We start from the raw sequence: 56,117 nt of genomic DNA, 5'->3' as shown, positions 1-56,117 counted from the left end.
TTGGGAATCCCAGCAGCCTCGCTGTTTGTGATTCTAGGCTTGTTTTGGTCTTGTGCCTAGCAACAGGTCAACAAGGCTGTATATCAGAAGTTAGGACGACTGCCACTGCTTGGCTCTGGGCGACTCCCAAAATGGCACCCTATTCCCTATATAGAGCACTACTTTTGACCAGGGCTCATTTAAAGTACTCAAATGACAGTAGGCTGCCTTTTCCAAGGTTACACAAAACCCAGGCTGTCCATTTTAGTCGCTGTTGGAAACAACCGCTCTTCTCTGTTGTGATACTGTCTCCTGCTTTTATCTCTCAGCTTGTGTGAATTGGCAAGAGGTTTAAAAATAACAAAAGACAGTTTTGAAGGTTTCCTGTCTGTGTTTATATGCGTAGTGCATACCACTGACAGAGCACCACTGACAGAGCACCACTGACAGAGCACCACTGACAGAGCACCACTGACAGAGTACCACTGACAGAGTACCACTGACAGAGTACCACTGACAGAGTACCACTGACAGAGTACCACTGACAGAGCACCACTGACAGAGCACCACTGACAGAGCACCACTGACAGAGCACCACTGACAGAGCACCACTGACAGAGTACCACTGACAGAGTACCACTGACAGAGTACCACTGACAGAGTACCACTGACAGAGTACCACTGACAGAGTACCACTGACAGAGTACCACTGACAGAGTACCACTGACAGAGTACCACTGACAGAGTACCACTGACAGAGTACCACTGACAGAGTACCACTGACAGAGTACCACTGACAGAGTACCACTGACAGAGTACCACTGACAGAGCACCACTGACAGAGCACCACTGACAGAGCACCACTGACAGAGCACCACTGACAGAGCACCACTGACAGAGCACCACTGACAGAGCACCACTGACAGGCACCACTGACGGAGCACCACTGACAGAGTACCACCGACAGAGCACCACCGACGGAGCACCACCGACGGAGCACCACCGACGGGCACCACCGACGGAGCACCACCGACGGGCACCGCCGACAGAGCACCGCCGACAGAGCACCGCCGACAGAGCACCGCCCGACAGAGCACCGCCGACAGAGCACCGCCGACAGAGCACCGCCGACAGAGCACCGCCGACAGAGCACCGCCAGACAGAGCACCGCCGACAGAGCACCGCCGACAGTACCGCTGACAGAGCACCACTGACAGAGCACCACTGACAGAGCACCACTGACAGAGCACCACTGACAGAGCACCACTGACAGAGCACCACTGACAGAGCACCACTGACAGAGCACCACTGACAGAGCACCACTGACAGAGCACCACTGACAGAGCGCCACTGACAGAGCGCCACTGACAGAGCACCACTGACAGAGCACCACTGACAGAGCACCACTGACAGAGTACCACTGACAGAGTACCACTGACAGAGTACCACTGACAGAGTACCACTGACAGAGTACCACTGACAGAGTACCACTGACAGAGCGCCACTGACAGAGCGCCACTGACAGAGCGCCACTGACAGAGCACCACTGACAGAGCACCACTGACAGAGCACCACTGACAGAGTACCACTGACAGAGTACCACTGACAGAGTACCACTGACAGAGTACCACTGACAGAGTACCACTGACAGAGTGCCACTGACAGAGTGCCACTGACAGAGCGCCACTGACAGAGCGCCACTGACAGAGCGCCACTGACAGAGCGCCACTGACAGAGCGCCACTGACAGAGCACCACTGACAGAGCACCACTGACTTCTTCAGAATTGTCTGTGTTTTTTAATATGTTGTGCCGTGAGTTAGTCGTCTGTGTCAGATCCTGTGATTCAAATGGAACCCTATTCCCTATGTAGTGCACTACTTTTGACCAGAGTCCTCCCCTATTCCCTATGCAGAGCCCTATGACCATTTGTGGACACATCCACTGGTTCTACTGGTGGTCACAGCTAACCTGAATGTCCTGTTAAATTCAATACAGCTCTCTGAAGAGCATCTGCTTTTTCCCCTCCTTCCCTCCCTCCTTCCCTCCTTCCCTCCTTCCCTCCCTCCTTCCCTCCTTCCCTCTCTACCTTTCCCTCCCCCTCTCTCCCTCTCTCCCTCTTTCCCTTTCTCCCTCTCTCCCTCTCTCCCTCTCTCCCTTTCTCCCTCTCTACCTTTCCCTCTTCCTTTCTCCCTCTTTCCCTCTCTCCCTTTCTCCCTCTCTACCTTTCCCTCTTCCTTTCTCCCTCTCTCCCTCTCTCCCTTTCTCCCTCTCTACCTTTCCCTCTTCCTTTCTCCCTCTCTCCCTCTCTCCCTTTCTCCCTCTCTCCCTTTCTCCCTCTCTACCTTTCCCTCTCCCTTTCTCCCTCTTTCCCTCTCTCCCTTTCCCTCTCTCCCTTTCCCTCTCCCTCTCTCCCTTTCCCTCTCCCCTTCTCCCTCTCTCCTTTCCCTCTCCTCTTCTCCCTCTCCCTCTCTCACTTTCCCTCTCCCCTTCTCCCTTCCCCCCCCTCTCCCTTTCTCCCTCTCTCCCTTTCTCCCTCTCTCCCTTTCCCTCTCCCTCTCTCCTTTCCCTCTCCCCTTCTCCCTTTCCCTCTCTCCCTTCTCCCTCTCTCCCTTTCCCTCTCCCCTTCTCCCTCTCTCCCTTTCCCTCTCCTCTTCTCCCTCTCCCTCTCTCACTTTCCCTCTCCCCTTCTCCCTTCCCCCTCTCTCCCTCTCTCCCTCTCTCCCTTTCTCCCTCTCTACCTTTCCCTCTTCCTTTCTCCCTCTTTCCCTCTCTCCCTTTCTCCCTCTCTACCTTTCCCTCTTCCTTTCTCCCTCTCTCCCTCTCTCCCTTTCTCCCTCTCTACCTTTCCCTCTTCCTTTCTCCCTCTTTCCCTCTCTCCCTTTCTCCCTCTCTACCTTTCCCTCTTCCTTTCTCCCTTTCTCCCTCTCTCCCTTTCTCCCTCTCTACCTTTCCCTCTCCCTCTCTCCCTTTCCCTCTCCCCTTCTCCCTTTCCCCCCTTCTCCCTCTCCCTCTCTCCCTTTCCCTCTCCCCTTCTCCCTCTCTCCCTTTCCCTCTCCCCTTCTCCCTCTCCCTCTCTCCCTTTCCCTCTCCCCTTCTCCCTCCCCCTCTCCCTCTCTCCCTCTCTACCGTTCCCTCCCCGTCTCTCTCTGCTGTCAGACTATTAATTTGCCTGTAACCTTGTTATTATTATCGTGCTCATCACAGCAGCAGTGAAACAGAATGAGCCTTGTTGTGGATTAATTCAAACCATATGATTTTCAGCTGGGTGTCTTGTCCTTCTGAATGGTGCTCTGTGTGCTTCTGTTGTATTGAAAACAGCGAGCGAACTCAGTACTACCTTTACCTTTAGAGAACGTGTTTAATATGCTTGCTGAGGTGTACGGCAGGTGGAGGTTCCCTCATTAACATGACTCTGTGGAACCAGTGACTGTCTGGGACGTCGTTATAAAGAACCCTTTGATATCTGCAGGGGAACATACCCACTGTTACTCAGCACTGGAGGAGGAGCATCATCACACACGCACACACACATATACACACGCACACACACACACACACACACACACACACACACACACACACATATACACACACTCACACTCACACTCCCCTCACGGCCCAAAACAATTGTTCCCTTGTTAACTCCAGCAGCAGATGTACCACCAGCTGATGGACTAACAGGCCAATCAAATATCTTTCCAAAGGCTTTCTGGGAACTGAGTGTAGATGAACATGCTTTGTTTGCAATGACTTAGAAAGTTCTTCATCCAATTTATATTATTGGGGATAGACGTGTCTCGTCTCTCATCTATCAGTACATTAAGATGTACAGACAGATTCTGTTATGACAGCTGCATGTTATCTCTACTGCTCTTAAAGATCTCTGAACACAGACAGTTGTAATATACACACTGGTTGCTGAGAGGACACCAGCTCATAATAACGTCCGGAAAAGAGTGAATGGAATGGTGTCAAACACCTGGAAACCATGGAAACCATGTGTATGATGTATTTGATACCATTCCACTGATTCCACTCCAGTCATTACCACGAGCCCCGTCCTCCCCAATTAAGGTTTCACCAACCTCCTACGATACGTGTGTGTGTGTGTGTGTGTGTGTGTGTGTGTGTGTGTGTGTGTGTGTGTGTGTGTGTGTGTGTGTGTGTTGTGTGTGTGTGTGTGTGTGTGTGTGTTCTGTGTGTGTGTGAGTCTGTAAGATTCAACAGGGGCTATCCCATCTCCTCTTTACTACTGACCTCTGTCTGCACATGCTTTATGACTTCTCTACAGGTCTGTCTGTCTATCATAGAGCTTCTCTACAGGTCTATCTGCTATAGAGCTTCTCTACAGGTCTGTATGCTATAGAGCTTCTCTACAGGTCTATCTGCTATAGAGATTCTCTACAGGTCTGTCTGCTATAGAGCTTCTCTACAGGTCTGTCTGCTATAGAGCTTCTCTACAGGTCTGTCTGTATATCATAGAGCTTCTCTACAGGCCTGTCTGTATCATAGAGCTTCTGTACAGATCTGTCTGCTATAGAGCTTCTCTACAGGTCTGTCTGCTATAGAGCTTCTCTACAGGTCTGTCTGCTATAGAGCTTCTCTTACAGGTCTGTCTGCTATAGAGCTTCTCTACAGGTCTGTCTGCTATAGAGCTTCTCTACAGGTCTGTCTGCTATAGAGCTTCTCTACAGGTCTGTCTGTCTATCATAGAGCTTCTCTACAGGTCTATCTGCTATAGAGCTTCTCTACAGGTCTGTATGCTATAGAGCTTCTCTACAGGTCTATCTGCTATAGAGATTCTCTACAGGTCTGTCTGCTATAGAGCTTCTCTACAGGTCTGTCTGCTATAGAGCTTCTCTACAGGTCTGTCTGTATATCATAGAGCTTCTCTACAGGCCTGTCTGTATCATAGAGCTTCTGTACAGATCTGTCTGCTATAGAGCTTCTCTACAGGTCTGTCTGCTATAGAGCTTCTCTACAGGTCTGTCTGCTATAGAGCTTCTCTTACAGGTCTGTCTGCTATAGAGCTTCTCTACAGGTCTGTCTGCTATAGAGCTTCTCTACAGGTCTGTCTGCTATAGAGCTTCTCTACAGGTCTGTCTGTCTATCATAGAGCTTCTCTACAGATCTGTCTGTATCATAGAGCTTCTCTACAGGTTTGTCTGCTATAGAGCTTCTCTACAGGTCTGTCTGCTATAGAGCTTCTCTACAAGTCTGTCTGTCTGTCATAGAGCTTCTCTACAGGTTTGTCTGCTATAGAGCTTCTCTACAGGTCTTTCTGTATCATAGAGCTTCTCTACAGGTCTGTCTGTCTGTCATAGAGCTTCTCCACAGGACGGTCTGTATTATAGAGCTTCTCTACAGGTCTGTCTGTATTATAGAGCTTCTCTACAGGTCTGTCTGTATTATAGAGCTTCTCTACAGGTCTGTCTGCTATAGAGCTTCTCTACAGGTCTGTCTGCTATAGAGCTTCTCTACAGGTCTGTCTGTATCATAGAGCTTCTCTACAGGTCTGTCTGCTATAGAGCTTCTCTACAGGTCTGTCTGTATTATAGAGCTTCTCTACAGGTCTGTCTGTATTATAGAGCTTCTCTACAGGTCTGTCTATTATAGAGCTTCTCTACAGGTCTGTCTGCTATAGAGCTTCTCTACAGGTCTGTCTGCTATAGAGCTTCTCCACAGGTCTGTCTGTATCATAGAGCTTCTCTACAGGTCTGTCTGTCTGTCATAGAGCTTCTCTACAGGTCTGTCTGTCTGTCATAGAGCTTCTCTACAGGTCTGTCTGTATTATAGAGCTTCTCTACAGGTCTGTCTGTCATAGAGCTTCTCCACAGGTCCGTCTGTATTATAGAGCTTCTCTACAGGTCTGTCTGTATCATAGAGATTATATACAGGTCTGTCTATCATAGAGCTTCTATACAGGTCTGTCTATCATTATAGAGTGGGGGGCTGCCTTAATTGACATTCACGTCTTCGGGGAACAGTGGGTTAACTGCCTTGTTCAGGGAAGAGTCTGGTTCAGGGAACAGTGGGTTAACTGCCTTGTTCAGGGGAACAGTGGGTTAACTGCCTTGTTCAGGGAACAGTGGGTTAACTGCCTTGTTCAGGGGAGCAGTGGGTTAACTGCCTTGTTCAGGGGAACAGTGGGTTAACTGCCTTGTTCAGGGGAACAGTGGGTTAACTGCCTTGTTCAGGGAACAGTGGGTTAACTGCCTTGTTCAGGGGAACAGTGGGTTAACTGCCTTGTTCAGGGGAACAGTGGGTTAACTGCCTTGTTCAGGGGAACAGTGGGTTAACTGCCTTGTTCAGGGGAACAGTGGGTTAACTGCCTTGTTCAGGGGCAGAACGACTGATTTTTTTACCTTGTCAGCTCAGGGATTTGATCCAGCAACCTTTCGGTTACTGGTCCAACGCTCTAACCACTAGGCTACTAGAGGTGTGTATAATGACACTGTCACTTCTCTCTCACTCTGAGGGGAGTCTGCCATACCAGAGTCATTTATAGATGCAGACCAGATGGAAAATTAAATAAAATGATCCACTTGATTTTGTGGGAAATGATTTGCTACCTGCCACATGTAGTCTCTTATCCACAGTAGTGAAGACTTTATCTAGTCAAGATCACTTAATATGATCACGAGTACCCCCAACTCATCCCGTTTAACAGCAACCTGTTGCCTGTTGTTATGAGAGACATGTTGTACGTACAGAAAACACCCACCAGACCAAAATGCTGGGCCTTATGGTAAATGGGGTCAGTAACATATTGTCCAAAACTGTGCTTCCTCTGTATGAAACCTCATTTCCATGCAGACAGCTAGTTACGTCTCTCCTCGATTTGCTCATTAAACCCTCATTTCCTCTCATTAAAGGGTTCTGGGCTGTTGACATCTGGGGTGTTCAGACAGGAACATGGCTCTCTCTGGGACATCCTGTACTTCAAGACCACAGCCAGATTCACTCAGACCCAGTAACCCTGGCCAGAGGACTGTACTGTAGCCCAGTCATAATGAATCATACTGGTTAGGTAAACATTGAGCTCAGTTAGACAGAGTCCAGTCAGGCAAAGAGTACGGCATTGTTCTTTCTGTTGGTGGAAAGTGATGTGCTGCAGGATGAGATCCCTGGTAGGTTCATGGTCAGTATGTTGTAGTGAGGTGCTGCAGGATGAGATCCCTGGTAGGTTCATGGTCAGTATGTTGTAGTGAGGTGCTGCAGGATGAGATCCCTGGTAGGTTCATGGTCAGTATGTTGTAGTGATGTGCTGCAGGATGAGATCCCTGGTAGGTTCATGGTCAGTATGTTGTAGTGATGAGATCCCTGGTAGGTTCATGGTCAGTATGTTGTAGTGAGGTGCTGCAGGATGAGATCCCTGGTAGGTTCATGGTCAGTATGTTGTAGTGATGTGCTGCAAGATGAGATCCTGGTAGGTTCATGGTCAGTATGTTGTAGTGATGAGATCCCTGGTAGGTTCATGGTCAGTATGTTGTAGTGAGGTGCTGCAGGATCCCTGGTAGGTTCATGGTCAGTATGTTGTAGTGATGTGCTGCAGGATGAGATCCCTGGTAGGTTCATGGTCAGTATGTTGTAGTGATGAGATCCCTGGTAGGTTCATGGTCAGTATGTTGTAGTGAGGTTCTGCAGGACGAGATCCCTGGTAGGTTCATGGTCAGTATGTTGTAGTGTTGAGATCCCTGGTAGGTTCATGGTCAGTATGTTGTAGTGTTGAGATCCCTGGTAGGTTCATGGTCAGTATGTTGTATTATGGTGCTGCAGGATGAGATCACTGGTAGGTTCATGGTCAGTATGTTGTAGTGAGGTTCTGCAGGACGAGATCCCTGGTAGGTTCATGGTCAGTATGTTGTAGTGAGGTGCTGCAGGATGAGATCCCTGGTAGGTTCATGGTCAGTATGTTGTAGTGATGAGATCCCTGGTAGGTTCATGGTCAGTATGTTGTAGTGATGAGATCCCTGGTAGGTTCATGGTCAGTATGTTGTAGTGAGGTGCTGCAGGATGAGATCCCTGGTAGGTTCATGGTCAGTATGTTGTAGTGATGTGCTGCAGGATGAGATCCCTGGTAGGTTCATGGTCAGTATGTTGTAGTGATGAGATCCCTGGTAGGTTCATGGTCAGTATGTTGTAGTGATGTGCTGCAGGATGAGATCCCTGGTAGGTTCATGGTCAGTATGTTGTAGTGATGTGCTGCAGGATGAGATCCCTGGTAGGTTCATGGTCAGTATGTTGTAGTGAGGTGCTGCAGGATGAGATCCCTGGTAGGTTCATGGTCAGTATGTTGTAGTGATGAGATCCCTGGTAGGTTCATGGTCAGTATGTTGTAGTGATGAGATCCCTGGTAGGTTCATGGTCAGTATGTTGTAGTGAGGTGCTGCAGGATGAGATCCCTGGTAGGTTCATGGTCAGTATGTTGTAGTGAGGTGCTGCAGGATGAGATCACTGGTAGGTTCATGGTCAGTATGTTGTAGTGAGGTTCTGCAGGATGAGATCCCTGGTAGGTTCATGGTCAGTATGTTGTAGTGATGTGCTGCAGGATGAGATCCCTGGTAGGTTCATGGTCAGTATGTTGTAGTGATGTTCTGCAGGACGAGATCCTGGTAGGTTCATGGTCAGTATGTTGTAGTGATGTGCTGCAGGATGAGATCACTGGTAGGTTCATGGTCAGTATGTTGTAGTGATGTGCTGCAGGATGAGATCACTGGTAGGTTCATGGTCAGTATGTTGTAGTGAGGTTCTGCAGGACGAGATCACTGGTAGGTTCATGGTCAGTATGTTGTCGTGTGGTGTTGTAGGTCTTCTTCAACTTATCCCACGACCATATTATTTACCAGAATAATACATTAGCCTCTAAAACATCATCAACTTATCTCCATTAAAACAGCGGAAGGAAGCAAACACAGTTTTTCTCCAGAAAATAATAAAATGTTCTATTATTTCAGGAGCTCATTTGTGTTGTTCTGTCTGTTGTGTTTTAACAGTTGATCTGACTGGAAGTGTGGAGAGTTTTTACAGCCGTGTTCCCTTTAAGAAGATGGTGTCTTATTCCGTCCGAAGCCGCGTCAACCTGAGTGACAAGCCTATCACTGAGGGGTAAGAGACCTTAGGGCGGTGTCAACCTGAGTGACAAGCCTATCACTGAGGGGTAAGAGACCTTAGGGCGGTGTCAACCTGAGTGACAAGCCTATCACTGAGGGGTAAGAGACCTTAGGGCGGTGTCAACCTGAGTGACAAGCCTATCACTGAGGGGTAAGAGGCCTTAGGGTGGTGTCAACCTGAGTGACAAGCCTATCACTGAGGGGTAAGAGACTTTAGGGCGGTGTCAACCTGAGTGACAAGCCTATCACTGAGGGGTAAGAGACTTTAGGGCGGTGTCAACCTGAGTGACAAGCCTATCACTGAGGGGTAAGAGGCCTTAGGGCGGTGTCAACCTGAGTGACAAGCCTATCACTGAGGGTAAGAGACTTTAGGGTGGCGTCAGAGTGACAAGCCTATCACTGAGGGGTAAGAGGCCTTAGGGTGTCAACCTGAGTGACAAGCCTATCACTGAGGGGTAAGAGACCTTAGGGCAGTGTTACCTGAGTGATAAGCCTATCACTGAGGGGTAAGAGGCCTTAGGGCAGTGTCAACCTGAGTGACAAGCCTATCACTGAGGGGTAAGAGACCTTAGGGCGGTGTCAACCTGAGTGACAAGCCTATCACTGAGGGGTAAGAGGCCTTAGGGTGGCGTCAACCTGAGTGACAAGCCTATCACTGAGGGGTAAGAGGCCTTAGGGTGGTGTCAACCTGAGTGACAAGCCTATCACTGAGGGGTAAGAGACCTTAGGGCGGTGTCAACCTGAGTGACAAGCCTATCACTGAGGGGTAAGAGGCCTTAGGGTGGCGTCAACCTGAGTGACAAGCCTATCACTGAGGGGTAAGAGACTTTAGGGCGGTGTCAACCTGAGTGACAAGCCTATCACTGAGGGGTAAGAGGCCTTAGGGCGGTGTCAACCTGAGTGACAAGCCTATCACTGAGGGGTAAGAGACTTTAGGGCGGTGTCAACCTGAGTGACAAGCCTATCACTGAGGGGTAAGAGGCCTTAGGGCGGTGTCAACCTGAGTGACAAGCCTATCACTGAGGGGTAAGAGGCCTTAGGGCGGTGTCAACCTGAGTGCCAAGCCTATCACTGAGGGGTAAGAGGCCTTAGGGCAGTGTTACCTGAGTGCCAAGCCTATCACTGAGGGGTAAGAGGCCTTAGGGCGGTGTCAACCTGAGTGCCAAGCCTATCACTGAGGGGTAAGAGGCCTTAGGGCTGTGTCAACCTGAGTGCCAAGCCTATCACTGAGGGGTAAGAGGCCTTAGGGCAGTGTTACCTGGGTCCCACTGGTTCTGGGGCTGAGAGACCTTAGGGCAGTGTTACCTGGGTCCCACTGGTTCTGGGGCTGAGAGACCTTAGGGCAGTGTTACCTGGGTCCCACTGGTTCTGGGGCTGAGAGACCTTAGGGCAGTGTTACCTGGGTCCCACTGGTTCTGGGGCTGAGAGACCTTAGGGCAGTGTTACCTGGGTCCCACTGGTTCTGGGGCTGAGAGACCTTAGGGCAGTGTTACCTGGGTCCCACTGGTTCTGGGGCTGAGAGACCTGAGGCCAGTGTTACCTGGGTCCCACTGGTTCTGGGGCTGAGAGGCCTTAGGGCAGTGTTACCTGGGTCCCACTGGTTCTGGGGCTGAGAGACCTTAGGGCAGTGTTACCTGGGTCCCACTGGTTCTGGGGCTGAGAGACCTTAGGGCAGTGTTACCTGGGTCCCACTGGTTCTGGGGCTGAGAGACCTTAGGGCAGTGTTACCTGGGTCCCACTGGTTCTGGGGCTGAGAGACCTTAGGGTGTTACCTGGGTCCCAGGTTCTGGGGCTGAGAGACTTAGGGCCTGGGTCCCACTGGTTCTGGGGCTGAGAGACCTTAGGGCAGTGTTACCTGGGTCCCACTGGTTCTGGGGCTGAGAGACCTTAGGGCAGTGTTACCTGGGTCCCACTGGTTCTGGGGCTGAGAGACCTTAGGGCAGTGTTACCTGGGTCCCACTGGTTCTGGGGCTGAGAGAGGGCAGTGTTACCTGGGTCCCACTGGTTCTGGGGCTGAGAGACAGGGCAGTGTTACCTGGGTCCCACTGGTTCTGGGGCTGAGAGACCTTAGGGCAGTGTTACCTGGGTCCCACTGGTTCTGGGGCTGAGAGACCTTAGGGCAGTGTTACCTGGGTCCCACTGGTTCTGGGGCTGAGAGACCTTAGGGCAGTGTTACCTGGGTCCCACTGGTTCTGGAGCTGAGAGACCTTAGGGCAGTGTTACCTGGGTCCCACTGGTTCTGGGGCTGAGAGACCTTAGGGCAGTGTTACCTGGGTCCCACTGGTTCTGGGGCTGAGAGACCTTAGGGCAGTGTTACCTGGGTCCCACTGGTTCTGGGGCTGAGAGACCTTAGGGCAGTGTTACCTGGGTCCCACTGGTTCTGGGGCTGAGAGGCCTTAGGGCAGTGTTACCTGGGTCCCACTGGTTCTGGGGCTGAGAGGCCTTAGGGCAGTGTTACCTGGGTCCCACTGGTTCTGGGGCTGAGAGACCTTAGGGCAGTGTTACCTGGGTCCCACTGGTTCTGGGGCTGAGAGGCCTTAGGGCAGTGTTACCTGGGTCCCACTGGTTCTGGGGCTGAGAGACCTTAGGGCAGTGTTACCTGGGTCCCACTGGTTCTGGGGCTGAGAGACCTTAGGGCAGTGTTACCTGGGTCCCACTGGTTCTGGGGCTGAGAGACCTTAGGGCAGTGTTACCTGGGTCCCACTGGTTCTGGGGCTGAGAGACCTTAGGGCAGTGTTACCTGGGTTCCACTGGTTCTGGGGCTGAGAGACCTTAGGGCAGTGTTACCTGGGTCCCACTGGTTCTGGGGCTGAGAGACCTTAGGGCAGTGTTACCTGGGTCCCACTGGTTCTGGGGCTGAGAGACCTTAGGGCAGTGTTACCTGGGTCCCACTGGTTCTGGGGCTGAGAGACCTTAGGGCAGTGTTACCTGGGTCCCACTGGTTCTGGGGCTGAGACACCTTAGGGCAGTGTTACCTGGGTCCCACTGGTTCTGGGGCTGAGAGACCTTAGGGCAGTGTTACCTGGGTCCCACTGGTTCTGGGGCTGAGAGACCTTAGGGCAGTGTTACCTGGGTCCCACTGGTTCTGGGGCTGAGAGGCCTTAGGGCAGTGTTACCTGGGTTCCACTGGTTCTGGGGCTGAGAGACCTTAGGGCAGTGTTACCTGGGTCCCACTGGTTCTGGGGCTGAGAGACCTTAGGGCAGTGTTACCTGGGTCCCACTGGTTCTGGGGCTGAGAGACCTTAGGGCAGTGTTACCTGGGTCCCACTGGTTCTGTTATAATTCACTACTTCAATCAATAACAAACATCTTCTTTAGGATAATGACAAAGTCTTTAGGAAAAGTGTTAGACAATTCCTGTTTAGTTTCCCCAAAGAAAAGGTGTGTGCCTGCTTTGTGTTTGTACCAGGTTCCGTGAGTGTGAACGGAGATGTGATGAAGACCCGTGTTGCCGTGGAATCGGATACGTCAGGGACACACAGTCACCTGGTCAGTTGTTATTTCAGTCAACATATTAACTGACATGTTTTTACAGTGCTGACAATTCCTCTGACATTCAAAGTTCAAGGGGCGAGAGAGAAGAGGGAAACAATCACAATATAGCTCCATAGTCCAAAGGAGACACAAATATTTCCTCTAAAGTGTCTTTGTGTGTGTGTCTGTGTGTGTGTGTGTGTGTGTGTGTGTGTGTGTGTGTGTGTGTGTGTGTGTGTGTGTGTGTGTGTGTGTGTGTGTGTGTGTGTGTGTGTGTGTGTGTGTGTGTGTGTGTGTGTGTGTGTGTCTTTGTGTGTGTGTGTGTGTCTTTGTGTGTGTGTGTGCTGTCTCCATCCAGGATCAGACATTCTCTGCCTGACTCTGAACAGCTTTGGTATCCAGACGTGTGGTGAAGGAGAACGGACAACCTGGAGAGTCCAGGACTGCACCCCCTCCAAAGTAGAAACCGGAGTGTATCCGCTTGGCTGGTACGAGAAACCAGGTGTGTGTAAACGCCCGAGGATAAGTAGGTACAGGGTGACTCCCAAATGGCACCCTATTCCCTATGGGCTCCTGGTCAAAAGTAGTGCACTACATTGGCCAACATCTTGTTGTCTCTTACCTTTTAAGTTTGATGTCTTGATGTTACTTTCTCTTCTGGAGAATAGTGACGGCGGCGTTGCCCTGGTTACAGTCCGTGTGTCCCAATTCGGGACACAGCGGTAATACATGTTTTCTCCAGTTGGTGTTGCTGAGCCACGTGATCTAGCAGACACATTGATTTAACCAAGTAGTTGTCTGATCGTTAAGGAGTTTATTACGTAATGACTCAGACGTTTCCATTGTTCTCCACAGTGAACCAGTGGACTAAATCACCACGGTTGTGCCCCAGTTTCCAACTACGTGTTCCTTCAGAGAACGGTGAGAGTGCAGTTAATATTTCACCTCAGGAGTTAGAATGTACAACAACATTACAGTGTTCGTTGGATACGTCAGCTACAATACACAGACTGACTGTGTGTTTATTCCTTCTGTATGTGTTTTATTTATTTAACCTTTATTTAACAAGGCAGTTCAGAACAAATTATTATTTACAATGACGGGCTACCCCCCCCCCTCCCCAGGCCAAACCCCCCCCCCCCTCCCCCCCGGCCAAACCCTCCCCTAATCCAGACAACGCTGGGCCAATTGTACGCCGCCCTATGGGACTCCCAATCACGGCTGGTTGTGATACAGCCCGGGCCCATAGGGCTCTGTTAAAAAATAGTGCATTATGGGGAATGGGGTGCTGTTTGGGCGACAACCCATTTCACATTTGTGTGTGTTTAAAGGGACCCCCCCCCCCTCACATCAAAGAGACAGACTAACATGGTCATCAAGCTTTCATTGTGCTGACGTGCTGAAATGTTTACAAGCCACAGTGTTTCCCAGTTAGCCTTTAATTACACTCACTTCCTCCATACCCTCCAGTAGCTAGAAACCTGTCCATTAGACAGAGGAGATACTGTCTCCAGTAGCTAGAAACCTGTCCATTAGACAGAGGAGATACTGTCTCCAGTAGCTAGAAACCTGTCCATTAGACAGAGGAGATACTGTCTCCAGTAGCTAGAAACCTGTCCATTAGACAGAGGAGATACTGTCTCCAGTAGCTAGAAACCTGTCCATTAGACAGAGGAGATACTGTCTCCAGTAGCTAGAAACCTGTCCATTAGACAGAGGAGATACTGTCTCCAGTAGCTAGAAACCTGTCCATTAGACAGAGGAGATACTGTCTCCAGTAGCTAGAAACCTGTCCATTAGACAGAGGAGATACTGTATCCAGTAGCTAGAAACCTGTCCATTAGACAGAGGAGATACTGTCTCCAGTAGCTAGAAACCTGTCCATTAGACAGAGGAGATACTGTCTCCAGTAGCTAGAAACCTGTCCATTAGACAGAGGAGATACTGTCTCCAGTAGCTAGAAACCTGTCCATTAGACAGAGGAGATACTGTCTCCAGTAGCTAGAAACCTGTCCATTAGACAGAGGAGATACTGTCTACAGTAGCTAGAAACCTGTCCATTAGACAGAGGAGATACTGTCTCCAGTAGCTAGAAACCTGTCCATTAGACAGAGGAGATACTGTCTCCAACGGCTCCAGTAGCTAGAAACCTGTCCATTAGACAGAGGGATACTGTCTACAGTAGCTAGAAACCTGTCCATTAGACAGAGGAGATACTGTCTCCAGTAGCTAGAAACCTGTCCATTAGACAGAGGAGATACTGTCTCCAACGGCTCCAGTAGCTAGAAACCTGTCCATTAGACAGAGGAGATACTGTCTCCAGTAGCTAGAAACCTGTCCATTAGACAGAGGAGAGTACAGGCTTTTAGCTGCTCTCATTACTATCTAGCACAGTGGATAGTGTTGGAATTGGATGCTTTAGAGAGCTCTGTCCTTTTGACATTAAAATACATTTCAATGGCTGCATCCCAAATATGGAGACTTTTACCTTGTGCAGGACACTGAACAGAGCCCTATGGGGCAATGTGTTAGATGTAGACACTGAACAGAGCCCTATGGGGCAATGTGTTAGATGTAGACACTGAACAGAGCCCTATGGGGCAATGTGTTAGATGTAGACAATGTGTTAGATGTAGACAATGTGTTAGATGTAGACAATGTGTTAGCTGTAGACACTGTGTTAGATGTAGACAATGTGTTAGATGTAGACAATGTGTTAGATGTAGACAATGTGTTAGATGTAGACAATGTGTTAGATGTAGACAATGTGTTAGACAATGTGTTAGATGTAGACAATGTGTTAGATGTAGACAATGTGTTAGATGTAGACAATGTGTTAGATGTAGACAATGTGTTAGACACTGTGTTAGATGTAGACAGTGTTAGATGTAGACAATGTGTTAGATGTAGACAATGTGTTAGACAATGTGTTAGATGTAGACAATGTGTTAGATGAGACAATGTGTTAGACAATGTGTTAGATGTAGACAATGTGTTAGATGAGACAATGTGTTAGATGTAGACAATGTGTTAGATGTAGACAATGTGTTAGATGTAGACAATGTGTTAGATGTAGACAATGTGTTAGATGTAGACAATGTGTTAGATGTAGACAATGTGTTAGATGTAGACAATGTGTTAGATGTAGACAATGTGTTAGATACAGACAATGTGTTAGATGTAGACAATGTGATAGATGTAGACAATGTGTTAGATGTAGACAATGTGTTAGATGTAGACAATGTGTTAGATGTAGACAATGTGTTAGATGTAGACAATGTGTTAGATGTAGACAATGTGTTAGACACTGTGTTAGATGTAGACAATGTGTTAGATGTAGACAATGTGTTAGATGTAGACACTGTGTTAGATGTAGACAATGTGTTAGACAATGTGTTAGATGTAGACAATGTGTTAGATGTAGACAATGTGTTAGATGTAGACAATGTGTTAGATGTAGACAATGTGTTAGACACTGTGTTAGATGTAGACAATGTGTTAGATGTAGACAATGTGTTAGACACTGTGTTAGATGTAGACAATGTGTTAGATGTAGACAATGTGTTAGACACTGTGTTAGATGTAGACAATGTGTTAGATGTAGACAATGTGTTAGACAATGTGTTAGATGTAGACAATGTGTTAGATGTAGACAATGTGTTAGATGTAGACAATGTGTTAGATGTAGACAATGTGTTAGACACTGTGTTAGATGTAGACAGTGTTAGATGTAGACAATGTGTTAGATGTAGACAATGTGTTAGACAATGTGTTAGATGTAGACAATGTGTTAGATGTAGACAATGTGTTAGACAATGTGTTAGATGTAGACAATGTGTTAGATGTAGACAATGTGTTAGATGTAGACAATGTGTTAGATGTAGACAATGTGTTAGATGTAGACAATGTGTTAGATGTAGACAATGTGTTAGATGTAGACAATGTGTTAGATGTAGACAATGTGTTAGATGTAGACAATGTGTTAGATGTAGACAATGTGTTAGATACAGACAATGTGTTAGATGTAGACAATGTGTTAGATGTAGACAATGTGTTAGATGTAGACAATGTGTTAGATGTAGACAATGTGTTAGATGTAGACAATGTGTTAGATGCAGACACTGTGTTAGATGTAGACACTGTGTTAGATGTAGACAATGTGTTAGATGTAGACACTGTGTTAGATGTAGACAATGTGTTAGATGTAGACAATGTGTTAGATGTAGACAATGTGTTAGATGTAGACACTGTGTTAGATGCAGACAATGTGTTAGATGTAGACAATGTGTTAGATGTAGACAATGTGTTAGATGTAGACAATGTGTTAGATGTAGACAATGTGTTAGATGTAGACAATGTGTTAGATGTAGACAATGTGTTAGATGTAGACAATGTGTTAGATGCAGACAATGTGTTAGATGTAGACAATGTGTTAGATGTAGACACTGTGTTAGATGCAGACAATGTGTTAGATACAGACAATGTGTTAGATGTAGACAATGTGTTAGACAATGTGTTAGATGTAGACAATGTGTTAGATGTAGACAATGTGTTAGATGTAGACAATGTGTTAGATGTAGACAATGTGTTAGATGTAGACAATGTGTTAGATGTAGACAATGTGTTAGATGTAGACAATGTGTTAGATACAGACAATGTGTTAGATACAGACAATGTGTTAGATGTAGACAATGTGTTGTGTTAGATGTAGACAATGTGTTAGATGTAGACAATGTGTTAGATGTAGACAATGTGTTAGATGTAGACAATGTGTTAGATGTAGACAATGTGTTAGATGTAGACAATGTGTTAGATGTAGACAATGTGTTAGATGTAGACAATGTGTTAGATGTAGACAATGTGTTAGATGTAGACAATGTGTTAGATGTAGACAATGTGTTAGATGTAGACAATGTGTTAGATGTAGACAATGTGTTAGATACAGACAATGTGTTAGATGTAGACAATGACAATGTGTTAGATGTAGACAATGTGTTAGACAATGTGTTAGACAATGTGTTAGATGTAGACAATGTGTTAGATGTAGACAATGTGTTAGATGTAGACAATGTGTTAGATGTAGACAATGTGTTAGATGTAGACAATGTGTTAGACAATGTAGACAATGTGTTAGATGTAGACAATGTGTTAGATGTAGACAATGTGTTAGATGTAGACAATGTGTTAGATGTAGACAATGTGTTAGATGTAGACAATGTGTTAGATGTAGACAATGTGTTAGTTAGATGTAGACAATGTGTTAGATGTAATGTGTTACAATGTGTTAGATGTAGACAATGTGTTAGATGTAGACAATGTGTTAGATGTAGACAATGTGTTAGATGTAGACAATGTGTTAGATGTAGACAATGTGTTAGATGTAGACAATGTGTTAGATGTGTTAGATGTAGACAATGTGTTAGATGTAGACAATGTGTTAGATGTAGACAATGTGTTAGATGTAGACAATGTGTTAGATGTAGACAATGTGTTAGATGTAGACAATGTGTTAGATGTAGACAATGTGTTAGATGTAGACAATGTGTTAGATACAGACAATGTGTTAGATGTAGACAATGTGTTAGATGTAGACAATGTGTTAGATGTAGACAATGTGTTAGATGCAGACAATGTGTTAGATGTAGACAATGTGTTAGATGTAGACAATGTGTTAGACAATGTGTTAGATGTAGACAATGTGTTAGATGTAGACAATGTGTTAGATGTAGACAATGTGTTAGATGTAGACAATGTGTTAGATGTAGACAATGTTAGACAATGTGTTAGATGTAATGACAATGTGTTAGATGTAGACAATGTGTTAGATGTAGACAATGTGTTAGACAATGTGTTAGATGTAGACAATGTGTTAGATGTAGACAATGTGTTAGATGTAGACAATGTGTTAGATGTAGACAATGTGTTAGATGTAGACAATGTGTTAGATGTAGACAATGTGTTAGACAGACAATGTGTTAGATGTAGATGTGTTAGATGTAGACAATGTGTTAGATGTAGACAATGTGTTAGATGTAGACAATGTGTTAGAGACAATGTGTTATGTAGACAATGTGTTAGATGTAGACAATGTGTTAGATGTAGACAATGTGTTAGATGACAATGTGTTAGACAATGTGTTAGATGTAGACAATGTGTTAGATGTAGACAATGTGTTAGATGTAGACAATGTGTTAGATGTAGACAATGTGTTAGATGTAGACAATGTGTTAGATGTAGACAATGTGTTAGATGTAGACAATGTGTTAGATGTAGACAATGTGTTAGATGTAGACAATGTGTTAGATGTAGACAATGTGTTACAATGTGTTAGATGTAGACAATGTGTTAGATGTAGACAATGTGTTAGATGTAGACAATGTGTTAGATGTAGACAATGTGTTAGATGTAGACAATGTGTTAGATGTAGACAATGTGTTAGATGTGTTAGATGTGTTAGACAATGTGTTAGATGTGTTAGATGTAGACAATGTGTTAGATGTAGACAATGTGTTAGATGTAGACAATGTGTTAGATGTAGACAATGTGTTAGACAATGTGTTAGATGTAGACAATGTGTTAGATGTAGACAATGTGTTAGATGTAGACAATGTGTTAGATGTAGACAATGTGTTAGACAATGTGTTAGATGTGTGTTAGATGTAGACAATGTGTTAGATGTAGACAATGTGTTAGATGTAGACAATGTGTTAGATGTAGACAATGTGTTAGATGTAGACAATGTGTTAGATGTAGACAATGTGTTAGATGTAGACAATGTGTTAGATGTAGACAATGTGATGTAGACAATGTGTTAGATGTAGACAATGTGTTAGATGCCAGTGTTAGATGTAGACAATGTGTTAGATGTAGACAATGTGTTAGATGTGTTAGATGTAGACAATGTGTTAGATGGTTAGATGTAGACAATGTGTTAGATGTAGACAATGTGTTAGATGTAGACAATGTGTTAGATGTAGACAATGTGTTAGATGTAGACAATGTGTTAGATGTAGACAATGTGTTGATGTAGACAATGTGTTAGATGTAGACAATGTGTTAGATGTAGACAATGTGTTAGATGTAGACAATGTGTTAGATGTAGACAATGTGTTAGATGTAGACAATGTGTTAGACAATGTGTTAGATGTAGACAATGTGTTAGATGTCTGTGTTAGATGTAGACAATGTGTTAGATGTAGACAATGTGTTAGATGTAGACTGTGTTGATGTAGACAATGTGTTAGATCCAATGTGTTAGATGTGACAATGTGTTAGATCAGTAAAGACAATGTGGATGTAGACAATGTGTTAGATGTAGACAATGTGATGGTGACAATCCTGGTCTCTCCTGACAATGTGTTAGATGTAGACAATGTGTTAGATGTAGACAATGTGTCTAGACATCATGTCCCAATGTGAGATGTAGACAATGTGTTAGATGTAGACAATGTGTTAGATGTAGACAATGTGTCTCCTGATGTGACAATGTGTTAGATGTAGACAATGTCTTGTTAGATGTAGACAATGTCTCCTGTCTGTAGACAACGTGTTCGGTCTCAATGTCTGTTAGATGTATCCCCTGGTCTCTAAAGATGTGCCCTGCCAGTGAGTTTGAGTGAGTGCCCCTCCTGGATGGTCCTCCTGGTGTCCCCCCTCTCACGTCTGGACATTATTCACATCTCCTGTAAAGACCCTCCTGAGGACCTGGTCAGGACCAGAGACTGGTGTCTGTCTGTGAGAAACTCTTCATCTGTGCCTGTCTGTGACCCTCCTCGGTCTCTCTGGACACATGTCTGGCAAGAGGGTGCCCCTCCTCGGTCTCTCCTGTCTGTGCCCCTCATCTGTGCCCCTCCTCGGTCTCTCCTGTCTGTGCCCCTCCTCGGTCTCTCCTGTCTGAGCCCCTCCTTGGTCTCTCCTGTCTGTGCCCCTCCTCGGTCTCTCCTGTCTGTGACCCTCCTCGGTCTCTCCTGTCTGTGACCCTCCTCGGTCTCTCCTGTCTGTGCCCCTCCTCGGTCTCTCCTGTCTGTGACCCTCCTCGGTCTCTCCTGTCTGTGACCCTCCTCGGTCTCTCCTGTCTGTGCCCCTCCTCGGTCTCTCCTGTCTGTGCCCCTCCTCGGTCTCTCCTGTCTGTGCCCCTCCTCGGTCTCTCCTGTCTGTGCCCCTCCTCGGTCTCTCCTGTCTGTGCCCCTCTGTCTCTCCTGTCTGTGACCCTCCTCGGTCTCTCCTGTCTGTGACCCTCCTCGGTCTCTCTTGTCTGTGACCCTCCTCGGTCTCTCCTGTCTGAGCCCCTCATCTGTGCCCCTCCTCGGTCTCTCCTGTCTGTGCCCCTCATCTGTGCCCCTCCTCGGTCTCTCCTGTCTGTGCCCCTCATCTGTGCCCCTCCTCGGTCTCTCCTGTCTGTGCCCCTCATCTGTGCCCCTCCTCGGTCTCTCCTGTCTGTGCCCCTCCTCGGTCTCTCCTGTCTGTGCCCCTCATCTGTGCCCCTCCTCGGTCTCTCCTGTCTGTGCCCCTCATCTGTGCCCCTCCTCAGTCTCTCCTGTCTGTGCCCCTCATCTGTGCCCCTCCTCGGTCTCTGCTGTCTGTGCCCCTCCTCGGTCTCTCCTGTCTGTGCCCCTCATCTGTGCCCCTCCTCGGTCTCTCCTGTCTGTGCCCCTCCTCGGTCTCTCCTGTCTGTGCCCCTCCTCGGTCTCTCCTGTCTGTGACCCTCCTCGGTCTCTCCTGTCTGTGACCCTCCTCGGTCTCTCCTGTCTGTGCCCCTCATCTGTGCCCCTCCTCGGTCTCTCCTGTCTGTGCCCCTCATCTGTGCCCCTCCTCGGTCTCTCCTCCTGTCCCCTCATCTGTGCCCCTCCTCGGTCTCTCCTGTCTGTGCCCCTCATCTGTGCCCCTCCTCGGTCTCTCCTGTCTGTGCCCCTCCTCGGTCTCTCCTGTCTGTGCCCCTCATCTGTGCCCCTCCTCGGTCTCTCCTGTCTGTGCCCCTCATCTGTGCCCCTCCTCAGTCTCTCCTGTCTGTGCCCCTCATCTGTGCCCCTCCTCGGTCTCTGCTGTCTGTGCCCCTCCTCGGTCTCTCCTGTCTGTGCCCTCATCTGTGCCCCTCCTCGGTCTCTCCTGTCTGTGCCCCTCCTCGGTCTCTCCTGTCTGTGCCCCTCCTCGGTCTCTCCTGTCTGTGCCCCTCCTCGGTCTCTCTTGTCTGTGCCCCTCCTCGGTCTCTCCTGTCTGTACCCCTCATCTGTGACCCTCCTCGTTCTCTCCTGTCTGTGCCCCTCATCTGTGCCCCTCCTCGGTCTCTCCTGTCTGTGCCCCTCCTCGGTCTCTCCTGTCTGTACCCCTCATCTGTGACCCTCCTCGTTCTCTCCTGTCTGTGCCCCTCCTCGGTCTCTCCTGTCTGTGCCCCTCATCTGTGCCCCTCCTCAGTCTCTCCTGTCTGTGCCCCTCATCTGTGCCCCTCCTCGGTCTCTCCTGTCTGTGCCCCTCCTCTTGTCCCTCCTCTGTCCTCCTGTCTGTGCCCCTCCTCGGTCTCTCCTGTCTGTGCCCCTCCTCGGTCTCTCCTGTCTGTGCCCCTCCTCGGTCTCTCTTGTCTGTGCCCCTCCTCGGTCTCTCCTGTCTGTACCCCTCATCTGTGACCCTCCTCGTTCTCTCCTGTCTGTGCCCCTCATCTGTGCCCCTCCTCGGCCTCTCCTGTCTGTGCCCCTCCTCGGTCTCTCCTGTCTGTACCCCTCATCTGTGACCCTCCTCGTTCTCTCCTGTCTGTGCCCCTCATCTGTGCCCCTCCTCGGTCTCTCCTGTCTGTGCCCCTCATCTGTGACCCTCCTCGTTCTCTCCTGTCTGTGCCCCTCATCTTGTGCCCCTCCTCGGTCTCTCCTGTCTGTGCCCCTCATCTGTGACCCTCCTCGGTCTCTCCTGTCTGTGCCCCTCATCTCCCTCCTCGGTCTCTCCTGTCTGTGCCCCTCCTCTCTCTCCTGTCTGTGCCCCTCCTCGGTCTCTCCTGTCTGTGCCCCTCCTCGGTCTCTCCTGTCTGTGCCCCTCATCTGTGCCCCTCCTCGGTCTCTCCTGTCTGTGCCCCTCATCTGTGCCCCTCCTCGGTCTCTCCTGTCTGTGCCCCTCATCTGTGCCCCTCCTCGGTCTCTCCTGTCTGTGCCCCTCATCTGTGCCCCTCCTCGGTCTCTCCTGTCTGTGCCCCTCATCTGTGCCCCTCCTCGGTCTCTCCTGTCTGTGCCCCTCATCTGTGCCCCTCCTCATCTCTCCTGTCTGTGCCCCTCATCTGTGCCCCTCCTCGGTCTCTCCTGTCTGTGCCCCTCATCTGTGCCCCTCCTCGGTCTCTCCTGTCTGTGCCCCTCATCTGTGCCCCTCCTCTCCTCTGTGCCCCTCATCTGTGCCCCTCCTCGGTCTCTCCTGTCTGTGCCCCTCATCTGTGCCCCTCCTCGTCTCTCCTGTCTGTGCCCCTCATCTGTGCCCCTCCTCGGTCTCTCCTGTCTGTGCCCCTGTGCCCCTCCTCGGTCTCTCCTGTCTGTGCCCCTCATCTGTGCCCCTCCTCGGTCTCTCCTGTCTGTGCCCCTCATCTGTGCCCCTCCTCGGTCTCTCCTGTCTGTGCCCCTCATCTGTGCCCCTCCTCGGTCTCTCCTGTCTGTGCCCCTCATCTGTGCCCCTCCTCATTCTCTCCTGTCTGTGCCCCTCATCTGTGCCCCTCCTCGGTCTCTCCTGTCTGTGCCCCTCATCTGTGCCCCTCCTCGTTCTCTCCTGTCTGTGCCCCTCATCTGTGCCCCTCCTCGTTCTCTCCTGTCTGTGCCCCTCATCTGTGCCCCTCCTCGGTCTCTCCTGTCTGTGCCCCTCCTCGGTCTCTCCTGTCTGTGCCCCTCTTCTGTGCCCCTCCTCGGTCTCTCCTGTCTGTGCCCCAATCCTTGTATTTACCTCTTTCTACTCTCCTCCTTTTCTGTCTGTTCAACTGTGTTTGTGTGTCTCCCCTCAGCCTGTGAGGAGGCTGAGTCCTGTGTTGTGGTGTCAGTGGGGCGGACCGACTCGGCTGTCCGCTGTGTCCTCTACCCAGACACCCTGGCCTGTGGCCCCTCCACTACCACCACCGGAGGTCAGGACTGTCGGCTGGTCATCAGAGAGTCAGCTCTCCAGGTCTACCTCCACAAAGGTGGGCAACATCCCTGACCCTGACTCACTATACATCCCTGACCCTGGTTCACTATACATCCCTGACCCTGGTTCACTATACATCCCTGACCCTGGTTCACTATACATCCCTGACCCTGATACACTATCCATCCCTGGCTCACTATACATCCCTGGCTCACTATACATCCCTGACCCTGCTCACTATACATCCCTGACCCTGGGTTCACTATACATCCCTGACCCTGGCTCACTATACATCCCTGACCCTGACTCACTATACATCCCTGACCCTGGCTCACTATACATCCCTGACCCTGGCTCACTATACATCCCTGACCCTGGCTCACTATACATCCCTGACCCTGGCTCACTATACATCCCTGACCCTGGCTCACTATACATCCCTGACCCTGGCTCACTATACATCCCTGACCCTGGCTCACTATACATCCCTGACCCTGGCTCACTATACATCCCTGACCCTGGGTCACTATACATCCCTGACTCACTATACATCCCTGGGTCACTATACATCCCTGACCCTGGCTCACTATACATCCCTGACCCTGGCTCACTATACATCCCTGGCTCACTATACATCCCTGACCCTGGGTCACTATACATCCCTGACCCTGGGTCACTATACATCCCTGACTCACTATACATCCCTGGGTCACTATACATCCCTGGCTCACTATACATCCCTGACCCTGGGTCACTATACATCCCTGACCCTGGCTCACTATACATCCCTGACCACTATCACATCCCTGACCCTGGCTCACTATACATCCCTGACCCTGGCTCACTATACATCCCTGACCCTGGCTCACTATACATCCCTGACCCTGGCACTATACATCCCTGACCTGGCTCACTATACATCCCCCTGGCTCACTATACATCCCTGACCCTGGTCACTATACATCCCTGACCCTGGCTCACTATACATCCCTGACCCTGGCTCACTATACATCCCTGACCCTGGCTCACTATACATCCCTGACCCTGGCTCACTATACATCCCTGACCCTGGCTCACTATACATCCCTGACCCTGGCTCACTATACATCCCTGGCTCACTATACATCCCTGACCCTGGCTCACTATACATCCCTGACCCTGGCTCACTATACATCCCTGACCCTGGCTCACTATACATCCCTGACCCTGGCTCACTATACATCCCTGACCCTGGCTCACTATACATCCCTGACCCTGGCTCACTATACATCCCTGACCCTGGCTCACTATACATCCCTGACCCTGGCTCACTATACATCCCTGGCTCACTATACATCCCTGACCCTGGCTCACTATACATCCCTGACCCTGGCTCACTATACATCCCTGGCTCACTATACATCCCTGACCCTGGCTCACTATACATCCCTGGCTCACTATACATCCCTGACCCTGGCTCACTATACATCCCTGACCCTGGCTCACTATACATCCCTGACCCTGGCTCACTATACATCCCTGGCTCACTATACATCCCTGACCCTGGCTCACTATACATCCCTGACCCTGGCTCACTATACATCCCTGACCTTGGCTCACTATACATCCCTGACCCTGGCTCACTTTACTGCTGCTAATGTGACTAGTGTTTGAAGAAACAGAGATGTTTATTGGTGGGTTAGGTCGTGTCAATCACTGCAGCCTACTTCCTGTAATGGTCATTATTATTAGAAAGCGTGATTTATCATCTGAGAGGTGCTGAAGGAGTTTTACAGCTGGTTGATTCCAGTGCAGACAGTATCTCTGTCCCAAATGTCACCCTGTTCCCTATATGGTGCATTACTTTTGACCAGGGCCCATAGTTGTCAGTCCAGGCTTCCTCTGACTGATGGTTATGTTTTCTGTGGGATCCAGAACCCAAGGCTCGTTGACGTCAGTGTTTATCCCGGCTCACGGAACGCTCCAGGGATCGTCCGTGACTCACGCTGCTCATCAGACAGGAAGACAGTCAGACAGTTCTTGGGAGTTCCGTACTGGCTCGTCCTCCTATGAGAGCCCTCCGTTTCGTCCCCCACAGCCTGCTGAATGGAGTGGCACATGGAACGCCACGGTTACCAGGTAAACAATGACTCTGTTTTTAAAGATGCGTTATAAAGGTTTTGTACAATTTCATCCAGTAGTTTGGAAAGGGGTGTTCACCTGAAAATGTTATTTAATAAAAATAAAAATCATAATATTGAACCTTTATTTAAGTAGGCAAGAACAAATTCTTATTCAAAACGAGGGCCAAGGAACAGTGGGTTAACTGGTCTAGGAACAGTGGGTTAACTGGGTTAACTGGTCTAGGAACAGTGGGTTAACTGGTCTAGGAACAGTGGGTTAACTGGTCTAGGAACAGTGGGTTAACCTGGTCTAGGAACAGTGGGTTAACTGGTCTAGGACAGTGGGTTAACTGGTCTAGAAACAGTGATGTTTACTGGTCTAGGAACAGTGGGTTAACTGCCTTGTTCAGGGGCAGAACTGACAGATTACTTCCTGTAATGGGGATTATCATTAGCAACCGTTCGGTTATCATCCGACAGGCTAACCACTTTTACAGACCTGCCGTCCCTACACTCTAACCACTAGGAGACCTGCCGTCCCTATACTCTAAACTGTAACCACTAGGAGACCTGTTCCCTAAATCAAAAATCAAATCAAATGTATTTATAAGCCCTTCGTACTAGCTGAGACCTGCTGTACAGAAACCCAGCCTAAAACCCTGCAGGTGTAGAAGCACACTCTAACCACTTGGAGACCTGCCGTCCCTACACTCTAACCACTAGGAGACCTGCCGTCCCTACTCTAACCACTAGGAGACCTGCCGTCCCTACACTCTAACCACTAGGAGACCTGCCGTCCCTACACTCTAACCACTAGGAGACCTGCCGTCCCTACACTCTAACCACTAGGAGACCTGCCGTCCCTACACTCTAACCACTAGGAGACCTGCCGTCCCTACACTCTAACCACTAGGAGACCTGCCGTCCCTACACTCTAACCACTAGGAGACCTGCCGTCCCTACACTCTAACCACTAGGAGACCTGCCGTCCCTACACTCTAACCACTATGACATGTTACATCCTGGGATTGTTTTAATATATACAATTTCACTACCGTTAAAACGTTTGGGGCCACTTAGAAATGTTCTTGTTTTTGTAGAAAAGCACATTTTTGTCCATTGTAACATAAAATGTATCAGAAATCTAACCACTTTTTTAATGGAATATAAATTAATATTCAAATGCCTGCCGCCCCTACACAGTCATAACTGGTCTACTACAGTGGGTTAACTGGTCCTGCCCACTAGGAACTGGCGTTACAAGCTGGTCTACCAACTGAGCCACAGAGGACCACCAATGGTCTAGGAACAGTGGCCCATTATCAGCAACTACTCTGGGTTAACCACTAATCCAAGTGGGTTACATTTTAAAACGCTCCACTCATGAGAAAACCACTTTGCAATTTGTTACCATCTGAAAACTGTTGTGCTGATTAAACAAGCAATAAAACTGGCATTCAGACTAGCTGAGCATCTGGAGCATCAGCATTTGTGCGTACAGGCTCAAACCAGAAACAAAGACATTTCATCTGAGATTCTTGTTCTGAGAAATGAAGGCTATTCCATGCGAGAAATTGCCAAAAACTACATCTCTAACCACTGTGACCTGCCTTCACAGAACAGTACAAACTGGCCCTAACCAGAATAGAAAGAGTGGGAGGCCGTCCCTGACATTACTTAACCACTAGTTTTGCCGTCCCTACATTCTTTTTTGTCCACAGTGAACAGCCATTTACAACATAAAATCTTATCCACTAGGTAGACCTGCCGTTAACTTGTAAGACTGCCGTCCTGGAACTCAACCAGATTTGTTCCTGGAATATTTACATTCCTCCACTCTAACCACTAGGAGACCTGCAGTCCCTTGTTTGGAAGCCAGTGTACTCTAACCCAGACGGGCTCCACTAGGAGACAGGCTGCCGTCCCTAACAGCTCCTTGTTTGGGTGTACCAGATGACAGACCTGGAGGTTCCTCCTCTAACCACTAGTGTTCCAATGGCACTAGGAGACCTGTTTACACTCTAATGAGTTGTAGGGTTTTTGATGGCACATAGGGAGCCCCCTACACTTTAACCACTAGATCATCCCTCCACTAAACCTGCCCTGTGTGAAAGGAGGATTAATTGTGTCGTCTGCATGTTGTAACCACTAGGAGACCTGCCGTCCCTGAGAAAAGGACCCTGCAATTATGTTAGCCACATCTGAAAGAGCAACCACTGGAGACCTGGTGATTCCCTACAAACCACTAGCGGAACCTGCATAAAAACTGGAGACCTGTGAGGTTATGACAGAGCCAAGTGACTTGGTTGAATGCCCTGGGGACACCAGTGGTAGAATGTTCTATGAGTAGACTGGACAGATTTAACCCCACTGGTCTGGAGAAGAAATCAGGTGCCCTACACTCTAATCATTGGGCAGTTCAACCACTAGGAGGGTGGAGGGAGGATCTGATGGTCCAGACAGCAAAAGACCAGAGGAGACCTGCCTTCATCTGAAATGACATCAATGACTAGTCAGATTTTTAATGTTACACTGAGAAACAGAAATGTTCTATTTTGTACATGGAAAGCCAATTGAAAAACATAAAATGTATCAGAAATGGTTCCAAATGACTATTGTTAGCTGGAAATGGTCTGGAGAAGATTTTTTTTTGAAAACGCCGGATCACAGAAACCCAGATTTTGCAAGAGCACATCTAAAACTGTTGTTCAGATGGATTGTGGCAAACCAGGCAACAGTTTAAAACGCTAGTGATCTGGAGCCCTTTTGCAATTATGTTGCACAGCTGAACAAGAATGGACAAGTACACAATGGTAGACCCAGTTCATAGTTGAGCATCTGGAGCATCAGCATTTGTTATTCTGAGAAATGAGGTTAAATTGCCAAAAACTGGTTATTCCCATGGTAGACCAGTTGTACCACATGCAGTGTGTTAATGTGACCTCTAACCCTGTTGTTATGGATGTTTCCCCATGGTAGACCCAGTTGTACCAATGCAGTGTGTTAATGTGACCTCTAACCCTGTTGTTATGGATGTTTCCCATGGTAGACCCAGTTGCCACATGCAGTGTGTTAATGTGACCTCTAACCCTGTTGTTATGGATGTTTCTCCATGGTAGACCCAGTTGTACCACATGCAGTGTGTTAATGTGAACAACCCTGTTGTTATGGATGTTTCAATGGTAGACCCAGTGTACCACATGCAGTTGTTAATGTGACCTCTAACCCTGTTGTTATGGATGTTTCCCATGGTAGACCCAGTTGTACCACATACAGTGTGTTAATGTGACCTCTAACCCTGTTGTTATGGATGTTTCCCATGGTAGACCCAGTTGTACCACATGCAGTGTGTTAATGTGACCTCTAACCCTGTTGTTATGGATGTTTCCCATGGTAGACCCAGTTGTACCACATGCAGTGTGTTAATGTGACCTCTAACCCTGTTGTTATGGATGTTTCCATGGTAGACCCAGTTGTACCACATACAGTGTGTTAATGTGACCTCTAACCCTGTTGTTATGGATGTTTCCCATGGTAGACCCAGTTGTACCACATACAGTGTGTTAATGTGACCTCTAACCCTGTTGTTATGGATGTTTCCCATGGTAGACCCAGTTGTACCACATGCAGTGTGTTAATGTGACCTCTAACCCTGTTGTTATGGATGTTTCCCATGGTAGACCCAGTTGTACCACATGCAGTGTGTTAATGTGACCTCTAACCCTGTTGTTGTGGATGTTTCCATGGTAGACCCAGTTGTCTGCAGCCTGGAGCTGTGGAGTCATCAGCCAGCAGTGAGGACTGTCTGTACCTCAACATCTTCGTCCCCAGCGGCATCGTAAGTCACATTGTACCGATAGAGATCTTTGTTTCACTAGAAGCCCTGTTGACCTCTCCTTTAGTAACCCCTAGACACCTCAAACACCACTCCACTACCGGTCCCTCAGATTGACAGTTGGTCTGCCGTGTCATTCCTGTTCTTGTCTTTTCCTCTGATAGAGAGGGAGTGCAGCGGTCCTGGTGTTCTTCCATAACCCGTCTGGAGCAGCCAGCGATGACACAGCATCTCTACTGGACGGCTCCAACCTGGCTGCAGTCGGCAACATCGTCGTGGTTACCGTCAACACCAGGGTTGCAGCGTTCGGATTCCTCAGCACAGGTGCTCCTCTTAACACACGTCAGAAGCAGCATTCAATTATCTTACAGGTTCATATGCTTTCAAAAGTAACAAAAGACACGAACAAGTGCTGCCTTCTAAATCTGAACTCACAACTGGGTCTGAGAGCGCTGCTGAAATGGCTTAATAAGTGAATGTAAATGTAGGAGGAAGACAGTGGACATGAAGTTAGAATCAGGTCACGATGAAAGTGAAGGGGAGAGGATGACATGCTTACTGTTGGTATTCTGCTGCTTTGGGGGCTGAGAGGGCCCGGAGGGAGAGATGGGGAGGGGAGATGAGGGGGAGAGATGGGAGAGATGAGAGATGGGGAGGGATGGGGAGATGGGGGTGGGAGAGATATGGGGGGGGGACATCTCTGCTGATGGTGTGTTCTGTGCTGATGTGGCACTGAGAGGGAGGAGTGACTCTCTCCACAGTCAGCTAGCCAGCCATAGCACACAGCTGGCACACTCACAGACATGTGGAAGGACTGTGTGTGTGTGTGTTCAAGTTTCAACTTTATTATCCTAGGCGGCACGTTCTGTTTTAGAGTGATGTGTAGTCTTGGTGATAGGAGCCCTCAGCCAGCAACTCTAGAAGACCCTGCAACACAGCCACACCTACTAAACCACTGGTCCCTCCCAGGCAGCCCTTCTATAAAGCCCTGCAACACAGCCACACCTACTAAACCACTGGTCCCTCCCAGGCAGCAAAGCCCTGCAACACAGCCACACCTACTAAACCACTGGTCCCTCCCAGGCAGCCCTTTCTATAAAGCCCTGCAACACAGCCACACCTACTAAACCACTGGTCCCTCCCAGGCAGCCCTTCTATAAAGCCCTGCAACACAGCCACACCTACTAAACCACTGGTCCCTCCCAGGCAGCCCTTCTATAAAGCCCTGCAACACAGCCACACCTACTAAAACCACTGGTCCCTCCCAGGCAGCCCTTCTATAAAGCCCTGCAACACAGCCACACCTACTAAACCACTGGTCCCTCCCAGGCAGCCCTTCTATAAAGCCCTGCAACACAGCCACACCTACTAAACCACTGGTCCCTCCCAGACAGCTCTTCTATAAAGCCCTGCAACACAGCCACACCTACTAAAACCACTGGTCCCTCCCAGGCACCCTTCTATAAAGCCCTTCTAAACCACTGGCCCCTCCCAGACAGCTTTCTATAAAGCCCTGCAACACAGCCACACCTATTAAACCACTGGTCCCTCCCAGGCAGCCCTTCTATAAAGCCCTGTAGTCTTCCAGGCAGCTATAAAGGCAGCCCTGCAACACAGCCACACCTACTAAACCACTGGCCCCTCCCACACAGCTCTTCTATAAAGCCCTGCAACACAGCCACACCTACTAAACCACTGGCCCCTCCCAGGCAGCCCTTCTATAAAGCCCTGCAACACAGCCACACTTACTAAACCACTGGCCCTCCCAGGCAACCCTGCAACACAGCCACACCTACTAAACCCCTGGCCCCTCCCACAGCTCTTCTATAAAGCCCTGCAACACAGCCACACCTACTAAACCCTCCCAGGCCCCTCCCTGCAACACAGCCCTCCCACAGCTCTTCTATAAAGCCCTGCAACACAGCCACACCTGGTCCCTCCCACTAAACCAACTGGTCCCTCCCAGGCAGCTCCTTCTATAAAGCCCTGCAACACAGCCACACCTACTAAACCACTGGTCCCTCCCAGACAGCCCTTCTATAAAGCCCTGCAACACAGCCACACCTACTAAACCACTGGTCCCTCCCAGACAGCCCTTCTATAAAGCCCTGCAACACAGCCACACCTACTAAACCACTGGTCCCTCCCAGGCAGCCCTTAAAGCTATAAAACCCTGCCCCCAGACAGCTCTTCTATAAAGCAACACAGCCACACCTACTAAACCACTGGTCCCTCCCAGGTCCCTCCCAGGCAGCCCTTCTATAAAGCCCTGCAACACAGCCACACCTACTAAACCACTGGTCCCTCCCAGGCAGCCCTTCTATAAAGCCCTGCAACACCTACTAAAGATGTCTCTCCACCTATTGTCTTCTAGAGGGAGCTTTTCTAAAGCAACACTTTGGAATGTTCCATGCTTTCTGTTTGCTGTTGCTGAGGCTTTGGTAAAATGATATTTGAAATCTATCCAATAGTTTCTTGGTCCATTCTTAGTGGGTAATTACAGTATTGATGTGCTGCAGTGGCTTTTGGAACCCAAATGGAATAAAAACATGTTTGTATATTTTTGGAAATGATGCAGACGATAACACAAGTCACAACCCAAAGAACACATTACGTTATATAAGTATGTCTCTTGAATGGATTTGACTCTTGACACGGTACATGAAATAACAGCAGTGTGAACTGAATGCCTCTAGGGACCACAGCCCTGCCAGGTAACGCCGGCTTCCAGGACCAGGTAGCCGCTCTGAAGTGGGTCCAGGAGAACATTGAGGCGTTCGGAGGTGACCCCAGGCTGGTGACGGTGGGGGCAGAGAGGAGTGGAGCCGACGTGGCCAGCCTACATCTGACCTCCCCTCCTCGCGTGGTCTCTTCGACAGGATGCTGCTCATGGTAAGCTGACCTGTGACCCCTGATCCTCACTGACCTTCACTAAGAGTCCCAAATGGTGCCCTATTCCCTATATAGTGTAATGCTTTTGACCAGAGCCCCTATCAAAAGTAGTGCACTATAGTAGTGCACTAAATAGGGCTATTGTGGATGTGTTACTAAGCCCTCGTGTGTAAATAATGCTGTTACAGTAATGGTCTTAACCATTCCAGCTGTTTACAACTAGTTTAGGCTGTCAAGCAGTAACACCCTTGTGATTAATGGTACGAATGTCACTGATTATGCAGTGTGACAGTCATCACAGTTTTACTTCCACGTTCACGGTATAGTCCAGTATGCTATGTCCTCTCTATACAGCACTATGTCCTCTCTATACAGCACTATGTCCTCTATACACAGCACTATGTCCTCTCTATACAGCACTATGTCCTCTATACACAGCACTATGTCCTCTCTATACAGCACTATGTCCTCTCTACACAGCACTATGTCCTCTCTATACAGCACTATGTCCTCTCTATACAGCACTATGTCCTCTCTATACAGCACTATGTCCTCTCTATACAGCACTATGTCCTCTCTATACAGCACTATGTCCTCTCTATACAGCACTATGTCCTCTCTATACAGCACTATGTCCTCTATACAGCACTATGTCCTCTATACAGCACTATGTCCTCTATACAGCACTATTATGTCCTCTCTATACAGCACTATTATGTCCTCTCTATACAGCAGGATTATGTCCTCTCTATACAGCAGGATTATGTCCTCTCTATACAGCAGGATTATGTCCTCTCTATACAGCAGGATCATGTCCTCTCTATACAGCAGGATTATGTCCTCTCTATAAAGCAGGACATGTCCTCTCTATAAAGCAGGACATGTCCTCTCTATACAGCAGGATTATGTCCTCTCTATACAGCAGGATTATGTCCTCTCTGTACAGCAGGATTATGTCCTCTCTGTACAGCAGGATTATGTCCTCTCTGTACAGCAGGATTATGTCCTCTCTGTACAGCAGGATTATGTCCTCTCTGTACAGCAGGATTATGTCCTCTCTGTACAGCAGGATTATGTCCTCTCTGTACAGCAGGATTATGTCCTCTCTGTACAGCAGGATTATGTCCTCTCTATACAGCAGGATTATGTCCTCTCTATACAGCAGGATTATGTCCTCTCTATACAGCAGGATTATGTCCTCTCTATAAAGCAGGATTATGTCCTCTATACAGCAGGATTATGTCCTCTCTATACAGCAGGATTATGTCCTCTCTATAAAGCAGGATGATGTCCTCTCTATAAAGCAGGATGATGTCCTCTCTATAAAGCAGGATTATGTCCTCTATACAGCAGGATTATGTCCTCTCTATACAGCAGGATTATGTCCTCTCTACACAGCACGATATGTCCTCTCTATACAGCAGGGCATGTCCTCTACATTTAAGCCCATATCCAGTCTAAGAGTTCAGGAGGATGGCTTGTGCGTACTCCCCCTCCTCTTCCTCTTCCAGTGCTGTAGTGCTGAGTCCGTGACCGTTACCAGGAGGTACACACACACTACTCCTCCTCTTATTCCTCCTCCAGCTGCTGCTCTTCCTCTCCTTCCTCATGTCCCCCAGAGACATGTAGGAGGAGACTGTGTTCCGCAAGCCAAAGCTGATCATAGAGTCTCTGTTGCCGGGGTAACGATGAGGCTGGTCTGTCAGCTCCGAGCTGGGGTTAGAATAGATATGATGCAGCGTTAGTCTATCACTGATAAAGTACATTGAAAGCTAAACTAAAAAATAAGCTCAAACACATATGTAATTGTGGGGGGAGAGAGAGGGGCTGAAGACGGGGGGAGAGAGGGACTGAAGGATGGGGAGAGAGGGGGAAGACGGGTAGAGGGACTGAAGGCGGGGGAGAGAGGGGCTGAAGGGGGGGGGGGCTGAGAGAGGGGCTGAGAGAGGGGCTGAAGGCGGGGGGGCTGAAGAGAGAGACTGAAGGCGGGGGAGAGAGGGACTGAAGGGGGGAGAGAGGGGCTGAAGGCGGGTAGAGAGTGACTGAAGGCGGGGGAGAGAGAGGACTGAAGGCGGGGGGAGAGGGGGACTGAAGGCGGGGGAGAGTGACTGAAGGCGGGGGAGAGAGAGAGGGGGGGCTGAAGACGGGTAGAGAGGGACTGAAGGCGGGGAGAGAGGGGCTGAAGGCGGGGGGAGAGGGGCTGAAGGCGGGGGGAGAGAGGGGCTGAAGGCGGGGGAGAGAGGGGCTGAAGGCGGGGGAGAGGGGCTGAAGGCGGGTAGAGAGGGGCTGAAGGCGGGTAGAGAGGGGCTGGGGGGAGAGAGGGGCTGAAGGCGGGGGGCTGAGAGAGAGGGGCTGAAGGCGGGGGAGAGGGGGCTGAAGGCGGGGGAGAGAGGGGCTGAAGGCGGGTAGAGAGGGGCTGAAGGCGGGTAGAGAGGGGGCTGAAGGCGGGTAGAGAGGGGCTGAAGGCAAGTAGAGAGGGGCTGAAGGCAAGTAGAGAGGGGCTGAAGGCGGGTAGAGAGGGGCTGAAGGCGGGTAGAGAGGGGCTGAAGGCGGGTAGAGAGGGGCTGAAGGCGGGTAGAGAGGGGCTGAAGGCGGGTAGAGAGGGGCTGAAGGCGGGTAGAGAGGGGCTGAAGGCGGGTAGAGAGGGGCTGAAGGCGGGTAGAGAGGGGCTGAAGGCTGGTAGAGGGGGCTGAAGGCTGGTAGAGGGTGCTGAAGGCTGGTAGAGGGGTGCTGAAGGCTGGTAGAGGGGTGCTGAAGGCTGGTAGAGGGGGCTGAAGGCGGGGAGAGGGGGTGCTGAAGGGGGAGAGGGTGCTGAAGGCGGGGAGAGGGGTGCTGAAGGCGGGGAGAGGGGTGCTGAAGGCGGGGAGAGGGGTGCTGAAGGCGGGGAGAGAGGTGCTGAAGGCGGACAGAAAGGGAAAGAGAGGTCAACGTTAGAGAAAGAGGTACCTGTTGACGTCTTTCCAGTCGAAGTTGTGCATCACCACAGGGGGTGCCTGGGAGGCCAGGTTGAGGTTGCCATTGGTTACAGCCTGACATGGGGTGGTGAGAATACAGCACAGGCCGTCTGCACAATCTGTCAAAGAGGAGGGGCCACTGTCATTACCAGGAACCATACGCAGCTATCCTGTGGTTATAACCAGTCAGCTACCAGAAACCATACTCAGCTATCCTGTGGTTATAACCAGTCAGCTACCAGAAACCATACTCAGCTATCCTGTGGTTATAACCAGTCAGCTACCAGAAACCATACTCAGCTATCCTGTGGTTATAACCAGTCAGCTACCAGAAACCATACTCAGCTATCCTGTGGTTATAACCAGTCAGCTACCAGAAACCATACTCAGCTATCCTGTGGTTATAACCAGTCAGCTACCAGAAACCATACTCAGCTATCCTGTGGTTATAACCAGTCAGCTACCAGAAACCATACTCAGCTATCCTGTGGTTATAACATAATATATAATATAATAATAATAATAATAATAATATATGCCATTTAGCAGACGCTTTTATCCAAAGCGACTTACAGTCATGTGTGCATACATTCTATGTATGGGTGGTCCCAGGGATCGAACCCACTACCCTGGCGTTACAAGCGCCATGCTCTACCAAATGAGCTACAGGACCACCAGTCAGCTACCAGAAACCATACACAGTGACTAAAATATAAATGTACAAGGACACATTAATGACACAAGGAGAGCACTAGAGCTGAATATCTTCCACATCCTCAAAATAGCCAACTTCAGAAATGTACTTCAACCACAGTATACAGCTCATATGACTCCACTTAGTGCATGTAGTATAGCAGCATTGCAGTGCGTTGGAGTTGGTGCGGCTTGAAAGAGTCAATAATTCCACGTTAGAAAGTGATAACTACCGGTGGTGTCACAAGTTAAAAAAATAATGAATAGTTCCACCCTTTATAATAATACTATACTTATCAGCTCATGGTTCCTATAAATAGGTTCACATGGAGTCTACATGTGTTCCACTTTAATGTCAGATTGTAATAAGATCAGATATGTTGGTGTCCCGGAAAAAACCTCTTATTACATTTTTTTTTTTTTTTAAAATGTTTTAAAGATGTATTTTCAGATACGGCTCTTGTCAGAGATAATGCCTGTAAATCATTCACTTTTAGCAGGGATGACTACTTTAATCAGGAACCTTTCAGAGATTATGAAGAGGGATGACTACTTTAATCAGGAACCTTTCACAGTATATGAAGAGGGATGACTACTTTAATCAGGAACCTTTCACAGAATATGAAGAGGGATGACTACTTTAATCAGGAACCTTTCACAGATTATGAAGGGGATGACTACTTTAATCAGGAACCTTTCACAGAATATGAAGAGGGATGACTACTTTAATCAGGAACCTTTCACAGAATATGAAGAGGGATGACTACTTTAATCAGGAACCTTTCACAGAATATGAAGGGGATGACTACTTTAATCAGGAACCTTTCACAGAATATGAAGAGGGATGACTACTTTAATCAGGAACCTTTCACAGAATATGAAGAGGGATGACTACTTTAATCAGGAACCTTTCACAGAATATGAAGAGGGATGACTACTTTAATCAGGAACCTTTCACAGAATATGAAGAGGGATGACTACTTTAATCAGGAACCTTTCACAGAATATGAAGAGGGATGACTACTTTAATCAGGAACCTTTCACAGATTATGAAGAGGGATGACTATTTTAATCAGGAACCTTTCACAGATTATGAAGAGGGATGACTACTTTAATCAGGAACCTTTCACAGAATATGAAGAGGGATGACTACTTTAATCAGGAACCTTTCAGAGATTATGAAGAGGGATGACTACTTTAATCAGGAACCTTTCACAGGATATGAAGGGGGATGACTAATTTAATCAGGAACCTTTCACAGAATATGAAGGGGGATGACTAATTTCAATTTATGTTTAAAAATATAAAAAATCTACAAAAAGTGAGGTACAAGGTTTCCGATGAATAGATTTTGACTAAATGTCCATGATCATGTCACCGGGGATGGTTATTTACCAGAGTAGTGGTTGACGAGGTCCTCTAGACACTGGAAGGTTAGACCAGGAGAGATGTAGTACCAGTTGTTGGGAAGGCGGATAATAAGGATAGTGTACCATAACCCTGTGCCGTACAGACAGGGTATACAGAGGGATCCTACAACACCACACAGGCAAAGAAGAACAAGACATTATTACAGGTTTTTAACCTACATCGGTTTTTAAAGGTGGTCGATTTTGGTTCATCATTTTAGTAGTTGATTGTGAGAGAATCTATCGGCAGTCCCGTAGTCGAAGTTTAGAACTACAGCTTTTATATGTACCATTTATTTAGGACATTTAGCCAACACCTTTATCCTAAGTGACTTACAGTAGTTGTTGCTTGCATACCCACAACCATCGCGTTGCGAGTGCCATGCTCTACGAACGGAGTACCACAAGGAGTACCACAAGGAGCACCACAAGGAGCACCACAAGGAGCACCACAAGGAGCACCACAAGGAGCACCACAAGGAGCACCACAAGGAGCACCACAAGGAGCACCACAAGGAGCATCTACATTCCATTTAATTACGGTACAAACGTCTGTCTCTAGGCCACTCACCTTTTTGACTTTCTCTGATCATGAAGGAGCCAGCTCTGTTTCCGGGCAGCTACGAAGCAGTTCCTCTGCTTTGGGTCGGGCCACCCCTTCAAACAACCAGCTAAATGAATACAGAATACAATTCAACCAAGGGGCCACCCCTTCAAACAACCAGCTAAATGAATACAGAATACAATTCAACCAAGGGGCCACCCCTTCAAACAACCAGCTAAATGAATACAGAATACAATTCAACCAAGGGGCCACCCCTTCAAACAACCAGCTAAATGAATACAGAATACAATTCAACCAAGGGGCCACCCCTTCAAACAACCAGCTAAATGAATACAGAATACAATTCAACCAAGGGGCCACCCCTTCAAACAACCAGCTAAATGAATACAGAATACAATTCAACCATGTTCATAAAGCATGTATTCCCATGGCCTTAGAACCCCACATAAAACAACCAGCTGGCCGCAATGTAAGAGTATAACTTTAGACCGTCCCTCGCCCATAACCGGGCGCGAACCAGGGACCTTCTGCACACATCAACAACAGTCACCCACGAAGCATCGTTACCCATCGCTCCACAAAAGCGCGGCCCTTGCAGAGCAAGGGGGAACCACTACTTCAAGGTCTCAGAGCAAGTGACGTCACCGATTGAAACGCTATTTAGCGCGCACTATTCCACCGCTGACTAAGCTAGCCGTTTCACATCCGTTACCACCGGCTGTTTTTATCATAATGGCATCGTAGATGCTATCACCTTCCCCTTTTCAGAATACCAAGCCTTAAACCATTATCGTCAGCTATAATCCCACACTGGACTAGGAAAGTGTTAGGTTAGTATATCTTTTAATTTTTAATTTTTAAAAACGTATCTATTTAAAAAACATTTTTTACTTAACACTTATTTTTCTTAAAACTGCATTGTTGGTTAAGGGCTTGTAAGTTAGCATTTCACCGTAAGGTCTACTACACCTGTTGTATTCAGCATTTCACTGTAAGGTCTACTACACCTGTTGTATTCAGCATTTCACTGTAAGGTCTACTACACCTGTTGTATTCACCTACCCGTGATAGACCTTGACAGTGTCAGGTAGGTTAGTGTGAGTTCACCTACCTGTGATAGACCTTGACAGTGGACTGTGACAGTGTCAGGTAGGTTAGTGTTAGTGTGAGTTCACCTACCTGTGATAGACCTTGACAGTGTCAGGTAGGTTAGTGTGAGTTCACCTACCCGTGATAGACCTTGGCCACATGGTTGTTGGGGATGTAGTTCTCATATCCTGTTTGGACAGAAGAAACCCTCCACCAGTAACCCTCCCTGACAGAAGAGAAGAAACAGGGGAACAAGGAGATCGAGTCCCGAATAGCACCCTATTCCTTATTTAGTGCACTGTTATAGACCAATAGGGCTCTGGTCAAAAGTAGAATTGGTCAGATTTGAGCCCTGTCTCTGTCAGTCTAGTCAAACAGATCAGCTCTTAGAGGAGGTGGTGTTGTGTTGAAAGACTGAATTATTTTACCTTTATTTATGAATGTGGAAGTCTAGGACTGCGTCCCAAATTGCCTCCTAGTCCCTAGATTGTGCCCTACGTTTGAACAGGACTCATAGGGCTCTGGTCAAAAGTAGGGCACTATCTAGGACTAGGGTGCCATTTGGGACACAGTTCTTAGATTCAGTTGGTCCCAAATTGCCCCTAGTCCCTAGATTGTGCCCTACGTTTGAACAGGACTCATAGGGCTCTGGTCAAAAGTAGGGCACTATCTAGGGACTAGGGTGCCATTTGGGACACAGATCTTAGATTCAGTTGGGTTCAGTCACTCACTCTGCCAGGAGTCTCAGTCTCTCTCCTATCCTGAAGAGAGGCACGCTGACGTCTGCTGAGGGGTAGTCAGACAAGACGACCAGGGTTTCACTGACGTCTGCAGAGGTGCAGTCAGACAGGACTCTCAGGGTATCGTTGTCTGGAGAGAAGAGTAAATATATATATAATTTTTTTTTTACAGCATATTAGATGACTGTCAATCATATTCCATTCACCCAGCTCAATGTAACATCGATAGGTTTAGGCTACGACATGATACTCTAATTTCCCCTATACCCATCATGAGGTTGCTACAACCTAGACTATGAATTAAAGTTTACAATGGTAGGTGCACAGGTCGAGAGAAAATGTGAGTAATCAAGGTGACAGACAGTAACACATTCATTAACCCCTTGCACACTCTTGTCTGCATCTAGCTGATCTAGGGTGTAGTAAATCAGTTGCAAACAAGAGTTTCTATTGGACAAATTCAGGTGCATTTATCCCCGTTTCTTTCCTTTTGCTTACGTTTTAAGAAATATTTTCAACAGAATCGGCGGAATGAATCAAATCAAATGTATTTATATAGCATTTCATACATCAGCTGATATCTCAAAGTGCTGTACAGAAACCCAGCCTAAAACCCCAAACAGCAAGCAATGCAGGTGTAGAAGCACGGTGGCTAGGAAAAACTCCCTAGAAAGGTCAAAACCTAGGAAGGAATACACCCCTGATCACATGAAAGCAGTTCTCTTTCATAGCAGCCACATACAAACAGTTTCCTTTGGAAGTTGTATAACTCATTGCATCTACTCTCTCTCTCACCTCCTCTCACCCTTTTCCCTTTCGCTTGTGGACTTCAGTGCACAATACATCAGCTGCCTGTGACCAGGCGAAAACACCTTTCCAAATGCCGTGTACTGGTGTACTATCTCAATTTGACCAGTTTCTCACAGCAGGGAAATAACCCTGCAGCAGCAGGAAATGTAAATTATTATGTGGATTATAATTAATGGACTTTATTGTAGCAGTTGATTCATTTCTAGTTAAGAAAAGTCTGACATTTTAAAGTGGAAATTACAAATGTTGGAAGTCTTTTTAAACCTTGAATAGACAACAATTTGCATTTCCTTCTGCAAAGGAAAATTCTCTGCGACAACAGGGTGATCAAATTAAGAGAGTACATCTGTACAGTATCTGCCAATCACAACGAAAGCAAAAGTGTTATCGGGTCATCCATATCAGATGAAGATTATATTATTTTTCCATTCAGTCAACAGCTCTTGGACGGTCATTTCAAGATGCGGAATGCTCACACACTGATGCTATTACAAAAAAAATATTTAAAAAAAAATATATATATATTTTTTTTAGATATGAGTACATGTTGTGGAGGGGTAGGGAAGTATGATGCTGTTCGGTATTTCATTTAATAAAGAAATATGTTTTATATTGCATAATGGTCCAGGAGAAAGCAAGATGTGACACACCCATGTTGGTAGAGGTGCAGACTAATGGAATAGTAAACCGTCTACAACAGAAAGTCCTACAGTACACTGTATATATGCTCCCAAACAATTTAATGTGTAAACAAAATGTTGGAAATATTGCATAGTGATCATTTGACCTAATTCTACATTTATAAGCTTGCGGTTGTTTGGCCACAGTTTGCATGAGAGGAACCTTATTTATTTTGGGGGAAACTATGCAAATGTTTACACATACACAGAGCAGTACAGGGCCAGTACAGCTTATGAAACCAAGTCACTCCACCCTTACTTAAAATATAACATCAAATGAACCATTTCCCATCAGAGACAATCTGCGATTCCAAGCGTTTAAATTAATCATTTTATAGACATTGATATCTTGAAGAATACAAAACCAATTTGAATCCCAGATTGTCCATTTTAACAGGATCCTTTCATTATTATTAATAAAACGATCATTACCAAAATACAGACTTCTTTAACCAGAGAGACTTACTTCTCAGAAAGGGATCAGAGCTGGTGTTGGTGTCATCTCCATTCCCTGGCATAGAGACTGGGCTGGTCCAGACGTTCCCCATGTCTGGTCAGAGAGCCTTGTTGATCATTTGGATGCAGGAAGAAAGAGCTGGGAAGTAGCAGTGCTATGTGTGCTTGCCTCTCATTCCTTCATCTCACTCGTAGCCTAGTGGTTAGAGCGTTGGACTAGTAACCGGAAGGTTGCGAGTTCAAAACCCCGAGCTGACAAGGTACAAATCTGTCGTTCTGCCCCTGAACAGGCAGTTAACCCACTGTTTCCAGGCCGTCATTGCAAATAAGAATATGTTCTTAACTGACTTGCCTGGTTAAATAAAGGTAAAATTAAAAAGATTTGCCCAGCACTGGTATTCTCCAGTTTAGGATGTGGATATCATCACCCTTTCTTCAGATAGACTTACCATACCAGCCTGTAGCAGCCTCCGTCGTTATACCTAATATAACCAATATTTGGTGTAATATAGCCTGAATTAGTTTAGCATGATGCTACGGTACTGTTTAACTGTGATAAGCAGCAGCTCATCAGTCTATTCTAGTCATCCTGCCAATCTGTTTTTGTTGATCTCATCTAGTCACTTCCTCACTAATGGGGAAGTTGTGTGACTTGTTTTTCACCACATTTTTCCACTCCTGAAATAGACTAATCACCACAGTGCTGTAGCCAATAGAGGAGACTAATCACCACAGTGCTGTAGCCAATAGAGGAGACTAATCACTACAGTGCTGTAGCCAATAGAGGAGACTAATCACTACAGTGCTGTAGCCAATAGAGGAGACTAATCACTACAGTGCTGTAGCCAATAGAGGAGACTAATCACTACAGTGCTGTAGCCAATAGAGGAGACTAATCACCACAGTGCTGTAGCCAATAGAGGAGACTAATCACCACAGTGCTGTAGCCAATAGAGGAGACTAATCACTACAGTGCTGTAGCCAATAGAGGAGACTAATCACCACAGCGCTGTAGCCAATAGAGGAGACTAATCACCACAGCGCTGTAGCCAATAGAGGAGACTAATCACCACAGTGCTGTAGCCAATAGAGGAGACTAATCACTACAGTGCTGTAGCCAATAGAGGAGACTAATCACCACAGTGCTGTAGCCAATAGAGGAGACTAATCACCACAGTGCTGTAGCCAATAGAGGAGACTAATCACTACAGTGCTGTAGCCAATAGAGGAGACTAATCACCACAGTGCTGTAGCCAATAGAGGAGACTAATCACCACAGTGCTGTAGCCAATAGAGGAGACTAATCACCACAGTGCTGTAGCCAATAGAGGAGACTAATCACCACAGTGCTGTAGCCAATAGAGGAGACTAATCACTACAGTGCTGTAGCCAATAGAGGAGACTAATCACCACAGTGCTGTAGCCAATAGAGGAGACTAATCACTACAGTGCTGTAGCCAATAGAGGAGACTAATCACCACAGTGCTGTAGCCAATAGATGAGACTAATCACCACAGTGCTGTAGCCAATAGAGGAGACTAATCACCACAGTGCTGTAGCCAATAGAGGAGACTAATCACTACAGTGCTGTAGCCAATAGAGGAGACTAATCACCACAGTGCTGTAGCCAATAGAGGAGACTAATCACCACAGTGCTGTAGCCAATAGAGGAGACTAATCACCACAGTGCTGTAGCCAATAGAGGAGACTAATCACCACAGTGCTGTAGCCAATAGAGGAGACTAATCACCACAGTGCTGTAGCCAATAGATGAGACTAATCACCACAGTGCTGTAGCCAATAGAGGAGACTAATCACCACAGTGCTGTAGCCAATAGAGGAGACTAATCACCACAGTGCTGTAGCCAATAGATGAGACTAATCACCACAGTGCTGTAGCCAATAGAGGAGACTAATCACCACAGTGCTGTAGCCAATAGAGGAGACTAATCACTACAATGCTGTAGCCAATAGAGGAGACTAATCACCACAGTGCTGTAGCCAATAGAGGAGACTAATCACCACAGTGCTGTAGCCAATAGAGGAGACTAATCACCACAGTGCTGTAGCCAATAGATGAGACTAATCACCACAGTGCTGTAGCCAATAGAGGAGACTAATCACCACAGTGCTGTAGCCAATAGAGGAGACTAATCACTACAATGCTGTAGCCAATAGAGGAGACTAATCACCACAGTGCTGTAGCCAATAGAGGAGACTAATCACCACAGTGCTGTAGCCAATAGAGGAGACTAATCACCACAGTGCTGTAGCCAATAGAGGAGACTAATCACCACAGTGCTGTAGCCAATAGAGGAGACTAATCACTACAGTGCTGTAGCCAATAGAGGAGACTAATCACTACAGTGCTGTAGCCAATAGAGGAGACTAATCACCACAGTGCTGTAGCCAATAGATGAGACTAATCACTACAGTGCTGTAGCCAATAGAAGACAGACTAATCACCACAGTGCTGTAGCCAATAGATGACAGACTAATCACCACAGTGCTGTAGCCAATAGATGACAGACTAATCACCACAGTGCTGTAGCCAATAGAGGAGACAATCATCACAGTGCTGTAGCCAATATATGACAGACTAATCATCACAGTGCTGTAGCCAATATATGACAGACTAATCACCACAGTGCTGTAGCTAATAGATGAGACTAATCACCACAGTGCTAAAGCTAATAGATGACCAGACAGCATTCAAATAAACACTTGAAAGATGTGTGCAACCAATTGATTTGTAGTATGTCTAACATTAAAAGTAATTCCATTTTGGAGCTAATAATGCTTAGCTATAAATAATAATAATTCCCTCCTCTCTCTCTCCCCAGGGTGGTTCTGTGTTCTCCCCTGCCTCAGTGCTGAGTGGTTCAATGACTCTGTCCCTCCCCTCTCTCTCTCCCCAGGGTGGTTCTGTGTTCTCCCCTGCCTCAGTGCTGAGTGGTTCTCTGACTCTGTCCCTCCTCTCTCTCTCTCCCCAGGGTGGTTCTGTGTTCTCCCCTGCCTCAGTGCTGAGTGGTTCTCTGACTCTGTCCCTCCTCTCTCTCTCCCCCAGGGTGGTTCTGTGTTCTCCCCTGCCTCAGTGCTGAGTGGATCCAAAGCCCAGGGGCAGGCTGAGGCTCTGGCCCGGGAGCTGGGCTGTCCCCCTCCTCTGACCCAGAACAGCTGGGCTCCTGCCTGAGAGCAGCTCCAGCACAGGACCTCAACGCTGCCCAGACCAAGGTACTGTTGGCCTTATAGACCCAGACTAAGGTACTGTTGGCCTTATAGACCCAGACTAAGGTACTGTTGGCCTTATAGACCCAGACTAAGGTACTGTTGGCCTTATAGACCCAGACTAAGGTACTGTTGGCCTTATAGACCCAGACTGAGATACTGTTGACCTTATAGACCCAGACTGAGGTACTGTTGACCTTATAGACCCAGACTGAGGTACTGTTGACCTTATAGACCCAGACTGAGGTACTGTTGACCTTATAGACCCAGACTGAGGTAATGTTGACATTGTAGACCCAGACTGAGGTACTGTTGACCTTATAGATCCAGACTGAGGTACTGTTGACCTTATAGACCCAGACTGAGGTACTGTTGACCTTGTAGACCCAGACTGAAGTACTGTTGACCTTGTAGACCCAGACTGAAGTACTGTTGACCTTGTAGACCCAGACTGAGGTAATGTTGACCTTGTAGACCCAGACTGAGGTAATGTTGACCTTGTAGACCCAGACTGAGGTACTGTTGGTCTTATAGACCCAGACTGAGGTACTGTTGACCTTGTAGACCCAGACTGAGGTAATGTTGACCTTGTAGACCCAGACTAAGGTACTGTTGGTCTTATAGTCACAGACTAAGGAAGGAAGCCTTATAGTCCCAGATGTATCATAGGCTGTATGTATCCCAAATGGCACCCAATTCCCTGTTTAGTGCACTTCTTTTGTCCAAGGCCCATAGGGCTCTATAGGGCTCTCACTATAAAGGCAGTAGAGTGCTATTTGGGACTCAAACATACTTTTTTCCCCCTGTCTTATTTTATGTTATCTGTTTCAGTTGCTGTCAGTCAGTGGGCCCCTGCAGGCTTGGGGTCCAGTGGTGGATGGGGTCTCTGTCCAGGGAAACCCTCCATGGCCCTGATGAATGCAGGCTTCCACAGAGCTGACCTCCTGCTGGGCTCCTCCGCAGAGGATGGACTCATCAGCAGGGCCAAGAGGATCAAGGTGAGAACCGGAGATCCTATAATTCAAAGACGTTCTTTGTGTTTCTATGGTGAGAACATTCACCTTTAGTGTTGTCCGTCTATTTAGGTGTACCTGCTTATTAAGCTTTCCCCATGCAGGATGGAATTGAGGAATATGGCTCTTTGTTTTTCATACAGTGTAGGACATATTCTAATGTGTAGACTCCTAGTTCAACTCAGCAGGTGACTCGTATGTTAGCGGTTTGTCCTCATTCACATCGTATTAGTATTGAGTCGTATTACTCTATTCAGCCGCGTTTCATATCACCAACGTCTACTTTTCCCCCCGAATGTCTGGCGACAGAACTTTGAGGAGCTCCAGGGGCGAGCTGACAGTAAAACAGCATTCTACGAAGCCCTGTCCAACTCTCTGGGTGGAGACGATGCCAATGCTTTTGTCAAGGCTGCAGCCACCTGGTTCTACTCCATGCAGCACTCTCCCTCTCCAGCTGGCTACAACCTCTTCTCTCAGGCTCTTAACAGTGCAACCAGGTGAGAAATGTGCTAAGCACACTACTGTGTACGGTATTCATGTAGTTCCGGAATACCTTACTCTTATTCATTGAATTCAGTGTATAAATATCAAATGAAATTGTATTAGTCACATGCGCCCAATACAACAGGTGTTGAGGTAATATGTACATGTAGGTAGAGTAATTAAAGTGACTATGCATAGATAACAATAGTGAGTCTATATACAGTTAGTACTGATTAGTTGAGGTAATATGTACATGTAGCTAGAGTAATTAAAGTGACTATGATAGATAACAATAGTGAGTCTATATACAGTACTGATTAGTTGAGGTAATATGTACATGTAGGTAGAGTAATTAAAGTGACTATGTATAGATAACAATAGTGAGTCTATATACAGGGGGTACTGATTAGTTGAGGTAATATGTACATGTAGGTAGAGTAATTAAAGTGACTATGTATAGATAACAATAGTGAGTCTATATACAGTTAGTACTGATTAGTTGAGGTAATATGTACATGTAGGTAGAGTAATTAAAGTGACTATGTATAGATAACAATAGTGAGTCTATATACAGGTAGTACTGATTAGTTGAGGTAATATGTACATGTAGGTAGAGTAATTAAAGTGACTATGCATAGATAACAATAGTGAGTCTATATACAGGGGGGTACTGATTAGTTGAGGTAATATGTACATGTAGAGTAATTAAAGTGACTATGCATAGATAACAATAGTGAGTCTATATACGGATTAGTTGAGGTAATATGTACATGTAGGTAGAGTAATTAAAGTGACTATGTATAGATAACAATAGTGAGTCTATATACAGGTAGTACTGATTAGTTGAGGTAATATGTACATGTAGGTAGAGTAATTAAAGTGACTATGCATAGATGACAACAGAGAGTAGCAGCGGTTTAATGAGAGGGGGGGGGGGTCAATGGTAATAGTCTGGGTAGCCGTTTGACTATACAGTTCCTGTATGGAGAAGCACAACCCATAATAATCACGTCACAAGATACCATTCTCTGTTCAGTTCTGTGTGTTCAGTTATTAGTTCAGTTCACTTTGTTTATTTGACCTTTTCCAGGAATTCTCTTCACGTTCAAGAGCGATGAGTTCTGTTCAATGAGTTCTGTTCTATGAGTTCTGTTCAATGAGTTCTGTTCAATGAGTTCTATACAGTGAGTTCTGTTCAATGAGTTCTATACAGTGAGTTCTGTTCAATGAGTTCTGTTCAATGAGTTCTGTTCAATGAGTTCTGTTCTATGAGTTCTGTTCAATGAGTTCTGTTCAATGAGTTCTGTTCAATGAGTTCTGTTCAATGAGTTCTATACAGTGAGTTCTGTTCAATGAGTTCTATACAGTGAGTTCTATACAGTGAGTTCTATACAGTGAGTTTTATGCCGTGAGTTTTATGCCGTGAGTTTTATGCCGTGAGTTTTATGCCGTGAGTTTTATGCCGTGAGTTTTATGCCGTGAGTTTTATGCCGTGAGTTCTAAGCAGTGAATACTTTCTGGAGGTCAGCAGTGAATTCTACGCAGTGAGTTCTATGCAGTGCAGCGTGAGTGGAAACCCATAGCCAGACTATTGATCTCTTTACACTGTTATATGTTGCTTTAATGTGATTGACAAACTGGAAGAGAGCGTACATTCCAAATCATTTACATTTAAGTCATTTAGCAGACGCTCTTATCCAGAGCGACTTACAAATTGGTGCATACACCTTATGACATCCAGTGGAACAGCCACTTACAATAGTGCATCTAAATCAAATGACACCCTATTCCCTATATAGTGGACTACTTTAGACGGGAGCCCTGTGACTCCTGTTCAAAAGTAGTGCACTATAAAGGGAATAGGGTGCCATTTGGGACACAACTATGAAGATCTGGAACAGAGTGCGTTTCACTTGTGGTGTTGAGGAAGGAAACAGCCAGCCGACTGAAGACTGAAATAACCTGAGGATTTAGAAGGACTGTGTGAACTGTTTTACTGAGGGTGTTAGAAGCAGCGTGTTTAGAAAATAAAATAATGTAACAATTCAGAAATAGAACTACTAGTGCCGTGGTTCGGCCATTTAACGTGTCCCAGACCGAGCTTTTCACCAGAAATATGCCATAAGAAAACAGTATATGTCAGGGCCCATATTCATAAAGTGGAGGAATCCTGTTCTCGGACCAGTTTTGCCTTTTGGGTTATAAAATGAATTGATAGATGGAATCTGATTCTATACTGAACAAAAATATATGTGCAACATGCAACAATTTCAAAGATTTTACTGAGTTACAGTTCATATAAGGAAATCAGTCAATTGAAATAAATTCTCTAAAACTTACATTGGAGGTGGCTTATGGTAGCGAAATGAACATTCAGTTCTCTGGCAGCAGCTCTCCTGGACATTCCTGCAATCTGCATGCCAATTGTACTCACCCTGACAACTTGAGACATCTGCGACATTGTGTTGTGTGACAAAACTGCACATTTTAAAGTGGCCTTTTATTGTCCATGGCACAAGGTGCACCTGTGCAATGATCATACTGTTTAATCAGCTTCTTGATATGCCACACCTGTCAAGTGGATGGATTATATCGGCAATGAAGAAATGCTCACTAACAGGGATGTAAGCATTTTGTGCGCTAAATTTGAGAGAAATACGCTTTTTGTGCATTTGGATAATTTGCTACGATTTTGAATTTCAGCTCATGAAACATGGGACCAACACTTTACATGTTGCCTTTATATTTCTGTTCAGTGTAGATCAGCTCATGAATACGGTCCCAGATTCACTCAAGATCAATCATTATTTCTGTCATCTTATATGCAATGGATTCTGTATGTCTCTGTAGTTCTGCAGTATTGACAGACATGTTCTGTGTACTGTATATCTGCAGTATTGACAGAGATGTTCTGTATACTGTATTGACAGAGATGTTCTGTATACTGTATATCCGCAGTATTGACAGACATGTTCTGTATACAGTATTGACAGAGATGTTCTGCATACTGCTCTGCATACAGTATTGACAGAGATGTTCTGCATATTTCTCCAGTATTGACAGAGATATTCTTCTAATGCCCTTGATCCAGGCTACGGTAGTGATATGTACGGTGGCTGCTGCCTCTGCTCTTCAGAGATATTCTTCTAATGCCCTTGATCCAGGATACGGTAGTGATATGTACGGTGGCTGCTGCCTCTGGTCTTCAGAGATATTCTTCTAATGCCCTTGATCCAGGCTACGGTAGTGATATGTACGGTGGCTGCTGCCTCTGCTCTTCAGAGATATTCTTCTAATGCCCTTGATCCAGGCTACGGTAGTGATATGTAGCGGTGGCTGCTGCCTCTGCTCTTCAGAGATATTCTTCTAATGCCCTTGATCCAGGCTACGGTAGTGATATGTACGGTGGCTGCTGCCTCTGCTCTTCAGAGATATTCTTCTAATGCCCTTGATCCAGGCTTCGGTAGTGATATGTACTGGCTGCTGCCTCTGCTCTTCAGAGATATTCTTCTAATGCCCTTGATCCAGGCTACGGTAGTGATATAAAGTACGGTGGCTGCTGCCTCTGCTCTTCAGAGATATTCTTCTAATGCCCTTGATCCAGGCTTCGGTAGTGATATGTACGGTGGCTGCTGCCTCTGCTCTTCAGAGATATTCTTTATACTGTATATCTCCATTATTGACAGAGATATTCTTCTAATGCCCTTGATCCAGGCTTCGGTAGTGATATGTACGGTGGCTGCTGCCTCTCTGCTCTTCAGCGTCTACTACACTGGACTTCGCCCACATAATAACTAGTGTCAAATATAGCAGGGAACAGGGCTGAGGCTGACCCACACAACACACCCATGGACCTGAGGTTAGCTGAGGATAGCAACCGACCGATGCCTTGAAGACAAACAGCAGCATATCTCACATCCACAATAAGACCATGTCTACATGTATTTCAGTAAGAGTCCTGACCTGAAACGATCACTATGCTAGGAGTTATACTAGACATTCTCCAGAGTTTAAAACGCCTGTAATATAAAGGCAGAAAGGGCCACTGCTTGTTTATCCAGATACATCAGTATATTTTGGCTGCAACAGGGGTGGTCCTCACTCAGTAAATACCTGCCCTGCTGTAACACACTGTCTGTGTCCCAAATGGCACCCTATTCCTGCATAGTGCACAACCCCTAGGCACAGGTCAAAAGTAGTGCACTATAGGGAATAGGGTGCCATTTGGAACCTAGTCTTAGTTAACTAGCCTGGCATTGTGGCAGCCAGACAGACCATCTCTTCTCTAGACACAAACATACACACTCACGGCCCTCAGTCACACATGTAAATGTTTGGTTTGTTAGACAACACTGTGTGAGTGATTGTCAGTGAACTGCTGTCCTGTCATGTACAGAATAGATACACCTTGCTTTCTCCTTTCTCTGTCTCTGTCCACAAAGAAAAGGGGAAACGATGATGTGAAGTGTTTACATTTCTCAACAATGTCTCTCTGTATCTGTCTCTCTGTGCAGAGATCTCTTCATTGTGTGTCCCACCATAAAGATGGCCAACTTCTGGGCAGCTAACACTAGATCCAATGTGTTCATGTACCACCTGCCTGAGGACACCGCCCAGACCAGGTAATCACTGGGTTTGAGGAGGACTAGGCAGCCAGGTCAGGTCAGGCCTCCAGACCATTGACTTCTAATCAAGTAGTTTTGCGTGTAACTCGGACTACCTCGTTGTGTCCAGAAATACTATTAAATTTGTTTTGCTGTGTTGCTATGGAAGTGGCATGATAATCTATTATTTAATTGTTTTGTTTTGCTGTGTTGCTAGGGAAGTGGCAAGATGATGTATTATTTATTTTGTTTTGCTGTGTTGCTAGGGAAGTGGCATGATGATGTATTATTTATTTTGTTTTGCTGTGTTGCTAGGGAAGTGGCATGATGATGTATTATTTATTTTGTTTTGCTGTGTTGCTAGGGAAGTGGCATGATGATGTATTATTTATTTTGTTTTGCTGTGTTGCTAGGGAAGTGGCATGATGATGTATTATTTATTTTGTTTTGCTGTGTTGCTAGGGAAGTGGCATGATGATGTAGTGTTTATTTGTGTGTGATTTGTTTTCATTTCAGTGCTGACCTGTCAGTACCCCTGGATGTCCACTATGCCTTTGGCCTCCCCCACAGCCCCCTGACCTACGACCTGTTCACCAACACAGAGAGACGCCTCTCCCTACAGATGATGACCTACATGGCCAACTTCATCAAGTCCGGGTAAAAAAAAAAAACATGTTAAACATACATTTCTTTAAATAAACACCAACCATACTTTATAGTATTGCCTTTTCAATCTAAATCAATTAGTTTATTTTGTCTTGTTTGGTACATCTAAACCAATCTGCATGACTGGAGAATAGTGCCTTATGTTGTGGCATCAGAATATATCATATCTGTCATTTAGCAGACACTTTTTTTCCAAAGTGATTACAGTCGTGTCATTTAGCAGACACTTTCTTCCAAAGTTACTTACAGTCGTGTCATTTAGCAGACACTTTCTTCCAAAGTGACTTACAGTCGTGTCATTTAGCAGACACTTTCTTCCAAAGTGACTTACAGTTGTGTCATTTAGCAGACACTTTCTTCCAAAGTGACTTACAGTCGTGTCATTTAGCAGACACTTTCTTCCAAAGTGACTTACAGTCGTGGGAACATCACGTCTCTTACTGTACGTCTTCTCCTTGTGAACAGAAATCCCAACCAGGCTCACAGTGTGTCCCGCGTGGCCTTCAGCGAGGCGCGCTGCCCCTCTGGCATGCCTTCCAGTCTCACCCTGAGGGGGACAGCTATATGGAGGTGGAGCCAGGCCTCAGCAACCACAGGGGCCTCCGCAGGGCCCAGTGCTCCTTCTGGGCCGACTATGTCCCCTCTCTGACCGCCTCCACTGGTGGGTACAAGTCCAAACTCAAAATAAGATGATGTAAATCATCAGTTTGCCAAACAAACCACAGACATATTTGCCAAAAGAAAAAACTGAGAGTAACACAAAGGCTAAATAAAAAACACAGAAAACAAGTGTTAATTATTCACTTCCTGTTCTTTCAGTGTCAGAAGGACATACATAGAAACATACAGTATTCAGACACCTTCCTTTTTCTTCATTTGGTTACATTACAGCCTTATTCTAAAATGTATTAAATAATCCCCCCACTCATAAATCTATACACAATACCCAATAATGACAGAGAAACAGTAAAAAAAAAAAGTTTTGCAAATGTATAAAATAAAATAATTAAAAAACGTATTTACCTAAGTATTCACTCAGGTGCATCCTGTTTCCATTGATCGTCCTTGAGATGTTTCTACAACTAGATTGGAGTCCACCTGTGGTAAATTCAATTGATTGGACATGATTTGGAAAGGCACACACCTGTCTATGTTAGGTCGAACAGAGCAGACACCAAGCCATGAGGTCGAAGGAACTGTCCAGAGAGCTCCGAGACAGGATTGTGTCGAGGTACAGATCTGGGGAAGGGTACCAAAACATTTCTGCAGCATTAAAGGTCCCCAAGAACTCAGTGGACTCAGTGGACCCAAGAACTCAGTTTGGAACCACCAAGACTCTTCCAGAGCTGGCCACCCAGACAAACTGACCAATCGGGGCAGAAGGGCCTTGGTCAGGGAAGTGACCAAGAACCTGATGATCACTCTAACAGAGTTCCAGAGTTCCTCTGTGGAGATGGTTGTCCTTCTGGAAGGTTCTCCCATCTCTGCAGCACTCCATCAATCAGGCCTTTATGGTAGAGTAGCCAGATGGAAGCCACTCCTCAGTAAAAGGCACATGACAGCCAGCTGGGAGTTTGTCAAAAGGCACCTAAAGACACAATTCTCTGGTCTGATGAAACCAAGATTGAACTCTTTGGCCTGAATGCCAAGCGTCACGTCTGGAGGAAACCTGACACCATCCCTATAGTGAAGCATGGTGCTGGCACCATAATGCTGAGCCCTGACTTGAACCCGATCGAACATCTATGGAGAGACCTGAAAATAGCTGTGCAGCGACGCTCCCCATCCAACCTGACAGAGCTTGAGAGGATCTGCAGAAAAGAATGTGAGAAACTCCCAAATACAGGTGTGCCAAGCTTGTAGCGTCATACCCAAGAAGACTCGAGGCTGTTAATCGCTGCCAAAGGTGCTTCAACAAAGTACTGAGTACTAATGTAATCTTTATACAAACCTGTTTATGCTATGTCTTTATGGGTTATTGTGTGTAGATTGATGAGAAAAAAAAACAATGTGATCCATTTTAGAATAAGGCTGTAACGTAACAAAATGTGGAAAAAGTCAAGGGGTATGAAAATTCTTTGCACTGTATGTAGCCAGTAATTAGAGGTTTGCTACTGTATGTACTTAGATGGTGCCAAACGTTCAGTCTCCATCTGCAGAGCCTTTCATCTTTAGGAAAAACATCCATATATCACCACTTTAGAGAAGCTACTCTGACTTCACGGGATGACTTGGTGTCACAAGAAAGATGTCTCTCTGTTTTTCAGGCAAACTTTCATCTGCTGTGTTGGAAGGGGGAATCTGCTGGTTTGGGGGCTGGAACTCCAACACCAGAAACCAAGTTATTTGTTGATTTCTTGACAACTGTCACCCAGAGCAAACCCAAGTCAGAGAAGGATGCTTATAATTAGAAAGAACATCCACACTACGTATCGTCTAATCTGCACATAGTGAGAAAATGACATGTTGTTTCAACTGCCAAAGTAGTCGCTAAATTAAGTTGTGTCATTTAACTGCCTGTTTAGTTTCCATACAAATGAAATAAAACAATAAAACAATTGCATTACATAATACTCCTGAAGTCTGTGGTAGTTGTTTATACGTTCTTCACGTCTAGAGTAGTAATCAGGTCTTCTCTCGTGATAGCTTGAACATTAAAGTCAACTAGCTCATTTGGGTCTGTGTGCTGGGATTGGTAACCAAGGAGACATTACTTCAATGGAGTCGAATCGGAGAATCTCCAGAGTCAGTTACTGATAATAGAGGTGTAAAACAACTGTCTTATTCAAGTGTACGTTTGGTGAAAGTTTCCAGAAACTTCCATCCGTGTGAAGTCTTGTTTCACTTGGCTCCGTCCCAATAGTGTACCCTACTATTTTAGTGCACTACTTTTGACCAGAGTCATACGGGCCCTGGTCCCAAAGTAGTGCACTATTTAGAATGCCATTTGAGATGCTGCCTTTGTGCGTTTTAAGAAAGTGGATTGTTGGACAATTCCAGGTGTTCATAGCCCCGGGGGGAGTAGTAATAACAACGAATGATCTCACTAATCTAACAGAATGCTTGCCTTTCTTTTTCATACCAATGACTATTCAAACCAAACAAAGGCCAGAGCAACTAAGTACTTTTTCCAGGATGCCCCTCCTCTAGGAATGTTCCAAAATATATACTATTACATATTAACACATAAACCAACACTTCAATAATGTTTGTCATAACTTCCCTCTTTCAGTCATATACAGTGGGGAGAACAAGTATTTGATACACTGCTGATTATGCAGGTTTTCCTACTTACAAAGCATGTAGAGGTCTGTAATGGTTTATCATAGGTACACTTCAACTGTGAGAGACGGAATCTAAAACAAAAATCCAGAAAATCAAATTGTATGATTTTTAAGTAATTCATTGCATTTTATTGCATGACATAAGTATTTGATCACCTATCAAACAGTAACAATTCTGGCTCAGACCTGTTAGTTTTTCTTTAAGAAGCCCTCCTGTTCTCCACTCATTACCTCTATTAACTGCACCTGTTTGAACTCGTTATCTGCATAAAAGACACCTGTCCACACACTCAATCAAACAGACTCCAACCTCTCCACAATGGCCAAGACCAGAGAGCTGTGTAAGGACATCAGGAGTAAAAATTGCAGACCTGCACAAGGCTGGGATGGACTACAGGACAATAGGCAAGGCTTGGTGAGAAGGCAACAACTGTTGCCAATTATTAGAAATGTAAGAAGTTCAACGGTCAATCACCCTCGGTCTGGGGCTCCATGTAAGATCTCACCTCGTGGGGCATCAATGATCATGAGGAAGGTGAGGGCAGTATTTCAAATACGTGTTCTCCCCACAGTATGTCACATTCTTGAATGTTTTCACCCACCGGATAATTCACCATTTTGGCCAGTTGCTCAAAAGGAGAGAACAAGAGATACAGTCTAGAAGATAAGGGTCCCTCTAGTCCTAGTGACCCCAGGGTTTACTACTGTAGAGACTGACTGAGCTGGCCCTAACCTTATAGGGTTTACTACTGTAGAGACTGACTGAGCTGGCCCTAACCTTATAGGGTTTACTACTGTAGAGACTGACTGAGCTGGCCCTAACCTTATAGGGTTTACTACTGTAGAGACTGACTGAGCTGGCCCTAACCTTATAGGGTTTACTACTGTAGAGACTGACTGAGCTGGCCCTAACCTTATAGGGTTTATTACTGTAGAGACTGACTGAGCTGGCCCTAACCTTACA

At 46.6% G+C, this 56,117-nt stretch overlaps 1 protein-coding gene, 1 long non-coding RNA gene and 2 pseudogenes across 3 annotated transcripts; 2 read left to right on the top strand and 2 right to left on the bottom strand.

Annotated features, from left to right (window-relative positions):
• Positions 1-8,688: 8,688 nt before the first annotated feature.
• On the top strand, positions 8,689-20,334 carry LOC127918478 (thyroglobulin-like). The gene is made up of 7 exons (XM_052501750.1): positions 8,689-8,752; positions 8,978-9,089; positions 12,504-12,583; positions 12,927-13,070; positions 13,424-13,489; positions 20,175-20,228; positions 20,270-20,334. The coding sequence occupies exons 1-7, from the start codon at positions 8,689-8,691 to the stop codon at positions 20,332-20,334; spliced, it is 585 nt and encodes a 194-aa protein (XP_052357710.1).
• A 5,336-nt stretch (positions 20,335-25,670) lies between these two features.
• LOC127918475 (thyroglobulin-like) lies at positions 25,671-54,171 on the top strand (annotated as a pseudogene).
• LOC127918477 (uncharacterized) lies at positions 30,297-31,730 on the bottom strand. 2 transcript variants are annotated; one of them, XR_008100117.1, is made up of 4 exons: positions 31,591-31,730; positions 30,892-30,952; positions 30,708-30,829; positions 30,297-30,592 (listed from the first exon to the last, which is right to left on the bottom strand). It is a non-coding gene; the product is annotated as an uncharacterized LOC127918477 (long non-coding RNA). The 2 variants fall into 2 exon arrangements; XR_008100116.1 differs by lacking the exon at positions 31,591-31,730 and having other exon boundaries at positions 30,892-30,977.
• Positions 32,125-42,248, bottom strand: LOC127918476 (src-like-adapter; annotated as a pseudogene).
• Positions 54,172-56,117: the final 1,946 nt, after the last annotated feature.

This window comes from Oncorhynchus keta, unplaced genomic scaffold, assembly GCF_023373465.1.
Source record: "Oncorhynchus keta strain PuntledgeMale-10-30-2019 unplaced genomic scaffold, Oket_V2 Un_contig_14292_pilon_pilon, whole genome shotgun sequence".
Classification (NCBI taxonomy): Eukaryota; Metazoa; Chordata; class Actinopteri; order Salmoniformes; family Salmonidae; genus Oncorhynchus; species Oncorhynchus keta.
The sequence above is the reverse complement of the archived record's forward strand: the minus strand, read 5'-3'. Positions and strand labels throughout refer to the sequence as shown.

Excerpts from the sequence above, each read along its gene's own strand:
- LOC127918478 (XM_052501750.1), top strand. The coding sequence starts at position 8,689 with ATGAGATCACTGGTAGGTTCATGGTCAGTATGTTGTAGTGAGGTTCTG. Across the intron at positions 9,090-12,503 it reads GACAAGCCTATCACTGAGGG|GTTCCGTGAGTGTGAACGGA; the intron begins GTAAGAGACCTT and ends TGTTTGTACCAG. Across the intron at positions 13,071-13,423 it reads TGGCTGGTACGAGAAACCAG|TGAACCAGTGGACTAAATCA; the intron begins GTGTGTGTAAAC and ends TGTTCTCCACAG.